Source organism: Ips typographus, linkage group LG7 (genome assembly GCF_016097725.1).
Source record: "Ips typographus isolate SLU linkage group LG7, UJ_Ityp_2.0, whole genome shotgun sequence".
Taxonomy (NCBI): Eukaryota; Metazoa; Arthropoda; class Insecta; order Coleoptera; family Curculionidae; genus Ips; species Ips typographus.
The window spans coordinates 9,312,773-9,384,861 of record NC_138428.1 but is presented as its reverse complement, the minus strand read 5'-3'; the positions used below and the strand labels follow the sequence as shown (position 1 = coordinate 9,384,861).

Here is a 72,089-nt window from a genome sequence, read left to right as displayed (position 1 = left end):
TTTCTTGTCAACTCCAAAGATCCAACTCCGCTTCTTAATAAGTCTGGTGTTTACCAGCTCTCTTGCTGCACGGCCAACTGTGAAGCTGTCTACGTTGGTCAAACAGGTAGAAAATTTGCAACTCGAATACATGAACACAAGAGAGAGTTTGAAAAATTTATTAACAACCCAAATTTGAACACTAGCTACATGAAATCACTATTTTCACTCCACCTTCGCCTTAATAACCATACTTTCAACGTTCATGAGGGCTTTAAGCCCCTCCATTTCTGTGGAAAAGGCAATCTGCTGGACCTTCTGGAGGTCCTTGAAATCCACAAGGCTTCATCCAACGATAAGGTGGTCTGCCTTAATGACCAGCTTAGACATAGCTCCACTCCTTTCTTCAGATCCCTCAATTTCTAGTTCCCCAGACACTTTTCCCAGTCCCCCTACATTAAATTTCAACCCCCATTTACCCTTAATCAATTCCCACTGTTTGATACTTACGTTTGCTTTTGCCTGTGCTCAAGAACTGTGTTTAATCTGTGCTTTTGTGTCCCCAGGTTGAAGGTTGCTCATTACTTAACGTTAACTTAACGTTAATCTAATTTTAATTTTGTTTCTTGCTTTCATTTGTCGACTAACCATTGCATTATTTGTAAAACCTATAATTAAGCGGTCAGATAATTAGTGCTAAGTACCAATTTAACCTAACTTTATTTGTTTACACTGTATTGTTTTGATGAGTGGACCGATCACACATGTATTGTCTGCTGTCAGCTGTCTGTCATGTCCGGCTCTGGGTGTTTTGACCTTTTCAGTTCTCTGGGGGATTTGGTTTTTTGTTTTTTGGTTTTTTCGAGTTTGGCAATATGTTGCTGCCCCCTAGACTTCCGCTTCCTGCAACCTGCCCTTGGCGTGGGTTGGAAGCCATTTTGGCCACTCCATGTCCTGCTGCACCCAAGCTATGTTGCCCTGCACGGTCACACCTCCACAGTGACAAAGGGAAAGTCGCCCCCCATTTTAATCTGTTAAATGTCGAACTTGTGAGTGTCCACCGCGGTTTTTTGTTGTGTGACGTCCCTTTCGTGTCCATTTGGTCTCCTTCAGGTTAGATACAGTTTAGCCCCCCTTTTTTTGACTTGCCTTTCATTTTATCTTTTTGACTTTAATTTATCTGCCGCCCCCCCCATTACATATACACCCCTTCAGGACATCCTATTTCTACCCATGCTTTTTATTACAGATAAACATGCAGTTTTTACATCATTCAACTTCTTTGGGTTTTGATTAAGTTTTTTCCCCCTTCAAGAATAAAAAACCGAACAACTAACTTCATTTTTGACATCAACACTGGGTTTTGATTAAGTTTTTTTCCCCTTCGAGAATAAAAAACGGAGCAACCTGTCACCTCTGAACCAGAACTGGGTTTTTTGATCAAGGTTTTTTTCCCCCGTGCAGAATAAAAAAACCACCTTAGTACATCTGGGTTCAGCTGTCCCCCCTTTTAGAATGACAGTCAGCAGACTAGTGATCTAGTTAAGGTAGGCTTCCATATCCTTAGTTTTATAAGTATTTAATTAACACACTGTATAACTTACAGCCTCTGAAGATGGGTGTCTGAATACACCCGAAACATGTTAGGCAGATAACAACCTTTATTAATAAATATTTGTGGAGATCGACTCTGAGTTTTGCTTTCACTTACACTCACTACTCCACTGTGTGCATATGGACTACTACTTTTCGGTTTTAATCAAGGTTTGTAAGCAAATTTTTATTTATACAGTGTGGAACAGCCAAATGGAATAAATTCGATAACGAATAAATGAGAGCGTGTTGGGAAAAACGCTTGGACACGTCGATTTGTATTTTTAAATGCGCATTTATTAAAAAAAATAAAAATTATATAGGGTGTGTCATGTGACAGTGGCCGATACCAACTTTCTTATTTTAAATACAACCCCCTGTATATTATTAGTTTTTTGGATTCTTCAGAAAATTCTAGACATAATTCATGTACAATGTCCCATACCTATCTTCAACTGTTTCGGAAATATTAAGTGTTTTCAGATGTATTACAACAATTAACATTAAAAAAAGAAAATTATTTCATTTCACAAATTCGCTACATTACACTCAATATTTATTTTCACGAACATTTTGAACATCTCTTACATTGAAATTAATGTTTTTTTGTTTTTTTTTTACATTATTTGTGAAATAAAATAATTTTCTTTTTTTAATGCAATTGTTGTAATACATCTGAAAACACTTAATATTTCCGAAACAGTTGAAGATAGGTATGGGACATTGTACATGAATTATGTCTAGAATTTTCTGAAGAATCCAAAAAACTAATAATATACAGGGGGTTGTATTTAAAATAAGAAAGTTGGTATCGGCCACTGTCACATGACACACCCTATATAATTTTTATTTTTTTTAATAAATGCGCATCTAAAAATACAAATCGACGTGTCCAAGCGTTTTTCCCAACACGCTCTCATTTATTCGTTATCGAATTTATTCCATTTGGCTGTTCCACACTGTATATGAGTGTAGTGTGTTTTAAAAAGCCCTTTTTTGTAAATAAGAGATATCTAATCTCTCCAGCGTCCAAAAATACCTATTTTGAACGCTGCCAAAATGTGTTTTTCCCACATTTACCCAAACCGTATGCTCCGTTCAGTACTCCGCACGACCGCTCAACAAATCTCGGCGCATCGCTGTCGCGGACACCGCCTCTTCCGGCCGTAAAATGACTGCAATCTTCCCCGGCAGCCAGTCCGAACTCCGAACCGGGGAGGGCAGCCGAACAACCGGCCGCAGCGGGCGCTACGTGTCCCGTGTAGCTTGCAGTTGGGTTCTGTGTAGGCGGATTTGATAGATGGGGGGGAAATGCGGCCAAGGGGTCGAGTTCATTCAAATCAATCAAATGTTCGTCCGCTTGGTCTATGTTAAGGGGCAAATTATACTTAACAACTCAATGTAAGTATTTAGAAAAAACTAAAAAAGTTAGAAAGGGTGATGTCAGCTGTTCAGACCTTCATGAGTATGCACATTAAATTAATAAGTGAACTCGGTCATAGTTTCATCATACCATCACCCTTACGAACGTGACTGGTTCTTTGACTTTAAAATTATGAAACCGCTAAAAATTATTTTATTTAAAAAAAATTCAAAAATTAAAACAACGGGATGCCAGACTGTTTTCGGCCAAACAGTCTGTTAAGTGTCTAAGTAAATAAAGCTCAACGTGACAACCCTGCCGCGACGATTAATAACGCGATAGCCGCGGAAACTGTAAGAGAGACTAGAGAGACAGCGATAGATCGCGACGGAAGAACGGTGTGTTAAGAAGTCGAATTGGTACACGTTTTTGTTGTTGCTCGTATTTTTGCACGTTTATTTGTCCCGTAAACTAATCTAAGTTATTTGTTAAGTTACAATAAACCAATAATATTGGTAAAGGGTCCTTCGAATTTTTGTTGTGCATAACCCCAAAAGAAGTGCAGTCCAATTAGCTTCACGACTTAACATTTGGTCACTTCAGCCGGATTTGGGTCATCTGGATGATGGAATGCATCAACCTCCAACCTATGGAATTTGGAATTGAATCGATTGATATTGATTAAGTTAAGGAAGCTGCCGGAAACATCGGTGAGTCCGTTCCTTTCTTATGCTTGTTTTCCATACTTTTTGCCATTACCTATCTCGTTTTGTCCTTGAACCACACTGTTACAGTGATCGTTGGTTGTTAGACATAGGTTTTTCAAATTATTGTTTTGCTCGTTCAGTAAAGTTTTTTGTTTTGCATGTAAACATTCACGTATATGAAATTTGTCGATCTCTGCAGGCCTACTGCATTAATCCTGTTTAATTCTATTGGATTTGTTAATTCCACGTGATCGATTTAAGCTTGAAATGGCCGCGAAAGGGAAAAAAGGTAAAGCTCAGTCAGAGGAGACAGTTGATGATGAATTTCGGGAACTTTTACATATTCGTAAAGTTATAATCGAGCGGTTGTCCCGATTTGAACAGTATCTATTGACTAACACGGAAAGCACACAGCTTATCAGCTTGAAATTCGTCTCAAAAGTATAGAAGACGATTTTCAACATAGGCTCGAAATTGAATCGTCGTATTATAGTTTGATTTCTGAAGCCAAAGAACTAATTAACTCGTTAAGTAACAATCGGTCAATTAATATCAACTCCAATCGACAAGATAAGTATACTCGTAGTCCTTCAGAAACACTCGGTAAGTTACCAGATTTAGGATTACCTTCATTTTATGGGAGTATTGAAACATGGTTTAGCTTTAAAAATATATTCGAATCTTTAGTACATAATAGAGTAAGTTTAACTGAAACCGAAAAACTGTTGTATTTGAAACTATGTTGTAAAGGAGACGCTTTAAAGCTCATAGAAAATTTGGACATAACTGCAGACAATTATTCTATCGCTTTTAACTTGCTAGAAAAAAGATATGAGAATAAAAAAGTAGTTATAAATTATCACGTAAAAAATATACTTTTTAAACTGCCAAGTGTAAGCAAAGAATTATCATCGAGTCTAAGAAAGTTGTTAGATACAATTCAACAGCATAAATCGGCGTTAGAGAAACTAAAATTGCCTGTAGAACAATGGGACGCGTTATTAATCCCTATTGTTTTGAGTAAGTTGGATGAGCAAACTAATAGAGAATGGGAACTTAAACAAAGTAGTAAAGAATTACCTACGTTTGCTGATTTAATTGACTTTCTAACCAAAAAATGCGTTGCTTTAGAAACTATGCGTGATTTCTCGAAACCATTGTCACAGAAAGAAAAACCTGATAACAAAGTTTCAAACTTTAAAAATTATTCATACGCTATTACAGAAAATCCCGTAAATAAGTGTTGTATTTGTAGTGAAAGTCATCATATTTATCAATGTCCGAAATTTATTAGTTTATCTTTGTCAGAAAAATATAATGAAATAAAGAAACATAAACTTTGTTCAAATTGCCTTCGAACTGATCACATGAAGTACGAATGCAATTCGCGTGGTTGTAAAAAGTGTAATAAAAAACACAACACGGCATTACACGTAGAAAGAACTCTTCAGGGTCGAGATTTCGATGAAAGACGTTCTAGTAGTGGCAACAGTGCGTCGCAGACGCATTCGGATGTCGCACCGCCTTTGTCTAATAATAGAAATCGCTCTAATGAACTACAAGAATCGGTTTTTCAAGGCTCACGTAATTCGCACGATTTTAATAGGCCTACGCTTGTGACAATCGACCGGAAAAATGACTCGTTAACAGTTGAATCCAACGAAAATAATTCTCATGAAGAATTTAACAACCATGACAATTCTTTAACTTTAAATTGCTCAAGTTTAGGCAGAAATCAAGTCTTACGATCAACAGCAATGATTCTTATTGCAGACAGAACTGGACATTGGCATAATTGTAATGCGCTTATTGATTGCGGCAGTCAATCAAATTTAATTAGTGAATCTTTGTGTCGTAAATTAAATTTGTATTGTCTTAAAGTCGATCTACCATTGTCAGGAGTAAGTCAGATAATCACAAAAAACAACAATCGCACGCAAACCACAATAAAATCTCGAGTTGGCGATTATAAAACTACTTTGTCGTTTTTAGTTTTGCCCGTTATCACGGAAAGATTGCCGTTATTGAAATTTGATAAGTCGCAACTTATCATACCAAAAGAAATTAACTTACTATATTAATAACTAGCTGATGAGAGATTTAATGAACCTAAACAGATCGACGTACTTTTAGGCGCTGAAATATTTTATGATCTGCTTGGAACCGGACAAATTAAATTGGGAAATTCGCTGCCTATACTTAAAGAGACTTCTTTGGGTTGGGTAATATCAGGAAATTTGGTACATAATAATTTTTGCAGACAAAAAACAATTTGTCACTTAACAACAAACTATGTCACGAATAAAATGTTGCATGACTCCTTAACAAAATTTTGGGAGATTGAGGACTTTGAGAGTTGCAAATTTCTAACAAAAGAAGAAAATTTTTGTGAACAGTACTTTGAAAAGACGACAACTCGAGACAAAGATAACAGTTTTATTGTTAGATATCCATTTAAAGAGGATTCGAATCTTTGGTTAGGAGATTCAAGAGTAAGCGCTTTAAAAAGACTAAATTCCCTCGAAAAAAGATTTAATAAAGACGAAAATCTTAAAAAACAATATTTTGACTTTATTCGCGAGTATGAAGAGCTCGGACATGTGACTCTTCAAGGATCCCTTGAAAACGAGAATTTTGAACACTGTGATTCTTTATCAAACGATATTTATTATTTACCGCATAGTGCGGTATTTAGGGACTCTATTACTACGAAATGTCGCGTAGTTTTTGATGCGAGTTCAAAAACAACCTCGGGATACTCGTTAAATGATTTGCTTATGGTAGGACCGACGGTGCAAGAAGACTTGTACTCAATTCTGTTGCGAACACGACTTAGAAAAATTGTACTTAGCGGTGACGTCAAAATGATGTATCGAAACATCAAAATTCACGAAGATGAACGAAATTTTCAAAAAATTTTATGGCGTTGGAATGAAAGGGACCCAGTAGATATATACAAGCTTAACACAGTCACGTACGGCACGGCAAGTGCACCCTTTCAAGCTTCACGTTGTTTAAAAGAATTAGCAAATTTGAATCAGAATGTTTACCCGCGGACATCAAACATAATCAAAAAGTCATTTTACATGGACGATTTATTGGTTAGTTTAAACTCTGAAGCAGAAGCAATTGAAGTGTATCAAGAACTTAATACAATTCTCGGACAAGCTAATTTTAAAATGAGAAAATGGTCTTCAAACAGTGAAGAAGTTTTGACTAAAATTCTTGAGTTTAACAATAACGATAATAATGACAATCTTGTTTTGTTTCAAAATGATAAACATTTGAAAACCTTAGGCATTGTTTGGGATTCTAAGCAGGATTTATTAAGGTACTCGATTAACGTAACTTCTACCTCTAATAAAGTAACAAAGCGAACGATCTTGTCTACAATATCGCAGATTTTCGATCCGCTCGGATTAGTGGGTCCGGCTTTAATTAGAGCAAAAATTATCATTCAATCTTTGTGGAAATTACAACTTAGCTGGGACGAAGAAGTTCCTAACCATTTAAAACAATTGTGGCTAGAATTTTCAAACCAAATATCTTGTTTAAACGAAGTTCAAATACAAAGACTTGCCATTATTCCCGAATCGAAACATATTGAACTATACGGATTTAGTGACCGCTCGGAAAAGGCCTACGGAGCCTGCATTTATTTATGTTCTGTAGATACTTCAGGAAAAAGAGAAATTAGACTTTTGACTGCGAAATCTAAGGTAGCTCCGGCTAAAAAATTAACTTGCCGCGACTCGAACTTTTAGCTGCGTTTTTATTGGCTAAATTAATGCATAAAGTATTACAAACCATTGATATCGAACATTCTAACGTTAAATATTTTACAGATTCAACTATTGTATTGTCTTGGTTGAGAATCGATCCTGCTAAGCTTAAGACTTTTGTAGCCAATCGCGTTTCTAAGATAACGGAAATTTCTGAATTAAACGATTGGGCGCATGTATCTAGCAAACATAATCCCGCCGATGTAATCTCTAGGGGATTAAGTCCTAAAGAATTGTTAGGATGCAATCTTTGGTTTAGAGGACTTGACTTTTTACAACATTTTCAAGACAATAACTACTCATGCAATTCTGGTGACGACGTAAATCAACCTTTTACTTTAGAAAATGTACCTGAAATGAAAACTGATGTAACAATTATAAATAATGCTATAGAAGTAAAAATTGACCTACCTGCATTTGATATTTTTGACAAGTTTTCAACTTTACACAAATTGCTAAGAATTGTAGCGTACATTTGTAGATTCAAAATTCGTGGATTAAAGAAAATACAGCCAAAATCTAAAACGTTGACAATCGAAGAACTGGACGAATCTTTATTCATTTTGATAAGACTAACTCAAAAATGCGTTTTTTACAATGAAATAGTTCACTTGCAACGACATAATAAAATTTTAAACAACAGTAGAATTTTGAATTTAAATCCTTTTTTAGACTCAAACGGAATCTTGCGAGTAGGTGGAGGATTAAATAATTCCAATTATAGTTTTGACCAACGACATCCCATCCCATCCTATTTTGCCCTACAAGCACAAGTTTACCGATTTGTTAATCATGAGTGAACACATGAAACACCTTCATGCGGGAATTCAGAATTTATTATCAATTATCCGTCTTCGATTCTGGATAATAAACGGAAAAAATGCGATTAAACGAAATTTGAGCAGGTGTGTAAGGTGCTTCAAAGTAAAACCAAAACCTTTAAAATTTATGATGGGATCACTTCCTGCGTCTAGAGTAACTCCTTCTAGACCATTTTCGATTTGTGGAGTGGATTATGCTGGTCCAATATTTGTCAAAGAAGGAACCCTACGCAGAACAAAGGTAGTAAAAACTTACATCTGTATTTTTGTTTGTTTTTCAACACGCGCGGCACATATTGAACTTGTAAAGGATTTAACTACTGAGAGTTTTTTGAACGCGTTAACAAGATTCTGTTCAAGAAGGGGAAGGCCGACCGATATTCACTCTGACAACGGAACTAATTTTCTTGGTGCCAATAATCATTTTCTAGAACTATACAATTTAATTAACGACCATAGACATGTAAATAAAGTAGCGACATTTCTTGCAAATGATCACATCAGGTGGCATTTTATACCAGCGCGTAGCGCCCATATGGGTGGTTTGTGGGAGGCTGCTGTGAGATCAACAAAGTTTCATTTGCGACGCGTTCTAGGAGAATCCTCCTTAACTTATGAGGAAATGTACACATTACTCGTACAAAATTCGCGACCTCTCATGCCCATGTCTAACGATCCCAATGATTATTTACCTCTAACACCTTCCCATTTCCTGATTGGGGACTCGTTAGCCAGCTTGCCTCAAACTGATATTAAGGATGTTCCTGTATCTAGTCTTACCCGTTATGAAAGACTCCAACAGCTTCAACAACAATTCTGGAATAATTGGTCCAGAGAAAATTTGTCTCATCTCCAGACTCGTAACAAGTGGAAGCAACCAGTCGACAAGACCATTGCTATTGGAGCTCTTGTTTTGTTAGTAGAGGACAACCTACCACCATTCCGATGGCCTCTTGCTCGAGTGATTCAGCTGCACAAAGGAGCTGATGGTGTGACACGAGTGGTGACAGTGCGTTTGGCGAACGGGAGTGAAACGCGAAGATCTCTGACAAAAATATGTCCTTTACCGATAGATCCTGATTTGTGACTTTTCTCTTTAAAAAGTGAGACTTTTTAACAGGGGCGGCATGTTAAGTGTCTAAGTAAATAAAGCTCAACGTGACAACCCTGCCGAGACGATTAATAACGCGATAGCCGCGGAAACTGTGAGAGAGAGACAGCGATAGATCGCGACGGAAGAACGGTGTGTTAAGAAGTCGAATTGGTACACGTTTTTGTTGTTGCTCGTATTTTTGCACGTTTATTTGTCCCGTAAACTAATCTAAGTTATTTGTTAAGTTACAATAAACCAATAATATTGGTAAATGGTCCTTCGAATTTTTGTTGTGCATAACCCCAAAAGAAGTGCAGTCCAATTAGCTTCACGACTTAACACAGTCAAACCTTAAGTTTAAATTAAAAAATAAAGCAACCTGAACCAAGGGTTGGCGCACGCTATGGCCAAGTGCCTTAAAAAATTTAACCCTTTAAAAAAAATTTAATTTAATAAAAATTAAAAAATACAAAATACAAAAAATAAACTTTGACCCCAAGGTTAGGTTTGGGAGGGGATTGGGCGAATGAGTTTAGGTGGGGGGAACTGCTGCAGTCGTCCGGACGCCCAGCACACCCGGTGAACCTAAATCTGAAAAACTCAAAATTTTCCACACCGTGGAAAATTAGCACAACACCCAAAACCTGAAAAAACCCTGAAAAATAAAAACACCTAACCCTTACACAAAAAGAAAATTTGAGTTAATGAATAACTCAAAATTCAACTTAAATTTACCACTCAAACTGAGCAGGCCTGCAACCCCTCAATCAGCAGCGGAAAAAATTTAAAAAAAAATAAAAATAAAATAAAATTTTATTTATAATAAAATAAAATTTTATTTTTACGAAAAAATTTCTCAAAAATATTTTTCTCAAAAAATTCAAAGTCCCAGACTCAAAACAACAAAGAGGGTGTTTCCAAAGCACGAAAAAATCCTAGAAAAGCTTCGGTAACTGCGGCGAAAAGGTCCCTGACGCTTTTCCCTGGGTTTACCGGCGAAAAGAAAGCTGGAACGGCCTACGGTGGACGATTCCGAACACTTCACTTCACTTTCACTTTTTACTCACTACTCACTTTTTCACTCACTACTCACTGTTCACTTTTCACTTTTCCCGATTTTCGACCCGAAACACGCGCGCACTGACTGTCTGTTCCACCCGAAACGTCTGACGCGGCGTCGACGACTGTGGTGACGTAGCCAAAGGGCGTGGCACTTTCTCTTGATGAGAGGACATGTCGTCTTCCTCAGGGTATCTCAACTCCTGAATGCGGTTTGGGGTATAATAGCTAGGGGTGTCCTCTGCAAGGTTTGTCGTGGGGTTTTGTCGCGTATTGTACGGATGCGTGTTACGCCGAGGGACGCTCATCGTGCTTCGTTACGTTTATGTAACGGGCGAGTCCGACGGTCACTCCGCCAAAAGTCACAAGTCACTGCTACAAACGCCTCGGACCGTGCACGCTAACACGCGCCAATCGGAAAATTAATCCGTCCTACCCTTCTGGGTTTGTGATGGGTAACTCACCCAGTGAAAAGCGTTTAAAAATTTTAAGCTAAATTTATTGAATCGGGATGCCAGCTAGTCACTCCTGGACTAACAGAAGGACGCTTTTCCAAGGATAGAATGGAAAAATCTGGGAAAGGGATGCTTTCTTAAGCTGCAAGGAGTTTTCTAGGCTCCTGCCAAAGAATATCCAGTCTTTGAGCCTCTCTGGGCGACTGAATACTAAAAATAATTAAATTTTATTAATTAATTGATTAATCAAAGTGATTAATTAAGAAAAGTTAATCAAACTTTAATTGATTTGGAATTTACTTAAATTCCATCAAACTTTAATTGATTTGGGAAAAATTTAAATTTATTCAAATTTAATCAAACTTAATTAATTAATATCCTATGATATTAATTATAGTTGAGAATAGGAACAATAAAAAGAAAGCTTTGGTAATCTTGGATATGATCGTATCAATCCAGACTTTAAGTATGACATTACTAAAACTCTCTCTATTAAGGAGGTTAGAACGCACGTGAACCGCAGTTTCACGGAGCTTTCTGCCGACCTGTTTTGTTGGTTTCGATTCTGACTGCTCAGAGGTCTGTCTTTTTGACAGTGAACTATTTGAGAGGCAAAGCGACTCAGCTCAATTCATCATGGGTCTAAATCACACCCACAAGTTCAGGCTGGACGATAACTCAGTAAAAGCTACGTCCATATCAAACTTGCCTGAGGGGCTTATGAATTTAATTGATGCTAATGAATGAATCGAACTTTAAGTTTAAGTGCAGTGCTCTAACAAGAAATAGTTAGAAGAGACAAAAGATAAATTGATAAGGCAATATAATTGCAATCAAGATCAATAAATTAATTTTTAATCAAAAATTAATGAAAGTTATCTAGTCTGTAATTGATTTCTAAATTATTGTAGATTAATTAGAAGAGTAATGAAAATTAACTAGTCTGTAATTGATCTCTAAATTAATATGGATTAATTAGGAGAGTAATCAGCTGGTAATTGAATTTAATTACAATCAAGTAAGAACAAAAGTGAAATTTCCGCGGTGCGTGTAACAGTGACAAGTTAGATACTCGAATGGCCAAATTGTGGCAAAATAATTAGGGTTAATTAAAACGCGCTAATTTCGGTACACTAATGACGTCACGGTACACTCAGGGTTGAATTAGCGCTAAAACACAAGATGGAAAGGGCAAACACTTATACGACCTTGGGTTTCTCCAAATGTAGTGGCAATAGGCTGGTATAATCCAAAAACACTATTTTTCACACACAACACTTTTTCGGAATGGCTTTATTCACTTCCCGGTACACTTCGCGATTTTCGGAAAAAAAACACTTTGAACACGATCGCGGCTTCTATCACACTTCCTAATATCCTTCCAGAGACATCAAAATGACACAAGTAGTTGAAAAAAGAAAATTTCGAAAAACTCGGCAAAATCGACTAAGTCGCTTAAGTTGTCACTGGTGAAAATAATTTAGGCTATGTGTTGAAACGTCACGAACAGTCCGAGCTATGCTCCGACTGGCACTCTAAAACGACTGAGAAAACACTCTGAAGACACTTGAAAATAACTTGAGAATAACTTAATTTTAGGTAAAAATGACCCCTATTTATATACTAATTTGACCCTTTTTTGTGCCATTTGGTCATAATTGACCAATGCCAGCAAAATTCCAGAATTAGCCCCGCCCACTTGTGGATATACTCCAAAATTTCTGGATTAAGGGTTTTCTTCCTGGTAAAGTCCAGGAAAGAGTTACGAAGTTGATTTTTGGTGCAATCGATGTAGTCCGGTAATCCGCATCGAATGCGCCAATGGCGGACTGCTAACTCGAAAAAATGTCCCGTCAAAATTCAGTTTGAAATTTTGCGGCCCGATAAGTTTGCATCTTCCACACCGTTGAACTTAGAACTCTGAAAATTGGTACTCTGGTAGTACTCAACGATCTAAGACCAATGGTGGCAAAATGAAGAAAATCGGTCAACGCGTTTTCCGGAAAATGACCACATTCCACCGTTTCGGCCATCCCCTTTCGAGGCCTGTAAATCCTGAAGGGTTGAGATAATTGAATGCCGTAAACGGGGTTATTATGTAATTCGGCAAGACGAATCGAATGAACCCACTTTCAACCACCTAGGGTGGTTCCTTAGGGGTGAAAAACGATAAAGGGTAGTTTTTAGGGGTGAAAACCTCAACATAGCCAAAAACTACCTTTACCAATTGAAAGTATTTGATAACCTTCAGATAATGACATTTTTTCCCTAACATCCCTTAAGGGGTTAAAAAGTTATAGGGAAAAAGAAACGGACACCGGATTCGGATTATTGACTTTTGACACCCTTAGAATGGGGTTCAAAAAGCTTTCAGCATGTCTCTTTCACTATAGACAGTGGCATTGGGGTGTTTTCTACATGCCCAAGAAAAATGAACGAGTTTAACGCCATAGGGGCTGAAAAACGGGGTGCTGAAGGCACGCGTGTTTTGCAAAATGCAGAAATTTACGTACCTTTCCCAATTTCCCGTCCGAAAGGAATTTGTCGGAATTTTTCTGACACCGGGATGTTATAGTGCTCAATGAGGCGCACAACTTTTGTTTCACCCATTTTCCCGAGGGATAAATAATAACCGTTGTGGCAAGCACGCAAGTTGGAAAATTAGGGGTGGTTTCTGCAGCCTGTCACGTTTTCACTCGTGGCAGGGTGAAGAAGTAGAAGAATGTCTAAGTGTTGTATATCTACGGAAAGAGGAAACTTTAATGCTTCATATTTTCCGTAGTGGCGATCTCTAAAAAGAAAATTGGAATTTTCCCGAGCTTAAGCATTCTTCTACGCAGTTACCACTAATTGGCTGATCCAGGAAAACTGGATAAAGCTGGAAAAGTGAAATCTTGGGAAAATGAATCATTTTCGATCCTCTATCGATTGAGACTATCAGGAAAGTCGTACGCGAAAATTCATTCTTTGTTTACCTCCGTTTGATAAACGTTTAGAGTTGTTGTCAACAAGGCACAAAAAATGAATTTTTCCCCTTTCGTTTTTCCGCAATGCAAAAGTGATATTCCGAAGGATTATGACACGCTGATCACGAATCTGATATTTTTATGATGATTCAACATCATCTAAGGGGTGAAAAACCCTCCTGAAGGGTGAAAAACGGTTTTCTCCTTATTACGTCATTTCCCGTGGTCCGATCGTTATGAAACTTAGTGGAAACGATCCGCCGGAAAAAATTACATGGGGTAGAAGTGGTTTTTATAACTTAAATCCATTCGTCTCGCCGTAAAATCAAAATTATCGATGTTTTTGAAAAAGGGGCGGAACCCATTCCGAACCTATAAATACGGGCACGGAAATTTTGCGATTTCAGTTGACCGTGAACTTTGCACGCGAAAATATCGCAAAATTTTTCGGACATTCCTTCCTTCGGAAAAACTCACGGAAATCGATTGTTTTATGATCGAACATTACAAAGACGGTTAATTAACGCAATCATGAGTGGTTCGAACTCAAAATTGGCGAAATTGGCGAACCAGTTTGGATTTTTTCAAACATCGGGAAACGGTGGTTTTTGCCAAAGCCGTTTTCACGACACGTCCCTTCTTTTATACTCTCCCGTATAACGAAGGTCGATCCTGATTGGTCCGTTGGGTTCCAAAACGCAGGGGGCGGAGCTTGTTTACGGACACGGTTGCTCTCATAAAAGCGGGCACGAGAAAATGTGCCGCGCTTGCAGATTAGCCATGGCAGGATTAGCCATGACTTCGTGGATTTTGTGAATCCACGACACCCCCCGACCAAGAACGGAGGATCGCTAAAGAAAAGCTTCTGACTAAAAGAAAGTAAATACGACTTTTCTGTCGTGGTTTTTCTCACCGAATCCGAGTACCAAGGGGTTTCGCCGGGAAAATGAGGGAAAGATGGTGACAGGACACACACGGTGATCCTTTGTCCTGAAAGAGAAAAAAATATCTACACGGGGGGACCTTTTCCTGTAAAAGAATGTATTATGTACACGGGGGGATCCTTTCTTCTTCCTCGGGCCTGAGGACAGACAAAAAAGGATACAGGATCTTCCCTCTGGGCGGTTTCTTGGGGGTTTATTGGGGGTCGATTCTGCTTCTTACCCCGACTAGAGCCAGTTCTAGTCGGCCTATAGCTTGCTTCCTTGCAGCTCTTAGAGTTGAACTTCCCTTTAGTTCAAAACTATCTAAATGGATGGCTAGCTTGGTTACTAGCTCATCGTAAAGTCCGTAAACCGCCTCTTCTTGCCGTATCTCTTTATTGATCCGATCTGCCAATCTCTGCGCTTCCAAGCAGGTGTCCTTCAGCGTACTGGGCTTCTGCCAGTTCCAGCTTTCAGATCGGTCGATCACGGCGGCGTTTACGGTTGTTGCAGGGTTCTCTTGAGGAATTGCCTCATCTCCGGTGTCTAACTCCTCGTTAGAGTCGGCGATTCGTCGGAGGTCTTCTGGTTCCTCGAATTCGCTCTCTGACACGGGCACTTCCTCGACCGGATCGTATTCTACGATATTACCGTCCGGGGCTGGTCGCAAGTCGTCTAGATGATGCACGTAGGCATGTCCCTCGAACTCTACTTCGTAGGTGGTGTCAGAGACGATCCTGGTAACTACTCCCGGTCCTACCCAGGGATTTACCAGCACGCCTGGCGCTCGGTTCCTCAAGTTGACCCTCTGGCCTAGAGTGAACCTTATCGGCGGGGCTTCTTCCCGTCTGGAGAATTCCTTGTTTTGAAAGTTCAATTGCCTCGCAATAACTTTCCGGTTGCGCCTTCGGCGTTGATTCGGGGTGCGATGAGGTCTTCGATACCTGGTCCATTGGGTCTTTCATTCTCCAGGCATCGGGAGTTAATATCCTAGTACTAAGGACGCGGGGGAATAACCTGTGGCGCGGTTTAGTCGGCTCCTTAGTACTTGCACGGCTGGGATCAACTGTTTTTCCCACTGGTTAGGCTCCTTGCCTACCAGCAGGACACGGAGGACTTTCTTCAGCTCCTGGCACCTCCGTTCTACCGGATTGGCTCTCTGGTGCCAGACCGCTGAATGTAGTTGGGTGATCCCAAACCTCTCGCACATTCTCTCGATCCTGTTGCTAATAAAAATTGGGCCGTTGTCTGAGACGAGATATTTGGGGGTTCCGTATCGGGGGAATATCTCCGTCTCGAGGATCCTGGCTAAATCCTTGGCCTCAAATTTATTACCACTGATTGCCTCTACCCATTTGGTGAAGACGTCCTCCACTACTAGGATAAACCTATTCTTAGTCCTTACCGCTTCTGGGTAAGGTCCTAGGACGTCTATCATCTCCCAAGGGTATTTGGGAGATCGCGGTCTCTGGGGGGCATTCCTTTGTCTTTGCTGGGTTTTCGCGATTCCGCAAACTACGCACTTCCTTACGTAGTTTTTGACGGTCGGGCCCATGTGTCCAAAGAAGAATTTTTCTGAAATTCTCATTTCTCTTTTCTGAAATGCTGGGTTTCTTCTCCACAGCAACCCGTCTATTGCTTCAAACTCCCGTAGCATGCGTTCCTGGACCGGTCCTAGTTCCGGTGCTTGTTTGAGCGCTTGTATAATCCTGACCGTAGTAGGATAGAAGTCGCTTCTCAGTTGCGCCCGGGCCATCTTCTCATGAAGCTCGTCGAGGGCCACAGCTGACACTGTGACCTCCTCCGAGTTCATCCCCGTATAACAGGTGGCAGGTTCTCCTTCCTCTACTTCAGGTCCACTAGGCGGTAGCAAACGCTCGTTGTCGGGTTCGGGCTCGTAGTCTGCCTCCTCCTTGAAGCTGTCGTCGGTTCTTTGGGGCGGCGAATCCTTCTACTTGCTGTAGATGTTTTTCCTGGGGTTTCACTAGTCCTCCATCTAGTGTAAAACCTAGGTAGTCCAGTCCGGTTTTTGCAATCTGGCATTTCTCCGCGGAAATGCGCAGTTCATGTTCTCGCAGTCGTTCCAACACTAGGTGTGTATACCTGGCGTGTTCTTCCATGGAACGAATGTAGATGATGACGTCGTCTAAGTAGACGCAGCAACATTTGTGTAGCAGACCGGTTAGGACTTCTCCAGCCATGAGCCTTTGGAACGTTCCTGGGGCGTTCTTGAGTCCAAAGGGCATGACTCTAAATTGGTACGCTGTACCATCGGGAGTGGTGAAGGCTGTTTTCTCAGCGTCTTCGGGGGCCAGCGGTATTTGCCAATATCCGCTTTTCAAATCCAGCACGGTGAAGATAGTAGCGGCTGCTAATCCTTTCAATGCGTCCGAGATTTTTGGCAGCGCAGTGGCTTCGTCTTCTGTAATCTCATTGAGCTCACGGTAATCTACGCAGAACCGTGGCTTCTTGTCTGGACGCATTACCAGCACAGGGGGGCTACTGTAGGGTGAGGTGGAGGGTTCGATCACTCCAGCCCTCAGCATTTCCTGGATTTGTTCGTGCAGGATCTGTTTTTTCGAGGGGGGCATCGGATAGGCTCTTCGGTGGATTACCTTATCCTTCTTCAAGGGAATGCGGTGCAAGGTGCTAATGGTCGTGGACTGTCGGAGTCCGACCTGGAAGAGGTCTTCAAATTCCTGGTAAATCTCCTTGATTTGATCAGGAATATCCTCTTCGAATTGAGGAAGATGCACATCGTCTAGTTGGGGCCGCTGCACCTGGTTCCAGTATGCAATAATTCGTCTCTTGCTCCCCATACTAATGCATCTTCGGGAGTAACACAGGGAGGCTCTGTGTTTTTTAAAGAACGCATTCCCAATGATTATATTGTGTCGTAGCCTGGGTAGGACGTGGAAAGTGTCTATAAAGGTTTCTCCCTTTATTACAATCGTCAGGGTCACGATGCCGATGATCTGGGCCGTGTGGTCGGCCGATGCTAACATAATGGTGGTCTCAGTTGGACGAATCTCGTCGTCTGCGTCCAGCAGTTCTTGAGCCACCAAATTGATATCGGACCCTGTATCAAGCAGTGCTGTTGCTACCCCCCTATCAGGTAGCAACACAAGGATGGTGGGGCGACCTTGGTCCAGGTCGGCCGCCCCGCAATAAACGGTGTTTATTGCTGGGTTTGGGGGCTTCGGGCCGACGGGTTTCGTGCGTCGCCGGCCCTTTGTACGTTTTTTGGGCTTTGGGCTCGTTGGCCTCGGGGTTGTGCGCTCGCTTCTTCTCTCAGAGCGTTCACCTGTCTTTGGGGTGGGGGCATGATTGCTCTCGGCGTTTGCCGGCAATCTCGGGCCATGTGTGGTCCTCCACACACAAAACATCCTGCTGGACGTCTCTGGCTCTCCTGCCTATTCCTGGGATTTCCCACGTCCCTCGGTGGCTGTCTGGGTGAGCTCTGAAAACGATTTTGGGGGTTTCGGGGATTTTCCTGGATGGCCCTGTTGGTTGGACCACCCGCCGGAGGTCTGGTCGCTGAAGGCGGACCGCGCATTCTGCGCTCCTCTGCCAGATCCTCCTCTAGCGTGATGGCCGCCCCAACAAGTGCCTCCATAGAAGTGATGCGTGCGAAACGCAGTCTGGATCTCAGCTCCGGTAAGAGTTGTGTAATGATAGTTGAGACTATTGTTTCCTCCTCTAATTGGTCGCGGAACGTCATCCTCGCGGACAAAGCCCGTTTCCGCGCGATGAAAGAGTCCGCCGTCTCTCCGGAGCTCTGCTTTTGCCCATAAAATTGAGCTCTGACCTTGACTTGACTCTCTATGCTATCGAACGTCTCCAGGAGACGTCGGGCAAATTCTGGAAACGGGATCGGGAAGACTCTAAAATTTCGTCCGAAACTCGCCGCGCGCCCCTGCAAACGCTCCAGCGCTTGATGGGTCTGCTCAATGGGATCGTCTATGTGGCCTCGGGCGAAGAACCTTCTCAGCTCCAGAAGAAACAGCCTGGGATCCTCTGTTTCTTCACCTGAAAACTGTGCCCTGCACACGACCTTTACTGCTGGCGATGCCGATTGCATCCGCTGCAGCTGACCCACAATTTGAGTTAGCGCCTGGGCTAACACGACCTCATTGCTCGCCTGGGCTCTCGGCGGCTGCACTGGCGTCGAAGGGTATACCTGAGGCGGTACACCTGGGCCACGTCTCTCTGACTCTTCAGGTCGGCTCCAGAACCGCACCTGGTCCCTAAATTCAGACGGACTGGCTGTTGAAGTAAAAGGCTCCAAGAATTCCGTCTCTATAGTGCTTCCCCCATCCGAAAGATCCTGAAACATCCCCAGCAGGGATGCCATGTCGCGGACACCGCCTCTTCCGGCCGTAAAATGACTGAAATCTTCCCCGGCAGCCAGTCCGAACTCCGAACCGGGGAGGGCAGCCGAACGACTGGCCGCAGCGGGCGCTACGTGTCCCGTGTAGCTTGCAGTTGGGTTCTGTGTAGGCGGATTTGATAGATGGGGGGGAAATGCGGCCAAGGGGTCGAGTTCATTCAAATCAATCAAATGTTCGTCCGCTTGGTCCATGTTAAGGGGCAAATTATACTTAACAACTCAATGTGAGTATTTAGAAAAAACTAAAAAAGTTAGAAAGGGTGATGTCAGCTGTTCAGACCTTCATGAGTATGCACATTAAATTAATAAGTGAACTCGGTCATAGTTTCATCATACCATCACCCTTACGACCGTGACTGGTTCTTTGACTTTAAAATTATGAAACCGCTAAAAATTAAAATCTTGAACGTTAAACCCCTTCTAAAAATTTACTAATGGACTGACTTTTAACGTTGATTATAGTCACGGCCGTCTACCGGCCTCTGAATCGAAAAAATAAAATAATTAAAAATTATTTTATTTAAAAAAAATTCAAAAATTAAAACAGCGGGATGCCAGACTGTTTTCGGCCAAACAGTCCCAGATATGTTGCTTGGAAAACTTAAGGCTTACGGTGTAGGAGGTCAAACATTACATTTGTTTTCATCATATTTAACTAATAGGCAACAAAAAGTTAAAATATTAAAAATGGACAGAATTATTTCTCAAGGCTGAAGGAAATTAAAATTGGAATTGCACAGGGAACCATATTGGGACCTCTTTTATTCATTGTATTTCTTAATGACCTTAGCAACATTCTGCTTTCAGAAAATGAGCATGTGACGTGTTATGCCGATGATACGAATTTATTGCCAGGGGGAAGAAATGTAGAAAGCCTAGCACTATCGGGAGAAAACTTATTTTGCAGAGCACAAGATTGGTTTAAAAGTAACAGATTATTACTTAATAATAATAAAACAAAGGTTCTACTCTTTAGAACAAAACAATTCAAAATTGAAAAACCTGGAACACTAACTTTTGGACAATCAAATACAGAGCTCGTAGAACATACCAAATTTCTTGGAATTCACTTGGATGAATTCCTAAACTGGTCAAATCATATTTTAGAGTTAAACAAAAAGCTTAGTTCAGTTTGCTATGGCAAACGAGTCACTGCGAAATACATGAATGAAAGAACATTAAAAATCCTATATTACGCAAACTTTGAATCTGTGCTCAAGTATGGGATATTTTGGGGTTCTAATAGCTTAATGGAAAAAATTTTTGTTTTACAAAAACGACCACTTCGAATAGTCAAGAAAATGGGATACAGGGAGAGCTGCAGGGGGGTTTTCAAAGCTAATGGCATTCTGACGGTTCAGCAGCCGCAAAATCGACCAACCGGTCCAAACCGTCGCTGGTCGCCCAGGCAGGGCAATCAACCCGGCGAGAACCGCCGAATTGCCACTGTCGATACAACAGCAAGCATGGCAAACCCACCGAAGGAGAGACCCACACAAAAAGTGGCTCCGCCGGCAAGAGCGATCGCCGCAGAACAACCTCCTGCTGCTGATCGTACTAATTTGAACCATACAAATTCTCGACGCCCACGTCAGGCTCCGGGAAATGTAAACAGGGCGGCCCAGCACTAAATACCACGTTGTTGCCCCGCTCGCTCACAAATCCTCGGAAAGCGCCTGATAACGTCTACACAACCTTTCGTCCTACGCAGAGACGTAGTCCCGGAAGGAATAGACAACCAGTGGTTGCAGCAAACTTGCACATGCGTCCCAGATTAAAGAGCTAAAAAGCTCAGATTTAACTTCTTCGGCCCTCGCGCCGCTTGAAGGATCGAGAAAAAGGAACCTTCGGCATATACAATTCCCGCCTTTTCGCGATTTAACAGTTTATAGCGCAAATTGTGCGAATGCCCCAAGGCCAAAAATTATATATTTGACGTCAGCAACGCCAAACGGTCTACTGGATTGCTCATCGCAACCAGAAGTCCAGTACTGGAATATTACCACCACTACCGAATGATATCCATCCCGGCATAGTGGATTTGTTAGCCGATTTCATCAACGTGTTTGATTCCGGTCTTCAACAGCCAACTACCAGAACCACGCAGCATCATATCGCGCTGAATTCTGGCAAAATAGTGAATAGACGATGCTATCCATTGTCGCCGCAGAAACGCCAGATCGTTTACGAGCAGGTGGATGAGATGCTAGCTGCGGGAGTTAAACGACCATTTAACTCACCGTACTCGTCATCCCCTGTGCTGGTAATTACACCAGGTAAAAAACCACGTTTCTGCATTGATTATCGACCGTTGAACGAACTAACCGAAGACGAAGCTGCCAATCTTCCTAGAATCACTGATGCCATTAAGCATTTAGCTGGAGCGAAATATTTCACCGTCCTGGACCTTAAAGCTGGATATTGGCAAATTCCTCTGGACGAGGTATCCAAGCCATTAACAGCATTCTCCTTACCGGACGGAGCAACGTACGAGTTCGAAGTTATGCCATTCGGCCTTAAGAACGCGCCCAGTACTTTTCAAAAACTCATGGCAGGAGAAGAAAAATGTCAGATTGTCAGGCAAGATCTGGATTATTTGGGATTCAGAGTTCACGGATCATTCATCGAACCCCAGGTGAAGCATCTCGATCAAATACGAGAATTTCCAGTACCACGCACCAAGAAACAATTACAAAGTTTTCTAGGTGTTTGCGGATGGTTACGTGAGCACGTACCCCGCTATTCTGAATTAACAGCCGCAATGACTGACTTGCTGCAGGGAACAGGGAAACCTTTCAAGTGGACCCGTGAGGCTCAAGAATCCTTCGAGAAAACCAAGGAAGCCCTGGCTGAAGCCAGACCCTTGGCTCGACCCAACTTCCAGCAAACTTTTATCGTCCAAACCGACGCAAGCGCGGTAGGCATGTCCGCCGTGTTATACCAGGAATATGACGGCAAACGACACTTGATATCACACGCAAGTGCCAAATTTAAAGCGGCTGAGCGCAATTACCATGTTAACAAGCAAGAGTGCTTAGCACTTGTGTGGGCCCTCGGAGTTTATCGGGGTTACCTGGAAGACAATCCATTTATCGTACGAACGGATAGCAGATCGTTAACGTGGTTACATAAATTCAAGGACACGCGAGCGAAATTAACACGCTGGGCGTTATTGCTTCAGGAGTTTGCGTTCAAATTAGAACATGTGCCAGGAACTCAGAATGAGTTACCAGACTTTCTATCCAGACAGCCGGAAAATGCCGAATATTCAGGAACACCAGATAATGATCGATTGTTGCCTCCAACGGGAGAAGTAGAACAAAGTCCAGCGCAGCCTCAGGCTTGCCAGATCACAATCGATCAATTATTCGAGCAGGTAGCGCAATCGCAATCGCGAGTTCGACACATTAAACGAACAATCAATACGCTACTGGAGATCCATAGAACTGCAGAGGGTGAAAGGACACCATCACAACGTAAACTGGCTCAACGATTTGTCACATACGAGGCACTTTTATGGAAGCGTGCTCCAGGAGGAGACCGCTTGGTTGTTCCCCGTTTCATGGTGGACAGGGTTATATATAATTACCACGACGTACCCGAGCGAGCACATCCAGGCACAGCCGAGACTATACGACTGATTGCCCAAAGATATTTCTGGGGATGTATGCAACAATAAATCGGTAGGTTAAGAGAGTCTTATTTGAAGATGAAGAAAAAACTCCACAAAAGGCTACAACTAGCAAAATGTATCAGTCCTCACCCTCTGGAGTATTTTATGTGGAAGCAGTACCAATAAATGTGGGATGCCAAGTGAAACCACAAATGGAAAATCAAACCACAACAACAAAAGGTTTGATAAAAACAAGATCAGTAGGAACATCAACATCAATCATCTCTGCTTCAGTTTTACCTGTAAGAAATACACCATCAAGCCCTGTTTCAAGTTCACCTTCCTCTAGTTCCAGCTTCATAAAGTCGTCTAGAAGCTCTATTACTTTGTCAGAACAGGCATCGGAAAGTGATAAAACAAGTTCTTCAATAGTGACAAAAGAAACTCGAAAAAATACTAGTATTTTGTTAATAGAAAAGCAATCTCGGTTTTATTTAGGTTTACCACATTATTTAGTTAAAATGTTATCAAATTGGATTGACAGTTCTTATGTTGATATTTTAATAACATTAAAAAAAATTAGATTAGATGATGTGTATATTAGATTAGGAAATGACTTTGGAATAAGTGCTGTGAGAGTAGGGAAAATTTTTGTTAAAACTGTACCAAAAATTGCTGGTGTATTGCAGAATTTTGTTTTCTGGCCTGATACTCATATCATAAAAAAAATATTACCCATTCCATTTAGATATAGATATAGTAATGTAATATCAATTATTGACTGCTTTGAAATTGAAATTCAAAAACCATCAAATCCATTGGTCCAAAGTCAGACATGGTCAGAATATAAAAAATGCAACACTTTAAAATATTTAATATCTTGTACACCAAATGGATTTGTAAATTTTGTCTCAGGCGGATATGGAGGTCGAATTTCTGACAGGGATATTATTAAGGAAAGCAACTATTTATCTGAGCTCCCTCAAAATATTAGCGTTATGGCTGATCGTGGCTTTAAACATATTGATGCCCTTTTGCTACAGCATAAATGCACTTTGGTTCGGCCTCCCAGTGTCAGTGAAGGAAAAAAATTATCAAAAAGTGAAAGTAGAGAAGCAAAACGAATTGCATCCTCAAGAATACATATTGAACGAATAATAAGAAGAGTTCGCGAATTTCAAATGTTACGCATGCAGTCTGTAGTACATAATAGTTTACTTTATTTAATGAATTGTATAGTAATTATTGTTTGTGGACTTATTAATGTACAAGAGCCCTTAATAAAATAATATACATACATACCATATATCTTCTTTTTTTTTATATAGGTATACTTATAGTTTACATGGGGGCCATGGAGCACTGCAATGTCCTGTGACAGCTTAATCAAAATCAGTTTATGGGTTTTTCAGTTGTTTTACAAAATGATAAAATTGCATGTAATTTTTTATGCTCTAACTTTTGAACATTTTTGGTTATATATTTGTATTATAAGTATATATTATGTTTTTTAATACAACAACGAATAGAAAACTGATATATATTTACATATTACATAAACTCTTAAATATAAACATTTTCCAAAACAGTGTAGCTTGTTCAATCATCTCGCAGTACATTTCTTTGTCCAGTTGTACTTCAAAAATGGAAACTTCTTTATTCACCTCAAAATTTGGTGAAGCAATACAAAACAAGCCTTTAGCTCTGTTTGTTATGTACATTTGCAGCTGAAGCTGGGCCAAAAACTTTTTTTTAATGATGCCATCCTTTTCATACAATTCCCTGGTTTTCTCTTTGCTGGGACATTTCACTTCAACACAATGTGTATCAGTAATGCCGTCTGGGGAAGCACCAAATATGGGAATATCTTTTCTTAAGAAAAGCCCTGCTTTCTTAATTTTAATATTCCTGATTGCTTCAACTTATTTGATGACTAGTGCTTTCAAATTTTGGCCTCGAATGACAGGATCCGTTAATAAAAGAGCTGACGCACCCATAATTTTCTCCATTAATGACCCTTCTGCTGTCTTGCAATGACATACTTCATAAAACCTGGAGGCTGTCACCCTTCCAAACTTCAACTCGTACCATAGACTGTCCTTACTTTGATTTCTGGTTAATTTCTCTGCATTTACACAACTTTCTTCAGTCATAACATTCTTTATGTATTCTATGAAGTCATCAGCATTCACATTTTTACAATTAATTCTATAGTTTAAAAACAACTGATAAATACTCAGGTCATTTCCAGAATATTGAGCCTTTTCAATGTCGAATATTCCTCCTTTAGCTGTTGGTAAGCTACAGACAACATCTCTAACATATTGGGAGTTCCTTAATGGTAAAGAAGGTAAATCTTTTTTTAGTAAAGAATGTAGATCACTTTTTGCCTTCCCAAATTGTGATAAGGCAGATTTTTAACAGTAACCAGTAACACTCTTTTGAAATTACTGATGGTGCTTCACTACGTCGATGTAACCATAAAAGAAATGCCACACCATGCTTACATCCACCTGTAAAAACCAAAACCAAAGACAATGCATTTATTTATAGTATGAGCAATAAGACTAGTGACCTTCAGAAGCAGCACAGTCTTTACATGCACAAGACAGTACTTTTTCATCTTCCTCATCAATAGCTACTTCAACATTGTATGCCTTTTTTGACACTTTATGTTCAGGTGTTATTTGTGCTTTTACAATACATTGTTTTCCTTCTCGTTTTAACTGCACATATCCTACTGCATTATCTCCATATACCTCCTTCATGGATCTGAAATGCATATTTTCACTATTTGTTTTGATTACAAGGACATAATAAAACTTATAATAAACCTCATCAAGAATGCTTCAACACAACTTAAATATTAATAATTATTTAAGTTGTTAAACTGCATTTCTTATGGTAAAATTATACTTTAATTTATAGTTAAAGAATGTGAATGATCTACTTACTTTTTGGTTTTAACATTTTGGTACTCCACACTTAAAAACTGGGTGTTATGGAGATAGAAATTGTTTATCATTTCAACGTCCACTGTAGGCAAATTATCGGAATCAGCTTTGACAAAATTTTTTTCCATTATTAACGGTTTAAAGAACAATTAAAAATAAAAGCAATGAAACACGTTTTGAATGGCAAGACCAAGACCAAACAAAAATCAACAGGCAACAGGTTAGGTTAGGTTTGAGTTTTGACGTACATCTGTCAGTTGACAAAGTAGTTTGACGTTCAGTGACTTTACTTTGATGTACGATGTATTGTTCTCTCTCTCCTTAAAACTGAAACAATATGCTCTCCTTTTTTGTCATATAGTATTTGAATAACCACGTGGAAGAAAAATTAAGAATTGAGTAACGACGTACTGCACAGTCCATGTTGACGTCACGACAAGGAGTGGCTCAAAAAAATAGCCTTCATTTTTGTCGATTTACAAAAAAACTAGTGATTAAAAAATGTTTTTTTTTTATCTTATTGGGTGTTTTAAGTAACTAGTTTTAAGAAGTATATATTAGAAACATTAGATTCGCATATGGTTTATGACCCCATTTTAGTATTTTTAATACTTCTACACGTTTAGCATATTATATTATAAAATAAACTAAAACAAAATTACACATAAAAACTAAAATGCTTAAAATATATATTTTTTAATGTCATGTTAATAGAAAAGCGAATTAAATATTATGGGATTAGTATTAATCTAATACTAACAGTTCAACATGACAACGCCGCGCATGTTTCATCTCTGTTGTCAGGTGGTGCGGGTAACGGCGCGTCGACCGAGGTGGAAGGTGGAAGGGGCAAACGGCAAACGTGGAACGCGCCGCAAACGTCGTAATCTCGTGAACACAAAGAAGGTACGCTGCTCAAGCTTTTGTCTTGTGCAAATTGCACAAAGTATTTTTGATTTGCAGCCTACATCGGCACCAGATTTTTTGGGCTACTTTTTTAGTAACTCAGTATTAAGTGAAAAAAGTGTACCAATTATCGCCAACGATAAGTACAGCTTGCAAAAATTAACACCTATAACATACCTATAACCACAAAACGTGCATCGTGCATCTTAGCAAATCAAGCGACATTTTCTTTTCCCTTGCCTGAAACTTGTGTTCCCTGTTCAGAGTATTCAGTATTCAGTCAGTTTTGCTTAAAATTACCGTCGGTCACGATTAACATAAGTTGCACCATGTTCCGTTACCTAGGCTGGCCCCGGTCTCCCCCAGTACACTGCCGAATCAGCGAGACCGGCAAATTGGGGTCATGAGATGAGTATTTAATCGGCGTCTCAAGCCATCGAAGATCACTGGTCTCTGGGTCGGTCTATCGAGCATCAGTCCGAACTTCCTAGTGCCCGGACGGCTCGATACCTTCTTGGAATCCAGGCTGAAAAGACGAGAGTTCTTACGCAACCCTGAGGTGACCGTCCGAACTCTTGAACCTATCAGTACTTGAAGCAAGTCCTTTGGGCGTGTCGGTCAAAGGGGTTCCCAGCTCGTATCGAGAGGGTTTCGCTTGGCGACACTTCAAGAGGGCTTGCAGGGCCTTAAGTAAGTCCTTTGGGCGTGCCGGACATAGGGGACCCAGCTCGTATCGAGAGGGTACCGCTTGGCGGCACTTCAGAAGGCCTTACGCCCATTCCCCCACACCCGCGCATCATCACACCCCCCTCTCAGAGAGTGTTCCATGCACGTCCCGCCAGCGGCGGTGTTAGCGGCCCTCCTAGTCTGGGGGTAAGATCCATTTAGTGTAATCAAAGTATTAAATAAAGACCACATACTTGAGCTACGATTGTTGTTTCTCTTCCTACGCCACCCCCATAACGTGACATGGTGGAGGCGCCTTGTTGAATCCCGGGGCTACTGATCTCCATATCTGTGGCCAAACCAAGCCGTACGCCCTAATAGGAATGAGAAAAGCGTACAACTTGAGATCAGCAAATCCTAGCAGCCCCTTTCAACCAAGGCACAGGAGCTCAAGCGTAGGAGACCCTTGGATGCAAGAAACAGATTACCTAACCCTTACGCTTGTAAATACAAGAAGGGAAGACACTGAGCAGCCACAAGAACCAGAAAACGATCTGGAAAATACAGTAATAGAAGCAGGAACACAGGTACAACCTGAAAAAAGAGATAAACCATTTGAAGGCATTAGGAGATCAAGGGAAATGGCGGACATTACCATTTCGGCTGTAGAGGCAGGGGAGAAAACACCCGCATTACCTCAGTTTATCAGCCCACCGACGTTCAACCCTGGTAGCGATTCAGCACCCCAATTTATCGGAACGTATGAACGAACAGCGGTGGCAAATAGTTGGAACGATGCCCTAAAAATCCTATACTTCCATTCGTACCTGCAGGGTGCTGCAAACATTTGGTATAGAGAGTATAAGGCAGCAAACCCCGAAAGCAATTGGCTACACATCTGTCAGGCATTTAAAACAGAATTTAGCGACGGTAACCACAGTCGCCATCTGCTGGCAAAGGTGAAGCAAAGGAAACAGAGGGACCTAGAACAAACAAAAAATTTCTTTTACGATCTACGGGTACTATACGAGGAATACAGGGAAGACCTGGACCTCGACGAATTCCTAGATATTTTTCAGAATGGGTTAAGAGACATACCAAAAGCCAAATACTACTGGCTAACGAATTTTCCCAATAACCCACCCAGAAATTTGGACGAGGTCAAAAAGCTTTGCGCTACTATTGATAACGCCCCTGAAGAATGCTCAGCGCCACTTACCTTCAGACCACAGCGCCAGACAGAAGAAGAGGGCCATGGGCCAATAGCGCAAAGACAACCTCCATTTGACAATAACCGCTCGTACAGAACCCCGCCGCCGCCTAGGAGAGACTATGGGCCAACAGAGCAAAGACAGCCACCCTTTTACAATTCCCGCCAGGTTAGAACCCCTCCACCACCCAGGAGAGTCTATGGCACTCCCCAGTCTGGGAATCCTGGAAGACAGCAGCAACCCACTAGAACGTACGATAACAGGCCTAGATGCTACAACTGCGGCAAAATAGGCCACTTTGCTGCTGTTTGCAGAAGTAGACAGCAACAAACTCCAGGGGGTGGCAAAACTAAGCCCCGTCACCCTCTCCACTCGGGGCCCGACGTGCTACAAAATACTGTATATTAATACTGTTGTAAATGACTGTTACGTACCAGCGATCATCGACACGGGCGCAGAACTAAATGTGATAAGCCATCTCCTAGTTGACAAGAAACGTAGAACCGGAGGCCCACCCACGTTGCTTGTAACAGCAGCCGGCCAAAAAGTAAAAAGTCTAGGCGAAACAATGGCATCACTGGAGCTCAGAGGGAACTACATGAGAAAATTGGAAATTAGAGCAACAATATTAGAGAATACACCACAACCCCTCATTTTGGGCGTGGAATTCTTAAGGGAAATGCAGGCAGCAATTTGCTTAATATCTAACACACTCACCCTAAATCGGGACTTAGTATTAACGCTCGGGGGAAAGCGAAATCCTGCACCCAAAAAACCAGGCATAACACGAAACTGGACAGAGGTGGTCCAGGAAATGCCGGGGTCCATCTTCAGTCTTCCAAGCAGCACTGCATGGGCCTTTGCAGTCTCTTCGGCTCCCAGTAGAGATAAAGGAGTAGGAAAAGCCATCAGAAACCATTTGGCAGATCACAGCACAGAAAAACTACCCGTAGGGAGCGTGGTCAGTTTGTTTAAGAAAAACAGACATACCCTACAGATGATAGTGAAAGAGGAAGGGAACGAATACATACCTACTCATACGCTACAACAGTGCTGCAGGAAATTGAAAGATTGGGCAGTACAAAATAAAATAAGTAAGGTGGCTATACCTAGATTGACATCCGCAAACAGCGAGTCAGATTGGGAAAAGCTTAAAGACCTTCTGTATGAGACATTCAGGGAAACAAGGGTGACGGTGCTGGTTTCAAAAAATAAAGAACCCCGACCAAGAAAAATCAAGACACAAGAAACCAGCTCCTGGAACACCCTGCCAAACTACATAAAAAACGATGACCATGTGATAATTAAGCTGAAGGCCAATGAAGATTACACCCTGAAGCCAGGAGAGGAAAAAACCATCAAAACGTCACCGGAAATACCCTTGTCTACAGAAATGTTGGTAGTACAAAATGAGGGATGGCTAGTACGCAACAACCTACTGTGCAACCTAGAAAGAGCCAAAGACTCTATATCACTGACCCTCAAGAACCTAGGGCCAACTAGAAGGGTTATTTACAAAGATACAACGGTGGCACGGCTAGAAGAGCCCAGTGGCTTGAGCACAACAGCACTCTGTACAACTCAGAGATTAGACGAAGAAGTGGTGACATTAGAAGACCACAAACTGGACCACATTAGGGATAAGCAGTTCAAAAGGGAACTAGAGGACCTACTGGTTGAATATAAGGATGTGTTTTGCAAGTCACCAAAATTTATGGGCAAAACACAACTTATAGAGCACAAAATAGAAGTGACAGAAGACAAACCAGTAAAATGCCGCCCTTATAGAGTCTCACAATCCGAGCGGGAAATCATTGACACACAAATAAAAGAAATGCTCGAATGCGGAGTAATAAGACCATGCCACTCGCCGTGGGCAAGCCCCGTTGTACTGGTGAAAAAGAAGGATGGCACTACGAGGTTCTGCGTGGATTACAAAAGAACTATAAACCCGGTCACCAAAAAGTCGTGTTACCCGATACCACAAATCGATGACTTTCTCACATACATGGGGAATGCCAAGTACTTCACGACTTTGGACATGTTTTCGGGTTACTGGCAGATACCTATAGAGGAGTCATCCAAACAATACACGGCATTCACGGCACAGGGACATGGATCATACGAATTCAACGTGTTAAGCTTTGGTCTATGCAATGCACCAGCAACCTTCCAACAACTTGCAGATAGAATATTTAGGGACCTAAAATGGAAGGACATACTAATTTATCTAGATGATATTATTATTTATTCAGAGAACTTAGAGGAACACTTAGCAAAATTACAAAAAGTATTCCAGAAAATTAGAGAAGCCAATCTGACCTTAAAACCGAGTAAATGCGAATATTTACAGGAAAAGATAAGGATTTTGGGCTACACAGTAAGCAAGGAAGGAATAAGCCCAGAGGAAGAAAAGCTTGCAGGAATTAAGCAATTCCCCACACCCAAGAAAACAAAGGACCTACAAAGCTTTTTAGGATTATGCAATTTTTATAGGAAATTTATAAAGGATTACGCGGTATTAGCACGGCCCTTACATGAGGCCACAAAAAAGAACAAATTCTGCTGGGGTGAAGATCAAGTGAAAGCATTTGAGCTGCTGAAAGAAAAACTCACGTCATCCCCAGTATTAAAACATTACAATCCAAATGTAGGATGTACAATGCACACGGACGCCTGTATAGATGGAATAGGGGCAATTCTGCTCCAAGAAGGCAGTGACGGTCAAGACCACCCGATAGCATATATAAGCCGGGCCTTGTCAAAAGCAGAGAAGAACTATTCGATCAGCGAGCTGGAGCTATTAGCAGCAGTCTGGGGAATGACCTACCTAAGGCATCTAATTTATGGACACCCTGTAAAAATCGTAACAGATCACCACGCATTATGCTGGATACACAATGTAAAAGAGCACTCAAGAAGATTAGCACGTTGGGCTCTCAAGTTGGCAGAATTTGACTACACGGTAGTCTATAAAAAAGGCAGTAAGCACCAAGATGCGGACTGCCTATCACGAAACCCGGTGGCAGGATGGAGCGAAGTCGAATTAGATGAATTAGACGATATACCCACTTTTACGATATCAACGTTAGACATAGGAGAATTGCAGAATAAAGATAAGGACATACTAGAATTAAAATCAGCAATAAGCAACCCCGAATCAACAAACGTCGACGCACTGACACGACGGAAAATAAAGAATTTTAGGCTGAGGGAGGACGTTCTGTATAGAGCAACACAAACGAAGGAAGGACTGGAACACGCACTCGTGATACCCCGGTCACTGAGGGAGGAAATTTTGTGGGAAGCTCACAACGCTCCTACTAGCGGACATATGGGGGTAACAAAAACCATAAGTAGACTTACTCCCAAATATTATTGGGATTCTATGACTAAGGACGTGAGGAATTACATTAAAGGATGTAGGGACTGCCAAGCAAGGAAAGGGCCAACAAACGATAAGCCATTAGGGTTACTCCAGCCAATAAAAGTGGGCAAAGTATTCGATAAGGTAGGAATAGACCTACTGGGACCATTCCGGAGGAGTAACCAAGGCAAGACAACGATAGTGGTGGTAACAGACTACGCGTCAAGATACGCCATCACAGCGGCCCTGCCTAACGGGAAGGCAGGACCTGTGGCTAAGTTCCTATTAGAACGTGTAATACTAATTCACGGCGTCCCTAGAAGCATCCTCAGCGATAGAGGCAAGGTATTCCAATCCGAACTAGTGCAGGAACTACAACAGATTATGGGTCTGAAAAGCACTTTTACAACGGCATACCACCCCTCGTGCAACGGCCTAACTGAACGCTTAAACAAAACGTTGGCAGACATGCTGTCACTATACTGCAACACAAAGCAGACAGATTGGTGCACTTATCTGCCTTTCGTGACATTTGCATACAATACGGCCAAACAAGAGACGACACGTTTTAGCCCATTTCAACTAATATTCGCAAGAAACCCCACACTCCCACTAGACGCCACCCTTTTAGAAACTGAGGACGAATCAAACACGAACGAATTAAGAGAAAAAGCTTTACTGTTAAGGGCAATTGCTGTAGACAATATCCACAAAAAACAGGAGAAGGACAAGGACATTTATGATAAATACCACAGAAATGGTGAATTTGAGGTAGGAGATAGGGTGAAAATATTCATTCCTATCAGGAAGGTGGGAAAAAGTGAGAAACTGCTACTACGATGGTTCGGACCCTACAGAATAATAAAGAAACTCAGTGAGGTTAACTACGAAGTAAAACAAGAAAAAGGAAAAAAAACGGATATAGTACACATAGGGAGGATTTTACCATTCTATGACGAATGGACGTTGGGAGACATATCCGAGGGGGATTCGGACGTGGAATGCAAGGAAGAGGAACAATGACTAGCACAAGTCGGTCGGCCTACATGGAACGGAGACAGTAATAAAAACAATTCTTGTAGGCCCGGCACGTCGGTTACACAGCATGTGGAAGTATCAGCTGGGGCAACATGGAAAACACTACCAGAAACAATACTTTATGAGGGCACTATTCCATTGACTTACGTCATCCCATGGTTAGAACCTAAACTGAGCACAGAACCAGGGGTCAGACAGGCAGATAATTGCGAGAGCAATGGCCAACACATATACTGCAGAGCGAAAAAACACTTAGAGGAATTAGAAAGGGCAATAGATGTGGAGATGGACAAATACAAAGCAGCCTGGTACCCGGAATGGTCAGAGTCTGGAAAGACAAAACGTCAGAAACGAACGTTCTCACTAGGATTCATTGCGGACGGACTTAATTACTGCTGCGGGGTAGCAACCCAGGAAAAACTTGACTCAATGTCCATGGAAGAGGGCAAACTGGAAGCACATATAAATGCCCTACATGGTACTATGAGTAATACGCTGAAATTGATCAGTACACATTCTGAAGAACAGAAACGCTGCCAGGAAGAAACCAACATGGCAATCAAGAAAACAGAAAGTAGGGTGCACATATTAGAGGAATTCCTAAACGAGGTTCGAAAAAGGGAAATAGCAGGAAGGGAATTAGCGACAGGGTCTCTGGAGGCAAACATGCAAGCAAATCTGGGGATGGCAAGGAAAATGATCTTACTAATTAGAAGAATGCGGAGCCAATCCGCAATACAAGAATGTAGGCATAAACATATACCACTGTCACTAATTCAACCTGAGACGTTAAGGAGCGATCTAAATAAAATAAAGAACGAGATAGGAAAAGACAACATCGATTTAGCCATACCTGTATCCAACTTAGCATCATACTTCCGTATACCAATAAGCGAGTGCACCTTCTCCGGAGAACAGCTGGTGGTACACGTCAAGGTACCAACAGTAACTAAAAATCACCAGTGGCAGCTATTCCAACTCCAGACAAACCCATTCGCATGGCAGGGCCAGACATGCACATTAAAGCACTCACCACTGATGATGGCCGTAGCAAATAACCAGGGGACCACGGTCCTAAAAGAAATCACAGGCATTGCACTACACGAATGCAAACCATTTCAAGATAGGCTGTGCTACTTACCAAGGTTCTCGGGCGACCAAACGCAAGGCCCTTCGTGCGCTCGAAAACTGTTTCATGGATCCACAGTGGAAGATATAGCGGAACATTGCCCTATGCATTGCCACCAGTCGAACCTAATGATCATATCTGAAACAGGGTCCGAAGAATTCCTCATCACACACCCAAAAGCTAACACGACAATCAGCTGCCCTAAAAGCACCACTAAACTCGGGGAGGAAATGTTAAAACTACCAGGAGCATTAAAAATCAACTTACCATGCAAATGCCAGCTATTAGTAAACAAGGACGTTGTCATCCAAAAACGATTTCCTTGCAAAGACGAAGAAAATCCAGCTTCCATACGGCACATACTACCAGCCGCATGGACTAACCTAAAAACATTCGTGTTAAAACCATCAGATAGCCAGGCATTTTTACCTACCTTTCATAACCTATCAGAATGCCTAAACAGTAACTGGACCACAAACCTGCCACATTTCAACCTAACCTCAGAAAAAGAATTAAGGTTAAACATGGACCTCGAATGGGAAAAACAGGAACATCTCGCCCACGTGGAAATACACCAGGGCAACCACTCCTTCATGTTCACGTGGAACATAGTCTTGTCAATAGCGGTAATTTACTTACTGTTACGAAGACCAACATTACTCGCATTGGCACAGGCAGCCCACACAGAAAACGGGGCACCCCAAGCACCCGGGGGGGGCACGCAGGAATACTGGCTGGGCGTGACAACGTGGCTAATCGGAGGGATAATAATCGGCGTCATATTGTACGGCCTGCTGAAACACTACCTTACCTCCCGTAAAAAACACAAATCACCCAGTCAGAGCTCCGAAACTGAAGGTTTAAGACAGGGAAGCCAGGAAAATGTAGAAATACCAAGCATGGCGGCAGAAGGACGCCATCAGGTACCGAGAACCTTCGTGTTGAAAATCGACGAATCATCAGAACTAGGCAAGACACTGACCGAAGGTGTGGCCCATCAATTAGAACGACAGTTGACAGGAAACGCGCGCACAGTGGACGAGCAATAAGTCAAGTCACTCAAACTTTGACATAGAACAAGAAAACAACTAGATAGGATAAAGATATATTTAGGACTAGAAATAAAGAACAGTAAAAACTAATAATATATGTGTAAAACAGGTCGCCGAAGACGAGGGGTAAAGGTGATCAGGCAGATCTGACCACAAAAAGACCCCTCGCGGAGCAGGACATGCGTGTCCGGGTAGCTGGGGGGCCAATCACCAAACTGCACTTTGAAGATGTACACCTCCGGTGCAACTCCCTTAAAAAGAAAAAACGATGATGAAATAGCAGGAAACGATTGGCAGCCCCAAACTGGCTCCTAGAACATCATACTTGGGACAAATCAGGACGGACGGAATGCAGGAGACGCAGCACCCGGGACCGCAACCGCCGTTGACCGCAGGGGAAGCCTTGAAAACACGGGGCTAAAAGAAGAAAGAGAAGATGAAAAAAAAAGAGAAAAATAGGAAAAGCGGGAAAAAGTAAACTTACCTGACTCCATTATTTTTGTTCTTACACTTCGGCGACCAGTTAAACAATAAAATAAGTTGTAAGGGTAACATTTTGCATAAGTAGGGTGCAAACTAAGTATATTTCATAAAGCTTACATAGTCTAAACAATTAAGTATAAACAATAAAACATAAACTTACAAAATACATATTTAAATAGGTTGACCAACCGTCACGCCCTCTACAGCCAGGATACCACAACCTAGGAACTCACGGAGCAAGCGACCATCCCGCGCACTTCAAAGTGGACGAAGAAAGTCAATAGAGGGCGCCACCACCCGCGAACTGAGTAACGGGTGCTCTGGCGCACAGATAGGCAAGACGAAGCCGCGTAAGGCCGCCCTCCAGGAAGGAGCAACAGTTTCCAGGAGAACCACAAGAGAGATAACAAGGGGAGCGTAATAAGACATAAGTTACGATTGGTCACACGTTATAAATAAAGCCATGGGGCATGTAGGTTATTTAGTTACGTTAGGGTTAAGTGTCCGGGGCGAACACTCTTCAGAGGGGGGAGATGTCACGATTAACATAAGTTGCACCATGTTCCGTTACCTAGGCTGGCCCCGGTCTCCCCCAGTACACTGCCGAATCAGCGAGACCGGCAAATTGGGGTCATGAGATGAGTATTTAATCGGCGTCTCAAGCCATCGAAGATCACTGGTCTCTGGGTCGGTCTATCGAGCATCAGTCCGAACTTCCTAGTGCCCGGACGGCTCGATACCTTCTTGGAATCCAGGCTGAAAAGACGAGAGTTCTTACGCAACCCTGAGGTGACCGTCCGAACTCTTGAACCTATCAGTACTTGAAGCAAGTCCTTTGGGCGTGTCGGTCAAAGGGGTTCCCAGCTCGTATCGAGAGGGTTTCGCTTGGCGACACTTCAAGAGGGCTTGCAGGGCCTTAAGTAAGTCCTTTGGGCGTGCCGGACATAGGGGACCCAGCTCGTATCGAGAGGGTACCGCTTGGCGGCACTTCAGAAGGCCTTACGCCCATTCCCCCACACCCGCGCATCATCACACCCCCCTCTCAGAGAGTGTTCCATGCACGTCCCGCCAGCGGCGGTGTTAGCGGCCCTCCTAGTCTGGGGGTAAGATCCATTTAGTGTAATCAAAGTATTAAATAAAGACCACATACTTGAGCTACGATTGTTGTTTCTCTTCCTACGCCACCCCCATAACGTGACAATAAGGATTTTAGTTAGATGGTAGAAGTTATAAATATATCTATAGTGCATGTGCTTATAGTGGTATATTACACTGATACAGTATACTTATTTTATGTGTATACTGTTCGATATAAATATAAGTAGAAGGAAAACATAATTTCCATTACGACGGTAATTGTTCACAATTAATTTTACACACCAATACGACACCAATATTGTTACAATGTTGTACTTTTATGTGACAGAACTTTAATTATAATATATTTTATAGTAAAAATAACTTTAGTTTACTATATGTATAAGCTTTAACGTCGTGTAAATATATAAAGTCGCATATAGGGTGTTACAAATTTGATGCATTTTTTTCAAGTTTGTCTTCATTTAACTAAACCTCGATCTACTACAGTTCCTGAGATAGCAATAATGCATCGAATTTGTAACACGCTGTATGTATGTATTGCTACATCCTCTATTAATATTGACCAAACTTGGTTAAATATTCTAGAGGAGGAGATAACACTTGGTCATATCAAACGAAACTGAAATTTCTTGTAATTTTGTTTTCATTATAAAACCCACCTTCACTACAACAATAGATAACCTTTCCTATTGGAATGACAAAAGTCAAAATTTATGTCAATTTTTATTGACAAAACCCTTCTCAGAGTTCCATATTGAACATTATCAGGTTTAATATTTATTAAGTTGTTGTTTTCTGTGTTCTGCCGTTGTGTTCTTTCTTTTTTAGATTCTCTGAAGACGGTGGTAGATTTTCCACCGAAACGTCAGCGTTTTTAGGTAACAAGATCGAGCCTAAGTCAGTGGTCTTGTGTTGGGACGACTAGGTTAATGTTATTTTCAACTTAGTTGAAAATAGTGCGAAATTCCATTTTCCCAACAAACCTTTTTTTGTGTGAGACAGAAGACCCAATAAACAAAGGAAAAAAAAATAAAAATAGAATGGTAAAGTTAATTTTTTATTTTATTTTATTTCTTTGACTTTAAATAATATATTTAAACTGTATTTGACAACACTTCATAGTGAGAATGATTTCTCGCTCAGTTTGAGATACTCTGTAAGGGCGGCACTTGACTGGTTTATTTTCCGTGACTTCTATTTTGTGCTCTATGAGTTGTGTTTTTCCCATGTACCTAGGCGATTTACAAAAAATGTCCTCATATTCGGTTAGCAAATTTTCCAGCTTCTTTTTGAATTCTTTTTCTGCGATGTGATCAAACTTATGGTCGTCTAGTGTCACTACGTCCTCTTCAGTTTTGTACGTTGTATAGAGGTGGCTTCATTTGTAGCTTCTAACCGTGCTATCGTTGTGCCTTTGAAAATTACTCTATTTGTGGGTCCTATGTTTGTCAGATTTACCGTGATTTTTTCTCCGGCCTGATCTAAGCTGCACAAGAGGTTTTTGCGGACCAACCACCCTTCGTTTGGCACCATGAGTTTTTTGTCGTTTCCTGGGGGCTGAGGTTCAACTTTTACTGTTTTCTTTTCCCCTGGATTAAGGACGCAATCTTCAGACATTCTTATTTTTTCAGCCATGTTTTCTTCGTCCTTTACAAAGTACGGCAGGGCGTCCCATGAGCTGACTTTGCTCAGTTTATGGGGTTTTGGCCGCGGGTTCTTATCTTTAGAGACCCATAACGTTAAGTTTGTGTCTTTGAATTCTTCGTAGAGTGCATTTTTAATTTCTGTCCAGTCGGTTCTGTTATTTGCGGCAGTCGATCTCGGGATGGCTATGTTAGAGATACCGTTCCGTACTGTCCATTCTTTTAATTTAGTGCAGCAGTTTTTGAGTGTCTGGGCGGGCGTGCATTCGCCAATATTTCCTATTATTGCCATCTGTAAGACGTGCCTGTTTCCTTTTTGAAAGCTGGTCGTACTGCCTAAGCTTATTTTGCCTGTTTCTTTTTCCGCTAGGTAATTTCTAATGGCTTTTCCAACTCCTCTGTCTTTGCTTGGCGCTGTGGAGCACGTAAAGGTCCATGCAATGTTGCTCGGCAAGCTGAAAATTGATCCGGGCATTTCTCGGAAAACTTCTCTCCAGCTTCGTATGCTGCTTTCCTGTCTTGGCTCTAATTTAAGATTGTGGGTGCTTTTTATATTCTGTCTTAGTGGTATAATCATGTTTTGTGCCAAGCTGAGCGTGTTCATTATTAAACATATGGAGGCCTTCATTTCCCTTAAAAATTCCATCCCTAATATCAAAGGTTGGGGTGGGCCTGTCAATACTGTCGCTTTCACTTTCAATTTTCTTACTTTGTTGCCCCTACGTTCAAGAGATGCCCATGTCTCTCCTAGACTAGCTATTCTTTGTCCTCCTGCTGTGAGTAGTAGGGTAGGGTGTTGGCCAAGCTTGTACACCCCCTCTGTGAGGTGGTGGCTTATTATGTTTAACTCTGCACCTGTGTCGATAATTACTGGTACATAGTAACCGTTCACCACCGCGTTGATGTGTAGAATTTTGCAGCACGTTGGGCCCTGAGTGGAGAGGGTGACAGGGCTTAGTTTTGCCACCCCCTGGCGTTTGGGTACTGCTGCCTGCTTCTGCAGACTGCAGCAAAGTGCCCTGGTTTCCCGCAGTAATAGCACGCGGGTTTATTGTCTCTAGTTCTTGTGGAGACGTAGTGCCTTTCTGGCGGGGGCGTGCGCCTTGTATCGTACGTCCTTCTGGGTGGTGGCGGGGTTCTTTCTCGATAGGGGCGGTTCACTTCGTAGCTTGACTGTTGCCTGGGAGCTGAATTGTACTCGAATTGGCGCTGGGGTCTAAATGCTGGTGGTGGGGTGGTTTCTACAGGAGCGTTATCCATTGTAATGCACAGCATTTTTATTTCATCCAAGTTTCGAGGGGCCCGGTTGGGAAAATGCGTGAGCCAGTAGTATCTTGCTCTGGATTCGTCTCTTAGGCCGTTGTGAAAAATTTCTTGGAACTCGTCAAGGTCGACCACTTGCTTGTACTCTTCGTATAGAACCCTTAGGTCGTAAAAGTAGTTTTTTGTTGGTTCCAGGGACCCTTGTTTCCTTTCCCGCACTTTTGAGAGTAGCCGTGAATTGATGTCGCCGTCACTAAACTCGATTTTAAAGGTCTGGCAGATATGGTGCCAATTACTGTCGGGGTAAGTTTCTTTATATTCCCTGTACCATATGTTTGCAGCCCCCTGTAAGAAGGAGTGAAAGTACAGTATTTTTAAGGCATCATTCCAGTTGTTAGCCACCGCTATTCGCTCGCAGGTAGCTATAAATACTGGTGCTGAGTCTGTACAGGGGTTGAAAGTTGGGGGGCTGATGAACTGGGGTAGTGCGGGTGTTTTTTCTCCTGTCTCTACAGTGGAGATTGTAACGTCTGCCATGGCGTTGGTGCCTATTATCACTTTCTTTCTGCTTTCTAATCTCTCTGATTGTGCTTGTGCTAGCGGGGGTGAGTTTTTCTCTCTTATTGTTACGTCGAGTTCGCTTTCTGTATCCTCGTTGTCCCCTGTATCCTGGCTGTCTGGCTTTATTGACCTCAGGTTGTATTTCCCTCTATTCATTCCTTTTTTTTCCCCTTCGCCTTCAGTGGCTTGGGTTGCGAGGGTGTGTCTACCAATATGGAGATTACTAGACGGGGATTGAATGGAGCGCCTCCACCATGTCACGTTTAGGGGTGCGTAGTGAGGGATGGTAGAGAAACAACCTAGGTCACAGGCAAGCCTCGTTTATTATAAAACAATGTAAACTATACACTTAAGAGGGGTTATTCTTACCCCCAGAATAAAAGGGCCAACACGGCCGTAACTGTCGTAGAGCGCATGTGAGTTCGGGAGAGACGAGTGGGGGTTTTAGTCCTTCAGCTACACCGTAAAGGGGCACTTGTACGTGTTCTTGTACGATGTGACCAAAAGACCAAGTGAACAACTGGGGTTAAGGGTTCTAACGGTCACTTCAAGTTGCGAGAGAACCCTTCTCTTATCAGCCTGGGATCCTAAGAGGGTAGCGAGCCGTCCCACCACTTCAAGTTAGAGACTGTTGCTCGCCGACCGACCCGGAGACCAGTGACTTTAGATGGCCAGCCTTGCTGAATAAATACTCGTCGATTGACCCAGATTCCTACTAGACTTGCTGACATACGCGATTATTCGGTGTATAGTACGATAGGTATGTAAATGTTGGAATCTGCGACAATATACTTACTAACTGTCACTCACCTTAGATAGTCAGAATTAAGAGTTTATCCAATTGGGATTGTTTAAGACAGAAGTAACCTTTTGATAGCCGAACGTATGCATACGGAAGGACATGGGTATCAGTTGGACGTCAGTAACTTAGTAGTAGTCTGATTGACTGACTGAAAATTAAACTGTAGACTTTGCGCTGGATTACAGATAGTATATTGTCTATAGATAGTGTATGTGTGGAGTATATTGATAGTATGTGTAACAAGTTAAACGAGACGTGCGTTTATTACTTTGATAAACGCCTTTACCGAGATCTTGTTTCAGAGGTAGAATCAAACCACATGGTAGAAAAATATAATTTAATAACTAAACAACAGTTAAAACTAATCGACAAAATGGTTAGTTAATCAACTTAGCGAATCGGAATAAAACTAAAATTCAAACATAATTCCCAAAGTAACACTTCAAACAGTACCTTTTACATGCACGAAATATGACAACAATTAAATCATACTTACATTTGTTGGTTTGGCACTCGCGATTTTTTATAATTTAGGAAATGGTTTACTATTTAATTAATTTACGAACCCGGTGCGGGTTGCAGAATTCGGGACGACTGGGATTTTGGATTTTGAGTTGCACATACTAGGCATTTACTTAATATTTTACCGGTAGATACCTGTTTAACTTAGAGCGTTCGAAAATTGTTTTTGTTAACTACTATTGCCGTTCTGAAATTTTGCCCATATACCGAATATATATACCCGGTTTATGATTTATTGATCGAGAAGTTCCGCCGGTAAATTAAGAAAAAAATGACTTTTGACAGGTTTTCCGTTAAAATTTAGAATCATAACCTCAAAAATTAGTTTATGCTTGACGATTTGTCGGTTTGTCCGTTTGTTCCTCAGTTTAGCTAACTTATGAGATTGACCTGTTAAATTAAAATGGATATTGGAATATGTTCTGTTTGCGAGGTGGAGGGAGAGTATGCGGATATTATAAAACATTTTTAACACATTTAACATCTGGATGATCAGGAACAAGAAACCCAGAGTTTCCAAGAACAAGATGAAACTGAAGATGAAAATGACACAATGGCAGATAAGCTAATGGCAACTTTACAGATATCAGCATCAGCACAAAACATAAATTAAAACACGTTGACTTTTTAGGAAGTACGAACGAAAGTTTGAAGTGATGTGATCGAACTATCAAACTGTTGTTGGTTTGTTTTAAAAATAAAAAGAGATTTTTTAATACTGGTAAGAAGACAAATAAAGCCATATGGCAAATGATAGCCCAAGAAGTTAATGAAAGTGGATATAATTTTACTGGAGAGCAGTTTGATTTAAAATTTCGCAATTTTAAGAAAACTTATTAAAGAATTGTGGACAATAATAACAAAACTGGCAGGGGTACCAAAACATGGCCATATTTTCAACAGTTCAATAGACTCTTTGGCAAAGATCCTAAGGTACAACCTGTAGCAATTGTTGGTAACCGTGAAGTTAAAAAACAATACCGTCACGTGGATCCTTTAGTTGTAGAAGAAGTTACTGATGTCAGTAAACGAATTAGGTATAACAATAAAAAAAACCAACTAAATGAAATAATAATATAAAAAACATTATACACTTCCTGATGTAAGATAGAATATTTTAATTTCTAAGCAATAGTAATGTTATGTAGAGGTAGTTCTTAAAACTAAAACTATTTCTATTTTTGTAGTCACCAAGAACTGTTAATGCTGATACACCCACAAGCGAGATAAAGAGGAAGAGAGAAAATTAAGTAGAGCCAGAATGGGTTAAGTTGTTACGAAAGATGCAGCTGAACGGCATGCAGAAAAAATGGCAGTTTTTAGAGAATTAATAGAAGTTTTGAAACAATAAATATTTAAAAGAACAAAAACCAAAATAGATATTTGAAAGAAATTTTATTGGGATTTTTCTCATCTATTCCTTTTTTTAAATTACCATAATACTTAATCTTTAAAAAGTAGTCTAGCTGTTTTATATCTTTTCTCTAAGCCGCAGTTGTCTTTTCCAGAGTAAAGTGACTCTGCTAGATCGCCAGCTGCATCAACATCTTCTTCAATACTATCCCCTCTTTGCATACAAATGTTATGTAATACACAACAAGCCACAATTAGTGTTGGGATAAGTTCAGTTCTGTATATGTTAACATGCTTCAAAATTCTGAATCTTCCTTTCAGCAATCCAAATGCCTGTTAAATATAGACATGTGTAGAAGAATGTTTAAAATTGAACTGCCTTTGAACTCTTGTCAAATGACCATTATCTCTATAGGGCGTTATAACATAGGTTGTATTTTTATAAGCAGAATCTGCAAAAATATATCATATGGGAAGAGTTGCGCTACATTTTCCTCTACTGCTTGGCTCAGTGACGAGTTTCGAAAAACTCTGGCGTCATGGAGGCTTCCTGGATAACCTACATTTACAATAAAGTCTTATTAAACCATAAATAATATAACAGTGGCCACTAGGCTTTACTTCAATTCACGCTCTGAAAACAGTAAAAAAACAGTATTTTATTATTATTAAACAGATTCATAGAATTCAGTCAAACAGAATTATTAAAATTAGCTTGAAATTTAGGCTGATATATGTTAGGCAATGTATGCACCAAGAACAGACAGGTAAAAAGTTAAATTTTCTCACGTCTCTAAACATATAATTGGAGGCACATACTGCTTGTAATATAATAGAATAAAATGTCTTTCTGTTGCAATATGACATTTGTTGTTTTTGTGGAGGAGTTAGTGGAATATGGCTCCCATCAATAGCACCTATTGTTTTTGAAAATCCTTGTCCTGCAGGCCACTTAATGTAGTTCGGTAACAATTTCAACAATAATGATGTAATTTTATGGACATAACTCCATGCTGTTGACTTGGAGACATCAAATTTTTCAGAAGTACTTCTGAAATGCAAAGAGGAAATGTAGACGATTGATGTTTTTACTTCTTGTATTTTGAATTGAAACTCCTGCGTCTAGCAAACTGTATTAATATATTAATGATTTTAAACCATAGCTTTACTAACACTTATTTATTTTACAAACTACAAACCCCGTTTTTTGGGGTAAAAAAGACCAGTTAAAATTAACCATGTGAGAGTTCACTAAAGGTCAGAATGTAAGTCATTGTTATGAAATTTTGTTAGGCTACGTCTAGTCTGCGCGTTCCGTTCTGGACACTGGGCTGCGTTCCGAAATTAATTCGCGGAAGACTACCGATAAAGGTTAGGTCCTTAACATAGTCCCCCCTTGAAAGACTAAATGTCTTTCAACGTACTCATACCATAACTTAGTTAGAAATCAGGCTCTGACTGCTGAGAGTCAGAGTAATAAATTATAAAAAGTGGGCAAATTTTCGTCACCGGACGCCTTATTGCACTTTCCGCGCACTGTACGGTCACAACACGCACGATGCTGTCCTTCCCAGGATGGACTTCGAGAACACGTCCCAACCTCCAAGCTAAAGGTGGAAGATTGTCTTCTTTGACGATTACCATCATTCCAAACTGTACTGTCGATGAGGAATTCTCCTTCCACTTACTTCTCATTCGAAGCTCCAAAATGTAATCATTTAACCAGCGAGTCCAAAACAACTGGTGTAGCCTCTGAAGTCGCTTGTAAGCGATTGTAAGGTTGATCTCTTAAATGCTCTTCCGGGATAGCCTCAGATGGTCGTCCGATCAGGAAGTGAGAAGGAGTTAGTGGATTTAGGTCAGTAGGATCGGGGGAAAGAAGATGTAGCGGGCGAGAGTTAAGAACAGATTCTATCTGAATCACAACTGTAGCGAGATCCTCGTATGACAAAACTTGAGAACCAATTACCTTACGTAAATGTACTTTAAAGGATTTTACCCCTGCCTCCCAAAACCCTCCGAAGTGAGGAGCGCGAGGAGGAATGAATTTCCAGGTTATTCCCAAGTTATGGATAGCATTGATAATATTATTTTGATTTTTCTCATTTGAAATGAATTTTGACAAATCTGAGAGTTTAGTTCGAGCACCGACAAAGTTAGTTCCGTTATCGGATGATACAAGTCTAGGTTTACCTCTACGGGCGATAAAACGGTTAAAGGCTTGTAAGAATTTTATCAGCTGAAAGATCTGTCACAAGATCAATATGGATAGCCTTTGTCAAAAAACAAATAAATATCGCTGCATAACATTTGACTTCTTTAAAGGGTTTTGATCTTCTGTCACGGACGACAAAAGGACCAGCATAATCGACGCCGGTATGTTCAAATGGAAACTTAGCCTTGAACCTATGAGCAGGTAAGGATCCCATTAAAAACTGACACTTATTTGGTTTTACTCGTCTGCATTTTACACAAGAGTGTACAATTTGTCTGACTATATTGCGGGTGCCAATAGGCCAATAATGTTGACGTAACGAAGAAAGAAGATGTTGAGGTCCGCAATGTAGGAGTTTTTTTATGATGATAAAAAAACTGCTTATCAATTTGGGGATGGTGATTAGGTAAAATTATTGGGTGAATTTTGTCGTGAGAAAATTCTGAGTTTTGGAGACGACCACCCACTCTGATTAGATCGTTTTCCAAATAAGGATTCAAAGCTAGAATTTTACTCTTTTTTGATATATTTACGTTTTGTTGAAGAGCACTAAATTCATGAGAAAAAACTTGTCTTTGGGCTAAACTTATCAACTTATAAGTGGCTGTTTGGAGTTCAAGTACTGTTAAACATCCAGAACGGCGCTTATCTTTAGAAGACTTAGAGTTTGCGCTAAAACGTAACACGTAAGCACCAAGCGACAACTCGTTGTAAAGTTGTAAAATTTGAGAATGTACTAAAAATATCGAAATTACTGGTGCTTGCAGTCAGCACGGTGGCGATTTTACGATGTTCAGGATATTGGTTCAAATTCTTAGGCCTGTCATAGTCTTTATGAGAAGCAGGTAGATTAAAGTCAAATAACCAAGCAGGGCCGTGCCACCACAAATTGGAATGAATTAGAACTTCGGGTGTAGTGCCTCTTGACACCAAGTCAGCTGAATTTTCCGCTGAAACGACATGAAACCAATCTAGAGGTTGCTACTAAGCTACTAATCATTTTCAGAGCTCACCAAGACAGCCACCGCGGGGTGCGGGAAATCAAAGGAACAGGCAGGGAAGCCAGAGACATCCAGCGGTATGTTTTGTGTGTGGAGGACCACACATGGCTCGCGAGTGCCGGCAAACGCCGAGAGCAATCATGCCCCCGCCCCCACTACAGGTGAACGCTCTGAGGGAAGAAGCGAGCGCGCAACCCCGAGGCCAATGAGCCCAAAGTCCAAAAAACGGACAAAGGGCCGGCGACGCGAGAAACCCGTCGGCCCGAAGCCCCCAAACCCAGCAATAAACACCGTTTATTGCGGGGCGGCCGACATGGACCAAGGTCGCCCCACCATCCTTGTGTTGCTACCGGATAGGGGGGTAGCAACCGCACTGCTGGATACAGGGTCCGATATTAATTTGGTGGCTCAAGAACTGCTGGACGCAGAAGACGAGATTCGTCCAACTGAGACCACCATTACTCTAGCATCGGCCGACCACACGGCCCAGATCATCGGCATCGTGACCCTGACCATAGTGATCAAGGGGGAAACCTTCATAGATACTTTCCACGTCCTACCCAGGCTACGACATAATCTAATCATTGGGAATGCGTTCTTCAAGAAACACAGAGCCTCCCTGTGTTACTCCCGAAGATGCATTAGTATGGGGACCAAGAGACGGATCATTGCATACTGGAACCAGGTGCAGCGGCCCCAACTAGACGACGTGCATCTTCCCCAATTCGAAGAGGATATTCCTGATAAAATCAATTCATCATACAATAATTAATTTATCAGGAATTTGAAGACCTCTTCCAGGTCGGACTCCGACAGTCCAAGACCATCAGCACTCTACACCGCATTCCCTTGAAGAAGGATAAGGTAATCCATCGAAGAGCCTATCCGATGCCCCCCTCGAAAAACAGATCCTCCACGAGCAGATCCAGGAAATGCTGAGGGCTGGAGTGATTGAACCCTCCACCTCACCCTACAGTAGCCCCCCTGTGCTGGTAATGCGTCCAGACAAGAAGCCACGGTTCTGCGTAGATTACCGTGAGCTAAATGAGATCACAGAGGACGAAGCCACTGCGCTGCCCAAAATCTCGGACGCATTAAGAGGATTAGCAGCCGCTACTATCTTCACCGTGCTGGACCTGAAAAGCGGGTATTGGCAAATACCGCTGGCCCCCGAAGACGCTGAGAAAACAGCCTTCACAACCCCCGATGGTACAGCGTACCAATTTAGAGTCATGCCCTTTGGACTCAAGAACGCCCCAGGAACGTTCCAAAGGCTCATGGCTGGAGAAGTCCTAACCGGTTTACTACATAGATGTTGCTGCGTCTACTTAGACGACGTCATCATCTACAGTCGTTCCATGGAAGAACACGCCAGGCATACGCACCTAGTGTTGGAACGACTGAGAGAACATGAACTGCGCATTTCCGCGGAGAAATGCCAGATTGCGAAAACCGGCCTGGACTACCTGGGTTTTACACTAGATGGAGGACTAGTGAAATCGCAGGAAAAACACCTACAGCAAGTAGAAGGATTCGCCTCCCCAAAGAACCGACGACAGCTCCAAGGATTCCTAGGGACATGTGGATGGCTCAGGGAACACGTACCCCGGTACAGTGAGATTACCGCTCCACTAACGGAACTCCTTAAAGCACCAGCAAAGAGTTGGAAATGGGGACAGGCGGAATCAAAAGGGTTCGAGGCAACCAAACGTGCAGTCGCTGAAAGCAAACCGCTTCATCGACCGGACTTTGCAAAACAGTTTCTACTGCAACTGATGCCTCCATGGAAGGAATGGCTGCAGTACTCTACCAAGAGGATGGAGATGATAGGAAAATCATCTCCTACGCATCAGCAAAGTTTAAGCCAGCAGAGAGAAGGCTGCACGTTAACGAACAAGAGTGTCTGGCACTGGTATGGGCCGTCGGGCATTACCGACCCTACCTAGAGGAGCAGCCATTCAAAGTCAGGACCGACAGCAGATGCTTAACCTGGCTAGGAAAATTCAAAGACAGCCGAGCAAAGCTCACCAGATGGGCGCTCTTGCTACAAGAATTTTCCTTCACCCTGGAGCACGTGAAAGGGAAAGATAACCAGCTGCCAGACCTGCTCAGTCGCCTACCGGAGGAGGCAGACTACGAGCCCGAACCCGACAACGAGCGTTTGTTACCGCCCAGTGGACCTGAGGTAGAGGAAGAAGAACCTGCCACCTGTTATGCGGAGATGAACTCGGAGGAGGTCACAGTGTCAGGTGTGGCCCTCGACGAGCTTTATGAGAAGGTGGCCAGGGCGCAACTGAGAAGCGACTTCTATCCTACTACGGTCAGGATTATACAAGCGCTCAAACAAGCACCGGAACTGGGACCAGTCCAGGAACGCATGCTACGGGAGTTTGAAGCCATAGACGGGTTGCTGTGGAGAAGAAGCCCAGCAGGCGATCGATTGGCTCTCCCGAAGTCAATGGTCCCTGCTGTGATCCACAGATTCCATGACGAAGATGACCTTGCGCATCCCGGCACTGCAGAAACCATAAGAAGAATTTCAGACAAATTCTTCTTTGGACACATGGGCCCGACCGTCAAAAACTACGTAAGGAAGTGCGTAGTTTGCGGAATTGCGAAAACCCAGCAACGACAACGGAATGCCCCCCAGAGATCGCGATCTCCCAAATACCCTTGGGAGATGATTTCCATAGACGTCCTAGGACCTTACCCAGAAGCGGTAAGGACTAAGAATAGGTTTATCCTAGTAGTGGAGGACGTCTTCACCAAATGGGTAGAGGCATTCAGTGGTGATAAATTTGAGGCCAAGGATTCAGCCAGGATCCTCGAGACGGAGATATTACGGAGACGGAGACGGAGACGGAGAACCCCCAAATATCTCGTTTCAGACAACGGCCCAATTTTTATCAGCAACAGAATCGAGAGAATGTGCGAGAGGTTTGGGATCACCCAACTACATTCAGCTGTCTGGCACCAGAGAGCCAATCCGGTAGAACGGAGGTGCCAGGAGCTCAAGAAAGTCCTCCGTGTCCTACTGGTGGGCAAGGAGCCTAACCAGTGGGAAAAACAGTTGATCCCAGCCGTGCAAGTACTAAGGAGCCGCCTAAACCGAGCCACAGGTTATTCCCCCGGGTCCTTAGTACTAGGATATGAACTCCCGATGCCTGGAGAATGGAAGAGCCAATGGACCAGGTATCGAAGACCTCATCGCACCCCGAATCAACGCCGAAGGCGCAACCGAAAAGTTATTGCGAGGCAATTGAACTTTCAAAACAAGGAATTCCCCAGACGGAAAGAAGCCCCACCGATAAGGTTCACTCTACGCCAAAGGGTCAATTTGAAGAACCGAGCGCCAGGCGTGCTGGTAAATCCCTGGGTAGGACCCGGAGTGGTTACTAGGATCGTCTCTGACACCACCTACGAAGTAGAGTTCGAGGGACATGCATACGTGCATCACCTAGATGACTTGCGACCAGCCCCGGAGGGTAATATCGTAGAATACGATCCGGTCGAGAAAGTGCCCGTGCCAGAGAGCGAGTCCAGTGAAGAGGACAGGGAATTCGAGGAACCAGAAGACCTCCGACGAATCGCCGACTCTAACGAGGAGTTAGACACCGGAGATGAGGCAATTCCTCAAGAAAACCCTGTAGCAACCGTAAACGCCGCCGTGATCGACCGATCTGAAAGCTGGAACTGGCAGAAGCCCAGTACGCTGAAAAATACCTGCTTGGAAGCGCAGAGATTGGCAGATCGGATCAATCAAGAGATGCGGCAAGAAGAGGCGGTTTACGGACTCTACGATGAGCTAGTAACCAAGCTAGCCATCCATCTAGATAGTTTTGAACTGAAGGGAAGTTCAATACTAAGGGCAGCAAGGAAGCAAGCCATAGGCCGACTAGAACTGGCTCTAGTCGGGCTAAGAAGCAGAGCCAACCCCCAGTAAACACCAAGAAACCGCCCAGAGGGAAGATCCTGTATCCTTTTTGTCATTCCTCAGGCCCGAGGAAGAAGAAAGGATCCCCCCGTGTATATAATACATTCTTTTACAGGAAAAGGTCCCCCCGTGTATAATATTTTTCTCTTTCAGGACAAAGGATCACCGTGTGTACCAACATATCCCCTTGTAAATAGATATCCTTGTGTCCTGTGACCATCTTTCCCTCATTTTCCCGGCGGAACCCCTTGGTACTCGGATTCGGTAAGAAAAACCACGACAGAAAAGTCGTAGTCACTTCTTTCAGTCATAAGTTTTTCTTTGCGATCCTCCGTTCTTGGTCGGGGGGTGTCGTGGATTCACAAAATCTACGATGCCATGGCTAATCTGCCATGGCTAATCTGCAAGCGCCGCACATTTTCTCGTGCCCGCTTTTATGAGTGATACCGAGTCTGTAAACAAGCTCCGCCCCCTGCGTTTTGGACATCAATGGGCCAATCAGCATCGACCATTTTCGTAGGGGAGAGTATAAAAGAAGGGATGTGTCGTGAAAACGGCTTTGGCAAAAACCACCGTTTCCCGATGTTTGAAAAATTCCAAACTGGTTCGCCAATTTTGAGCTCAAACCGCTCATAATTGCCTTAATCAACCGTTTTATTGATGTTCGATCATAAAACGATTGATTTCCGTGAGTTTTTCCGAAAGAAAAAATGTCCGAAAATTTTGCGATGTTTTTGCGTGCAAAGTTCACGGTCAACTGAAATCGCAAAAATTTCCGTGCCCATATTTATAGGTTCGGTTTGGTTCCGCCCCTTTTTCAAAATACATCGATAATTTTGATTTTACGGCGAGACGAATGGATTTAAGTTATAGAAACCACTTCTACCCCATGTAAAATTTTCCGGCGGATCGTTTCCACTAAGTTTCGTAACGATCGGACCACGGGAAATGACGTAATAAGGAAAAACCGTTTTTCACCCTTCAGGAGGGTTTTTCACCCCTTAGATGATGTTGGATCATCATAAAAATATCAGATTCGTGATCAGCGTGTCATAATCCTTCAGAAAGTCACTTAAACATTGCGGAAAAACGAAAGGGAAAAAAATTATTTTTTGTGCCTTGTTGACAACAACTAGTTATGAACCCATAACAGCTGACCAGTGTCTAGTATAGTAGAAGTGCTTAGCTTAGCAGTGCATAGGTATTAAGTATAGCCCATTGTATCAAATCAAATCATTCTTTAGACCGCTTTGCTATAGTTCACATCCAAGTTAGAGAAATAAAGTTTTTAAAAACGAATTTTGTATTTTCAAACTTATAATTGGCGCAGTCGGTAGGATAAGAGCAGTTACAATCGAAGTCACGTTATCCGAACGATTCAATTGTTAACGCGAGTTTCAACTCCTCAGCTCTTATCCGAAAAGTGATTGAGTTTGCTGTGCGTGTGTTACCGAACAACAGGACATCACTTCCTCAATTTGGGTTGTGCTACATAAGGCTCTAGAGGATCACCACGCAGGAAGAAAAGACTGACAACACCAAGGGTGAGTGCCCCAGTATTCCTGTCGCTTTTCCACTTTCCCTGGTTAGGAGAGTAGAAATAATTTTAAGTTTATTTTTTTAAGAAAAGTTAAAAGAAAAAGTAAGAAAAAATAACTGTTAATGAACAGAGAACTTGAAGATTTAGTCAATCAATTTGATAATACTTTAAATTTATCTAGTAATTTAAGACAATCTTCCAACATGCAGAACGCATCTAACGCTTCTCAAGCACCTCAAGTAAATTATACTTTACTTAAATTGTTTATTGACACTATTCCTCTATACGATGGAAATTCTATCACATTGAATAGTTTTCTATCAGCTGGTGACTTTCTTTTTTCAACATATGGTCAACCTAATGACAATGTTTTAAGAAACTACTTACTTCGTACTATAAGAATGAAGCTTACTGATAGGGCTCAAATTTTAGTTGGTTCAAGACACGAATTAGATACTTGGAACAAACTTAAAACAGCTTTGTCAGATTGTTTCGGCGATAGACGTAATTTAGAATGTCTAGAACAGGATTTGTTTATGGCAACTCCTCATAAAAGTGAAAGTTCCTTAGAATTTGCTAAAAGGATACAAGTTCTAAGAAGCACGCTTGCTCAAAAAATTAATTCACTTCCAACTAATGTAATGGACCAACCCACTAAAGTGATTTATTTACGACAATACGATACACTATGTTTGAGAACTTTCATTAGAAGCTTACCTGGATTTTTGCAAAGTATAATTCGTTTGAAAAATCCCGATTGCATTGAAACTGCAATGAATTACATTATTGAAGAGGAAAACTTTCAATACACCCAAAACCTTTTCAAAAATCCAGTACAAGATAAATCTGCTTTTCATAACAAACCACAACATAAATCGTATTATCCACCCGTAAACCCCTCTATGTCATCTTACAACCGAAATTACCAACCTAATGCAAGTCATATGCAAAGACACCCGATTCCAAATCATTTTAATCAAAACTTAACTTACAATCGGTTTAGTCAACCTAACATGTTTAATAATCAGCCATCATTTCCAAATTACGGAAACAAACCTGCATTTCCACGAGGACCTATTAATATACAACCTCGACCAATCCAAAATCAACATTTCCCGACAAACAGACAAGTTTTCGGACCTCCTCAAGATGTTTTTAAACCAACCGGTAAAATACCTGTTGAGAAACCTGAACCAATGTCAACACGTTCTCGTTATACAATGCCACCCCTTTCATCCCGAAATAACCACTTTAGACCAAACGGACCTCTTGTCTCAAGAACTTTACCATTTGGAAGAAAATCCACAAGAAATTGATGAATTTGCTTTTCCACAAATTGACTATTCTTGTGAAGACGAACAGACTCAAAATCACAATATGCACCAACATTTTAATAATGAAGAAGTTCATGGAGAAAGCCAAGACCAATTAAATTACGCTGAAGCAGAAGAAAACTATGGAAATTTTCATCAGACCAGCCCTCCAACTTCTCAGACCTAACAGTAGAAATGCATACTGAGATTTTGAATAGTTTACCCTACATCAAAATTAAAAATCCAAGTTTAAAGCTACTTGTAGATACTGGGTGCTATAATTCAATAATTCATCCTTCTATTGCTGAAAAATACTTTCCAAATACAATTTTTAATTCACCTTCAATAATTAAGACAGGTGTTGGCGAAAAGGAAACTTTGTTTAAAGCTAATATACCTGCATTTCAAGAATTTCAAGTTCATGATTATATTACTTTCATCTTATTTGATTTTCATGAATACTTTGACGGTATTATAGGATTGTATGATTTAAAACGTTTCAATCTATCGATTGACCTTGTAAATGATCAACTTATCAACAACAAACTAACAATTCCCATACAATTCCGACAACCGCAACTTGAAACTTACGGTTTCACCGTACATTCTCATGAAGTCAAGAAGGTAAACGTCCCTGTTTCTCACCATAATGTTGACATAATCATACCCGAAACCTACTTAAATGATCTTTATTTTCCTGAAACACTAACCACTGCAAAGAACGGATTTGCAGTAACAGAAGTTTTTAATTACACAAGTAATGACATTACTGTGCTATTCAAAGAACCCATGCCGTGTCACTTATTTTCCCACGAACAATACGAACATTTTTCATTGTTTCATATGGATAATATTCTTCCAAAAGAAAGTGCTAAAAATAGCAAAGTTAACATTATCGACTCTTTAAGATGTGACCACCTTAATTTTGAAGAAAAATCTGCTCTTACGAAACTTTGTAAACAATTTTCGGATGTTTTCCACCAAGAAAATCAAAAATTGTCCTTTACCAATAAAGTCAAACACACAATTAGAACAACTGACGAGATCCCCGTACATTCAAAAACTTACCGTTACCCTTTTGTACATAAAAATGAAGTACATCGACAAATAAATAAAATGTTAGAAGAAGGCATAATCCGTCCTAGCCAAAGTCCATGGAGTAGTCCAATATGGATTGTACCCAAAAAGTTAGACGCTAGTGGCAAGCAAAAATGGAGGATTTGCGTAGACTATCGCGGTATCAATGCCAAGACTATTGACGACCGTTACCCTTTACCCAACATTACTGACATCCTAGACAAGTTAGGTAGATGTACTTACTTCTCGACTATAGACCTTTCTTCTGGCTTCCACCAAATAGAAATGGACCCCAAATCGATTGAGAAAACAGCATTTAATGTCGAAAATGGTCATTTTGAATACCTTCGAATGCCATTTGGCCTAAAAAATGCACCTGCAACATTCCAGCGTGTCATGGACAATGTTCTGCAAGGATTGCAAGGAAATATATGTCTTGTCTACATGGATGACATAATTGTGTTTTCAACTAGTCTCGAAGAACATATTAAACATCTCCAAAAAGTTTTCGAAAGATTAAGAAATGCCAGACTAAAAATTCAGCTTGATAAGTCAGAGTTTTTACGTATAGAAGTTGAATTTTTGGGCCACTTAGTAACAAAAGATGGTATAAAACCGAATCCAAGAAAAAAAATGGCAATTCAAAAATTTCCAATTCCAAGAACCGCTAAGGAAATCAAATCTTTTCTGGGATTGCTTGGTTATTATAGGAGATTTATTAAAGGTTTTGCTAAACTAACTCGACCCTTTACGAAATGTTTAAAGAAAGGAGCTACCATCGAGCACACTCCTGAATATATAAAAACTTTTGAAATTTGTAAAAATATTCTTTGTAACGATCCAGTTTTACAGTACCCCGACTTTGAAAAACCATTTATTTTGACTACCGATGCATCTAATGTAGCTATAGGCGCTGTATTAAGTCAAGGAAAAATAGGTAGTGACCTTCCTATAGCATATGCCTCCAGAACTCTAAATCCTGCAGAGACCAACTATTCGACAATAGAAAAAGAACTATTGGCTATAGTGTGGGCAACTAAATACTTCCGACCGTATTTATTTGGGCGCAAGTTTACAATCATAACTGATCATAAACCTTTGCAATATCTTTTCAGCCTGAAAGAACCTAATTCGCGATTAATTAGATGGAAACTGAAACTTGAAGAGTTTAACTATGAAGTTCAATATAAAAAAGGATCTCTTAATACAAATGCTGATGCATTGTCAAGGATTGAGATTAATGCTATCGAAAATCAATCAATACTAGGAAATCCAGGAGATATAAATCGAGAAATTGATCACTATATAGAAGAAGAACGAAATCGAAGTCTCAGTCAAGAAGAAATCCAAGAATTAAATGACATAATTAGACCAGTAGAAGCTGAAACCAATACATCCAACATCAATGTAATATCTGATATCCAAATACAAGCCCCAAGTCGAGAGTCTGATGACATAACTGTACATTCAGCTGCAGAAGACCCTATTTTAAACATTCCAATAACTGAAAATTGCCTCAATACTTATACGAATCAAATCATTTTCACCCTAAAACCTAAAGGACGTTATCACGTAATTCGAAGTAGTTTATTTCAAACCAAATTTCGATATTCTGTGTGTCTTACTGAACACTATTGGGAAGAACTTATAAAATTCTTTAAAGAGCACATAAGTCCAAATAAACTGTAGTTTATACAGTGTGACCCATTTAGAATGGAAACACCCCTATAAAATTTTAGGTTATTAACCGATTTCAATGATTTTTTTTTTGAAATAATTAGGAATGAAATGTCTATTATGGGAGAAAATTTTAAATATTTATTTCAGTTTTCAGGTCATATTACGAGACTTTTTCTTGATAGAAAATGGAGAATTTTTATTAGCGATTTTTTTATTGAAAAAATTACTACGCCACTGGATCTATAGTGCTTTCAAATAGCTGTGACCAAATTTTTTTTAATTTTTTTTTTTGATTTTTTTTTTTTGATTTTTTTTTTAATTTTTTTTTTTTCGATTTTTTTTTTTTGATTTTTTTTTTTTAGAAATTAATTTATTAATAAGTAATAATAAACAAATAAATAGTAACACCATTTCTATGGCAACAGTTGATGCAGGGTGTTCTTTTGTGACCGTTAGCTTAGAGGATTTTTGAATTTTAATTTGTCATAACTTTGTTATTAATCAATGGATTTTCATGAAATTTTGGTCACAGCTATTTGAAAGCACTATAGATCCAGTGGCGTAGTAATTTTTCCAATAAAAAAATCGCTAATAAAAATTCTCCATTTTCTATCAAGAAAAAGTATCGTAATATGACCTGAAAACTGAAATAAATATTTAAAATTTTCTCCCGTAATAGACATTTCATTCCTAATTATTTCAAAAAAAAAATCATTGAAATCGGTTAATAACCTAAAATTTTATAGGGGTGTTTCCATTCTAAATGGGTCACACTGTATATAGCTAAATCCGAAATAGACTTAGCTAATAGAATCAGTATCATTTTACCAGAAACGTTTCAACATAATTCTTATAAGCTAGTACTTACAAGAACATTAGTAACAGACATTGAGGATGAAAATCGTCAAAACCAACTCATTGAATATCATCATAATAAAAGTCATCGTGGTATTAATGAAGGTTTAATGACCCTAAAAAAGCTCTATTACTGGCCAAACATGAAATTAGATCTGACAACTTATGTGAATAATTGTGAAATTTGTCAACAAACGAAATACGACAGACATCCACCGAAAATTAATTTCAGTATTTCTCCTACACCTTCACAACCTTTTGAGAGCATTCACATGGACGTATTCCAAATTAATAGTGTCAAGTTTCTCACAATTATTGATGTCTTTTCGCGTTATGCACAAGCTTATGAACTCCAACCAGCTTGTACCGCTACAATTGTGTTAGATAATCTTGCAACTTTTATCAGTCACCATGGCCTACCTCAACAAATAACATGTGACAATGGTACGGAATTTAAAACGTCCTTGTTCTTAGAATTTTGCAAACTTCACAAAAATTAAATTACACTTTACAACAGCTGGTAATTCCAACAGTAATAGTCCAGTTGAGAGATTACATTCAACTCTCATTGAATTATATCGCATCTTAAAACTTAAAAATTCCTCATTAATGCCTAAGGAATTAATGCAATTTTCTATAATAGGATATAATTCATCAATTCATAGTGTTACTAAACAGAAACCTTTCGATGTTATTAATGGACGTATTAACGCTTTAGATCCCTTTGATTTAACAGATGAAATAATCGTTAATAAATATATTAATGACAGAAAAGAAAGACTGAAAACTATATATCAGAAAATCTATGACCTTTCTTTAGAAACGAAAACACGAACAATTGAAAAACATAATAAAAACCGTAAAACTCCACCTGAGTTTAGTGCAAATCAAAAAGTATTTGTTACTGACAAATCAGCTCAAAGAAGTAAAGATAAACCTCGAAGGAAAAAGCATTTTGTCGATCACGATATTGGTAACAAAATAATAACTAAAGACAAGAAGGTTATTCACAAATCACAGATTCAAAAACCTAGACTTTTTTCTGTTCCACAGGAAAATGAACCTGATGGTGCCATTCCTTCTTGTAGTTACACCGTTTGTGACACCGACTCATCTGACTGATGACGACCTCAAAACCATTCCATTAAAAGCACCTCTCCTTCCTTTTAATCTAGGAAATGCTAAAGTCGTAAACACCAAACATACATTCCTACATTTTGTAGAACTTACACCCTTAATTCACCAAATGGAAAATTTAGAATACTTTTATGATTTTGAAAATAAGTCGCTTAACATAACAAACTTTCAGGCATCGCAACTTACATACCATACTAATGCCATCAATTTGCTTAATCATGCAAAGTTTTTAATCCTAGAAGCTAGGAATAAGTTTAATAATATACGACCACATAATCGAAACAAACGTGGACTGATCAATGTAGTTGGAAAAGTCTCAAAGTGGCTTTTTGGTATTCTTGATTCTGATGACGCTGACAAATATGATAAAGCCATTTCAGAATTGCACTATCAGGAAACTACATTACAAAAAGAACTGTCTTTTCAAATTTCACTGACTAAACAGCTGATTGACAACTATAACAGTTCAATAACGATTTTGTACAACAATCAAGCTTTGATTAAGTCTCATATTAAAGCTTTTGAAAAATTAATAAATAAAACCTTAGTTGACACAACTACTCTACTAAGAATTCAAAGTACCATCCTTCAAATAATCTTTAGTAGTCAAAACCTAATAACATTTTTGGATAACTTGGAAAATGCAATTATGTTTGCACAACTTAATGTTTTACATAGTAGTATAATTTCATACCATGAATTGGATACCATCCTTAAAGATTTGACAAAACTTTATGGTAATGATAAACTATTAACATTAAGTAATATTCAGTACTATTATAAACTGTCTGCTCTCCAAGTAACCTTCTCCAAAAATAAAATAATTTTTGCAATTCACTTTCCAATATTTCTCAAAGAATCCTTTGAAATGTTTCACCTTTTACCTATACCAATGAACAATTCCATCATTGTACCCCACTCACCCTACATGGTAATTGGAGCCGATTCTGCCGAATATGAAGAAGACGCCTGTCCGATGATCGAAAACACCTACATCTGTAAAAATCACCTGGAAATTCAGAGAGATGATTGTGCTGTTCAACTTATCAGACACGCCAATATTGGAAAATGTGAAGTGACACCAGTACGAGTAACCGACGCCATAATTCAATCAATAACAAATGAATACGTTTTAGCAATACCAACAAATAGTCCACTTAAAGTTCACAAGTTATGCCAAACTAAAGAGATTGTATTTTTAAACCACCCTAATTTGGTCAAAATTCCAAGAAATTGTGGGATAGGCATCTTAGATAACCAGTTTTGGAATAAAGAGGACATAATTCCAGGAAATCCATTTATTCTTCCTCAAATGGAGTTTTCCTTAAATCACTCTGTTGCCCTTAAGCTAAAGCCTTTGGAACTGACGTCACTAAACTTAAAAGATATCAAGAGTCTTAGTGAAAGTAGATACTACGCAGACTTTCTAGACGAAGAAAACATCCATCCAGTGGTTTGGAGCTTTTCAACATCTTTCCTGATGGTAACCCTTGCCATGCTTTTGATGTTTGCAGTCTGGAAGTTCTATCAATTCAAGAAGACGAAGCGTCAGCCAACCGGTCATTCCACCACCGAGAGGGATGTTCCTGAAAACAACATGGTACCCCGGTTGTTTCCATCTAGGTTGGGAGGAGTTATGAACCCATAACAGCTGACCAGTGTCTAGTATAGTAGAAGTGCTTAGCCTAGCAGTGCATAGGTATTAAGTATAGCCCATTGTATCAAATCAAATCATTCTTTAGACCGCTTTGCTATAGTTCACATCCAAGTTAGAGAAATAAAGTTTTTAAAAACGAATTTTGTATTTTCAAACTTATAATTAACTCTAAACGTTTATCAAACGGAGGTAAACAAAGAATGAACTTTCGCGTACGACTTTCCTGATAGTCTCAATCGATAGGGGATCGAAAATGATTCATTTTCCCCAGATCCCACTTTTCCAGCTTTATCCAGTTTTCCTGGATCAGCCAATTTGTGGTAACTGCGTAGAAGAATGCTTAAGCTCGGGAAAAACCCAATTTTCTTTTTAGAAGTCGCCACTACGGAAAAAACGAAGCGTTAAAGTTTCCTCTTTCCGTAGATATACAACACTTAGACATTCTTCTACTTCTTCACCCTGCCACGTGTGAAAACGTGACAGGCTGCAGAAACCACCCCTAATTTTCCAACTTGCGTGCCTGCCACAACGGTTATTATTTATCCCTCGGGAAAATGGGTGAAATAAAAGTTGTGCGCCTCATTGAGCACTATAACATCCCGGTGTCGGAAAAATTCCGAAAAATCCCTTTCGACCGGGAAATTGGGAAATGTTCGTAAATTTCTGCATTTTGCAAAACACGCGTGCCTTCAGCACCCCGTTTTTCAGCCCCTATGGAGTTAAACTCGTTCATTTTTCTTGGGCATGTAAAAAACACCCCAATGCAACTGTCTATAGTGAAAGAGACATGCTGAAAGCTTTTTGAACCCCATTCTAAGGGTGTCAAAAGTCAATAATCCGAATCCGGTGTCCGTTTCTTTTTCCCTATAACTTTTTAACCCCTTAAGGGATGTTAGGGAAAAAATGTCATTATCTGAAGGTTATCAAACGCATTCGATGCGGATTACCGGACTACATCGATTGCACCAAAAATCAACTTCGTAACTCTTTCCTGGACTTTACCAGGAAGAAAACCCTTAATCCAGAAATTTTGGAGTATATCCACAAGTGGGCGGGGCTAATTCTGGAATTTTGCTGGCATTGGTCAATTATGACCAAATGGCACAAAAAAGGGTCAAATTAGTATATAAATAGGGGTCATTTTTACCTAAAATTAAGTTATTTTCAAGTGTCTTCAGAGTGTTTTCTCAGTCGTTTTAGAGTGCCAGTCGGAGCATAGCTCGACTGTTCGTGACGTTTCAACACATAGCCTAAATTATTTTCACCAGTGACAACTTAAGCGACTTAGTCGATTTTGCCGAGTTTTTCGAAATTTTCTTTTTTCAACTACTTGTGTCATTTTGATGTTTCTGGAAGGTCATTAGGCAGTGTGGTAGAAGCGTGTGTGTAGTGTGTGTTCATAGTGTTTTTTCTCCGAAAATCGCGAAGTGTACCGGGAAGTGAATAAAGCCATTCCGAAAAAGTGTTGTGTGTGAAAAATAGTGTTTTTGGATTATACCAGCCTATTGCCACTACATTTGGAGAAACCCAAGGTCGTATAAGTGTTTGCCCTTTCCATCTTGTGTTTTAGCGCTAATTCAACCCTGAGTGTACCGTGACGTCATTAGTGTACCGAAATTAGCGCGTTTTAATTAACCCTAATTATTTTGCCACAATTTGGCCATTCGAGTATCTAACTTGTCACTGTTACACGCACCGCGGAAATTTCACTTTTGTTCTTACTTGATTGTAATTAAATTCAATTACCAGCTGATTACTCTCCTAATTAATCCATATTAATTTAGAGATCAATTACAGACTAGTTAATTTTCATTACTCTTCTAATTAATCTACATTAATTTAGAAATCAATTACAGACTAGATAACTTTCATTAATTTTGATTAAAAATTAATTTATTGATCTTGATTGCAATTATATTGCCTTATCAATTTATCTTTGGTCTCTTCTAACTATTTCTTGTTAGAGCACTGCACTTAAACTTAAAGTTCGATTCATTCATTAGCATCAATTAAATTCATAAGCCCCTCAGGCAAGTTTGATATGGACGTAGCTTTTACTGAGTTATCGTCCAGCCTGAACTTGTGGGTGTGATTTAGACCCATGATGAATTGAACTGTATGGAACGCCGTTTTACTCTTTAATGAGTCGAAGCGTAAAGTATCGTTCGAATGATCAATAGTTTTAAACCACGCTATTTTCTACGTTACATGATTATTTCAATACATTATTTGGCGTTAGATTGCGTGAAAGACATTAAAGAGTACAACGGCTTATGGAAATTTTCTACTAGATGAACCATTCTTTTAAACAATCGTTTTAATCAACCAAGTCCGAAATAACTATTGTAATAATTCTAGTCATTTAAAACATTGCTTTTAAGTTACACACATTACGCCGTTTTACTCTTAAAGGGTAATGCAAAAATTAAAGTTTTGTTCAGACAATAGAAATTTTGGCAATACAATTTAAAACGTTGGTTTGAAAATAAATGCCAATTCCTGCGTTAGTTTAAAAATCATGTACATATTTAATACCACCAAATAAAAACAATGCTTAATTTTAGCGTTTGTTGACTTAAAACGTTACTTTCACTTTCCCCTCAGACAAACGAGTGTAAAAAATCATGGTAATTTGGCGATCCTTTAATTATTACGTTACTTTAAATATTTCAACCACAGCTTAAAATGAAACAATTGTAAAAATTCAGTCAATTTTTGCGTTCGATGACTTTAAACATTCGTTTAAAAAATACAAACGATGTTCAAAATAAACAATTGCAATAAATCCAGGAATTAAAACGTTGGTTGAATTAATACAATACATTTAACTACGAGTACCACATTTTTATGTTCGTTCGCGCAATCTATTGTAAAAAATACGTGCTGCTGCATGTTGCATGTGGCCGAGTTTGGAAGTAGAAATAGTAGGAAACTGTACTATATGCGTCTAACGAGAAAGTGAGGTCGTGTTAATAGAGATGTGTCTGGTCTCGATATCGACCGGATGATCGATTGTTGGCATGCATACTGCCGCACTGAGTGCACTACGCTTGTTTATAGATAGGTATCACAAACGTTTAAAAATCAAGGTATAATTTTTCAAAATGTGCTCGAACACGCTGTTTATTATTATTTTTTGTTGCGCATTTTGATGTAGAATCGGTATATACAAGGGGATCAACGTAATAGTAATGATGTCACACTTGATTTTTTTCTGGCCTCGTATATTATGTCTTTGAATTTCTCGCAAAACATAATTTAGCAACGGTTTTTGAGATATTGATGTTTCAATGTTAATATTTTTTCTATAGCACATTATATACCTATGGAAACCATATTTGTTTTTATAACGTGTAATCGGCTTTAGAAGGAACACAACTATTAACTACATTACAGACACAAAAACTGAAAATGCCTATTAAGAAGAGAAAGAGAAGAAATACAATAAATAGCAAATTGGAAGTTACTGGATATAACCAACTTCAAACAGTCAAAATCATAACATAACCATACAAAAATCAAAAATCACAAAATATGGTTCATCATCTAATGTGTCTACTGATATATTAGTATATATTAGTACAAGTACTTAGCACTTTTAAAGGATTTAGAAGGTATTTATGCAATTATTGTTGTAGGAAAAGGTCGTCCAGCTGTTGTTATTCCTAGAGAACAATTAGCTTTTTTAGTAAATGAAGGTTTTTCTGCATCAAAAATATCAAAACTATTATGTTGTTCTAAAACAGTTGTTTACCGTAACTGTTACAAGGAAGGCATAAGGTTTAGAGACAAATATTCAAACTTAAGTGAGGAACAGCTCAGGGAAGTTGGCGCGAAACGAAAACGAAGAAGTTAGGTTATTAAGATTTCTTCTTAATTTCTTTATTATTTTATTGGTCTTTCGGGTTGTTCAGTATAGGTATGCCCAAAGGAATTTTAAAATCGTTATTGATAATGATATGTATTTCCAAAACCGCGTGTGCGTTTTAATGACTTTGAAAACGTTTTGATCAGCTGAAACTTTTTGTTTTTAAAAACAAAAATCACATTGCATAGTTGACGTAAGTTTTCTCTTATTTAAAGAAAAGGACAGACCAACGATTTTGAGAAATCTTAAAAAAAGTATTTCAGGTTACTTGTTTGCGGTGTGTCGTTATAAAATAGTTATTTATGCAACAAGTGCAAAAAGTACATTTTTTTGAACGCAACGTGAAAATTGTTAGACGAGACCAAAGGTCGAGTTTAACAACACGTAAGTGCAAAAAGGGACTTTTTGCATGTGTTGCATACAAAATTTTTTATAAAATCGACTTATTTGATGACAAAAGTACATTAGTTGTTAATTTTAAAATATGAAATGTCTGACTTGACAGGAATTTCTCCTACCTGCAGGTACCTATTAGACGTGCAATTTTGTAGTTCAAAAAAGACTTTGTTGCACTAGTACAAAAAAGAGGAACTTTTTGCACGAAAACTATGCAAAATGAAAAGAAATCCACATAAACTTTTCTTAGGAAAACGTATGGGCTATCACATGTAGCCCATCAGAATGCGTTGAAGTTAGAGTTTTTATAGTTATTTAACCAACGAGTGTATTAATGAATGCGATTAATAATCGAAAGGTTTTAACGCGTAAACGATAGTAAACGCGTTAATAATTGAGATTTTTAATCGCTTATTAATATAAGAGTTGGTTACAACAATTTTCCGCCGACTGTAGTATAGGTACCTATAATAAATGTTTGTAATCTTAAAAAGTTATTTAATATTTACCTACTAATTGTCAGTTGTATACACGCCACTGACAATGACAACAAAACCTGTATGATAACTGACATTCACAGTTAGCTTTGTCGGAAATGGCGGATGGAGAACTAACCTAACGGTAATTAAAGTACGCCTCTTTCTGTCTGTTTAAAACAGTTAAAAAAAGAACTTCTACGAGCGTATCATTAAAGAAAATACATTAAAGTAAAACAATTGAAAAATCATGCATTAATGGGACTCATTAATGAATAATTTTGCTTCCGTTATTGTCCATTAAAAAAACTGTTAATATACGGTCAAAGGAAAAATAATTAAGTAGGAAGTTAGGTACATAGGTACTACTTCTTAGAATTTTGTTTTATATCGTTTCCTCAATTAAAGTTATAAAATCGTATATTATAACGATATAAATATAAATATAATATAAATTAAATCAGTACTTTTCAAAACATTTGCAATATTCCAGACTGGTTAGAAACCTCGTATAATATCGTAGTGTACGCAGTACGCATTAAAAGAATCGATCATCCGGTCGATATCGGGACCACATAACATCTCTATTAAAGCAACCTCAACTCTTCAACGCCTATCGTACAGATTCCTACTATTTCTACTTCGGAACTCCGCCACATGCAACATGCAGCAGCACGTATTTTTTACAATAGATTGCGCGAACGAACGTAAAAATGTGGTACTCGTAGTTAAATGTATTGTATTAATTCAACCAACGTTTTAATTCCTGGATTTATTGCAATTGTTTATTTTGAACATCGTTTGTATTTTTTATACGAATGTTTAAAATCATCGAACGCAAAAATTGACTGAATTTTTACAATTGTTTCATTTTAAGCTGTGGTTGAAATATTTAAAGTAACGTAATAATTAAAGGATCGCCAAATTACCATGATTTTTTACACTCGTTTGTCTGAGGGGAAAGTGAAAGTAACGTTTTAATTCAACAAACGCTAAAATTAAGCATTGTTTTTATTTGATGGTATTAAATATGTACATGATTTTTAAACTAACGCAGGAATTGACATTTATTTTCAAACCAACGTTTTAAAATGTATCGCCGAAATTTCTATTGTTTGAACAATACATTATTTCTGCGTTACATTAAAGAGCAAAACGGCGTTCCATAGAACTGAGTCGCTTTGCCTCTCAAATAGTTCACTGTCAAAAAGACAGACCTCTGAGCAGTCAGAATCGAAACCAACAAAACAGGTCGGCAGAAAGCTCCGTGAAACTGCGGTTCACGTGCGTTCTAACCTCCTTAATAGAGAGAGTTTTAGTAGTGTCATACTTAAAGTCTGGATTGATACAATCATATCCAAGATTACCAAAGCTTTCCTTTTATTGTTCCTATTCTCAACTATAATTAATATCATAGGATATTAATTAATTAAGCTTGATTAAATTTGAATAAATTTAAATTTTTCCCAAATCAATTAAAGTTTGATTGAATTTAAATAAATTCCAAATCAATTAAAATTCGATTACATTTAAATAAATTCCAAATCAATTAAAGTTTGATTAACTTTTCTTAATTAATCACTTTGATTAATTAATTAATTAACAAAATTTAATTATTTTAAGTATTCAGTCGCCCAGAGAGGCTCAAAGACTGGATATTCTTAGGCAGGAGCCTAAAAAACTCCGAGCAGCTTAAAAAAGCATCCATTTCCAGATTTTTCCAGTCTATCCTTGGAAAAGCGTCCTTCTGTTAGTCCAGGAGTGACTAGCTGGCATCCCGATTCAATAAATTTAGCTTAAATTTTTTAAACGCTTTTCACTGGGTGAGTTACCCATCACAAACCCAGAAGGGTAGGACGGATTAATTTTCCGATTGGCGCGTGTTAGCGTGCACGGTCCGAGGCGTTTGTAGCAGTGACTTGTGACTTTTGGCGGAGTGACCGTCGGACTCGCCCGTTACATAAACGTAACGAAGCACGATGAGCGTCCCTCGGCGTAACACGCATCCGTACAATACGCGACAAAACCCCACGACAAACCTTGCAGAGGACACCCCTAGCTATTATACCCCAAACCGCATTCAGGAGTTGAGATACCCTGAGGAAGACGACATGTCCTCTCATCAAGAGGAAGTGCTACGCCCTTTGGCTACGTCACCACAGTCGTCGACGCCGCGTCATGGCATCCCTGGTGGGGACTTCGAAAACATAGAGGCTACGACGCGCCAAGCGCGTCATAGCGTCTCTGTCAGCGAATATGGTGTTGCTGAAGCGTCATCCCTAGTAAGACCCGCTTCATCACAATTAGATACTCCGGTCAATCCAGAGCCACAGTCTCTATCGAGACATGGCGGAACTTTGAGTAATTTTGGGCAGGCTGATGATTATTCAGCACCATTATACCGTGAAGGGAGTTCTTCAGACCCGCTTCACTTTTTAACCCGCCAGCCGAAGTCAATACGACTTCTGTTGCAACGTAGCTTGCAAATACACTATCCAGGTGATCAACCCGTGCAAGAAACTTCCCGTTTTGCTTTTGAACAATTGCCTGCCAGACAGGTACAACCCATCGTCGCTATAGACGATAGTCCGTCCACGCAAGACTCGTTGAACTCTAATGCTACGGCAATTCAACCCTTAAAACCAACTAGTGACGCGCCTATAAGTGCGCAGTCGCAACAAACCCCAACTTTAAATGAGCAGGAACAAGATGAGCCCTTGTATTACGGGTGCCCGAGAGCTGAACAGCTTGACGGTATGTCAACACCTGCTCAACCCAGGCGTCTTGATGTCTTATATCCGGACCCACGCAATCCACCGACTTTGCGTCCCGTGGGCCCCCGGTTTACGTTCCCGACAACTCCCAACCTTGAGCCTTCAGCTTTTGTTGCCGCTCAGCGAGAGCAGGAAAATGCGGTGCGGAATGTAGAGCATCATTCCCTTCCGCATACTAGCGACAGACAACCCTCTTCAGCAGGCGCTCGTCCCCCTTCAGGACCTTTATCGAGCACTGCTTATTCATCTCGTGAAGCGATGCGAGATCAGAGTTGCTAACGCCAAGCGGCTCAATCCTAAAGTTGACGGGCTTCACCCCAGAGTCTTCGCCAATTAAGCGTGAACCTTTTGTGATCCGTACGGACACTCAGTTCTTAACCAATCCGACGGAAAACTTTCAAACCGGGAATCACCCTTCTGTGCCAGCTTATCGACCTGATGGGTCAAGCGCATGCGTGCAGGGTATAGTAGCAGAGGAATCTGAAGTAGAATTAGGACATGGTAATATTGAAACAGGTGCGTCCAGACCTGTGTACAGGCCAGGCACGCCTGTCTTACCTAGATTTAGAAATTTAGCATCGTTTCCGCGAAGGCAACGCGACGCACGCGACGCTCCGCGGTTGGGTTCTGTACGCTCGGATACGCGTTATCCAGCGGCTCAATCCGCCGCGCGCGCGCACAATCCCACTCCCCCGCCTGCTGCAGAAGTTCCAAGTGAACAATGCGCAGAAGTTAACGTTAATTTACAACTTGCCCAGGCAGTAGCCTTGTTGGCAGATAAAATTCAGACTTTACGTGGAGCGCCACCGGCGTTTACCCGCAAATATGCAGGGCTAGTCCATGAGCACCCTGTAATTTTTATAGAAGAGTTAAATCAGCATTTCGCTGATCATGGGATTGTGGGTGACGCAGAGCGAATGCGAGTAGTTGCACTTAGCCTAAACGGAGCAGCTAAAGAGTGGTTTGAGCCCATGAGAATTTATCATGAAACGTATCGTGGTTTCGTACACCGTTTCATCGAAAAATACAATTCGAGGGAATTTTTAAACTCAGTCCGGGTAGAGCTTTATGCTACACGACAAGGGCCACATCAGGCTCCGGCGCGGCGCGATGTGTCTCCCCAGCGTCAAAACGCGTATTCGCGCCCCTACGCGCCTTACCGACCACAACGCTACCCTGAGCCTCGGGAAACCCCCCGACCGGCTCAAAATGAGCGAGCTCCAGTACCGGAGCGCCGAGCAAATCCACCTCGAAACTCTCCTCCGGTTCAGCAACCACAGAATCGACCGACGGGTCCAGACCGTCGCTGGTCGCCCAGGCAGGGCAATCAACCCGGCGAGAATCGCCGAATTGCCACTGTCAACAGAATGGCAAGAATAGCCACCCACCGACGGAGAGACCCACACAAGAAGTGGCTCCGCCGGCAAGAGCGATCGCCGCAGAACAATCTCCTGCTGCTGATCGCACTAATTTGAACAATACAAATCCTCGACGCCAACGTCAGGCTCCGGGAAATGTCAACAGGGCGGCCCAGCACTAAATACCACGTTGTTGCCCCGCTCGCTCATAAATCCTCAGAAAGCGCCTGAAAGCGTCTACACAACCTTCCGTCCTACGCAAAGACGTAGTCCCGGAAGGGATAGAAAACCGCGACCGTCCTTTGATGCTGAAACAGAACTTCTTAAAACTTCCGACCTTCAGTCAAACTTAAAACAGGACGGATCGCTTCAAATTTCAACCCAGGCCGCATGCAGCGAACCTGCTCATGCGTCCCAAATTATAGAGCTCAAAAGCTCTGATTTAACTTCTTCGGCCCCCGTGCCGCTTCAAGGATCGCGGAAAAGGAACTTTCGACATATACAATTGCCGCCTTTTCGCGATTTAACAGTTTATAGCGCAAATTGTGCAAATGCCCCAAGGCCAAAAATTCGAATCCAGCTCTTTGGAAAACCCATCGAAGCGTTATTAGATTCTGGATCCGATGTGTGTTTGATCAGCTCCTATTTGGCACCACAGGCCAAACTGGACGGAACACGCTTAGAATTACGCATGGCTGTAGATGGCGAACTAAAGACTACCAAAGGATCGCTCAAGATAGAGTTCAGGATAAGGGATTTCCTTTACATTGCAAACATGCATGTAATAGACGGTTTGGGAGCTCCACTTATCCTGGGACGCGATTTCTTGGTACAGGAAGACGCCACTTTAGACTTCGGACGATCCTGCGTCCATATTGGACGTCAGCAACGTCAAACGGCCTACTGGATTGCTCACCGCAACCAGAAGCCCAGTACTGGAATATTACCACCACTACCGAATGATATCTATCCCGGCATAGTAGATTTGTTAGCCGATTTCATCAACGTGTTTGATTCCGGTCTTCAACAGCCAACTACCAGAACCACGCAGCATCATATCGCGCTGAATTCTGGCAAGATAGTGAATAGACGATGTTATCCATTGTCGCCGCAGAAACGCCAGATCGTTTACGAGCAGGTGGATGAGATGCTAGCTGCGGGAGTTATACGACCATCCAACTCACCGTACTCGTCATCCCCTGTGCTGGTAATTAGACCAGGCAAAAAACCGCGTTTCTGTATTGATTACCGACCGTTGAACGAACTAACCGAAGACGAAGCTGCCAATCTTCCCAGAATCACTGATGCCATTAAACATTTGGCGGGAGCCAAATATTTCACCGTCCTGGACCTCAAAGCTGGATATTGGCAAATCCCTCTGGACGAGGTGTCCAAGCCATTAACAGCATTCTCCTTACCGGACGGAGCAACGTACGAGTTCGAAGTTATGCCATTCGGCCTTAAGAATGCGCCCAGTACTTTCCAGAAACTTATGGCAGAAGTACTCGTGGGCTACATAGGTAAATTCGTTCAAGTTTACCTTGATGATATAATTATCTTTTCAAGTACCATGGAAGATCATTTACGTCATCTTCGACTCGTACTAGAGCGTCTGGAATTACACTCACTAAAAGTGTCACCAGAAAAATGTCAGATTGCCAGGCAAGATCTGGATTATTTGGGATTCAGAGTTCACGGATCATTCATCGAACCCCAGATAAAACATCTCGATCAAATACGAGAATTTACAGTACCACGCACCAAGAAACAATTACAAAGTTTTCTAGGTGTTTGCGGATGGTTACGCGAGCACGTACCCCGCTATTCTGAATTAACCGCTGCAATGACTGACTTGCTGCAGGGAAAAGGGAAACCTTTCAAGTGGACCCGTGAGGCTCAAGAATCCTTTGAGAAGACCAAGGAGGCCCTGGCTGAAGCCAGACCCTTAGCTCGACCCAACTTCCAGCAAACTTTTATCGTCCAAACCGACGCAAGCGCGGTAGGCATGTCCGCCGTGTTATACCAAGAATATGAAGGCAAACGACACTTGATATCACATGCAAGTGCCAAATTTAAAGCGGCTGAGCGCAGTTACCATGTTAACGAGCAAGAGTGCTTAGCACTTGTCTGGGCCCTCGGAGTTTATCGGGGTTACCTGGAAGACAGTCCATTTATCGTACGAACAGATAGTAGATCGTTAACGTGGTTACATAAATTCAAGGACACACGAGCTGTATATTGCCGACTACTAGTTCGTACAACTACAAGTGCGTTATTTTGTTGTTTTTATTTATATTTGTGTACAGTCACGTACATAATCGATTGCGAACTGAAATAAAGGGGCTGGCTGCTTCTTGTGGCGAAATAACACTCTGCTGAATGTAAACACTCAATTTTTATTGAAGTAAACTTAAATACTAACCATTCATACAACAACATTCATACTGTTGACAAATTTTGACAAGGTTTGTCTATTTTTTGGTTGACTGTTACAGTAACAAAGACAGTCGATTTTATTTACGTTAGTTTTCAAATCAGCTTTAAAACTATATATAAACAGGTAAAAAGAAAAACACTTTCTTTTGGTTACGTCGTGTAACCTATTTCAATTTTTCTAAATGGTAGCTACACACTTGTTACCATTAAAAACAACGTTAAAATAATGGCTTCGGTTACAACGAAAATCAGTGTTAAACACTTGTTATTTGTTTTGAATGACGCTGACGCACACAATCACTTATTCGTTCTGTAAACAACTTACTGTTACAGGTTGCAGATTCAGCTGGCACTTCACTTTGTAGATCAGTTTTCCTAGGTCACTTTACACCTTTTTTACTGTCGCGTTTACAGGTATAAATTTTATTAGGTATACAGGTAACTTTAAGACCAATCTGTACTAAAGAAATGCACAGATCTTAGTCAGATTTTTAACACACTTGCCTGGATCGGTAATTATGCCTGGTGCGGCCTTTATTAAAAAGAAACTGAAAAAAGCTACGTAGTTTTATTGACCTGGAGCGGCGGTAATTCTTGCGTTCTTGCTGACGTGCTACTCGAGACTGAATGTTCTAGAATCACGAAAACGGTTCGCGCCAGTCTGTTACCGGTACGACGCGGCTGCCCCTCTCCTCGCTACTCTCCGGGCCCATCTTATCGACTGGAAATCGTTTGGTTTGCGTTAGGCCAATTTGCCAAATAATAAATTAACTGAAGGTTTTGTTGGTTGCTTTTGCAACACGAGCGAAGTTAACGCGATGGGCGTTATTGCTCCAGGAGTTTGCGTTCAAATTAGAACATGTGCCAGGAACTCAGAATGAGTTACCAGACTTTCTATCCAGACAGCCGGAAAATGCCGAATATTCAGGAACGCCAGATAATGACCGATTGTTACCTCCCACGGGAGAAGTAGAAGAAAGCCTAACGCAGCCTCAGGCTTGTCAGATCACAATCGATCAATTATTCGAGCAGGTAGCGCAATCGCAATTAAACGAACAATCAATACGCTACTGGAGATCCATAGAACTGCAGAGGGTGAAAGGACTCCATCACAACGTAAACTGGCTCAACGATTTGTCACATACGAGGGACTGAGTTTCATGGTGGACAGGGTTATATATAATTACCACGACGTACCCGAGCGAGCACATCCTGGCACAGCCGAGACTATACGACTGATTGCCCAAAGATATTTCTGGGGATGTATGCAGCAAGAAATCGGTAAATACGTCAAAGATTGTCTTATCTGCGCTGTCGCCAAAACGCAGCAAAGGCAGAAACCTGCTCCGCAACATGCTAGAACGCCAACCACGCCCTGGGAAATGTTATCCATTGACGTCATAGGACCTCTGGACCAATCCCGTAACGGTAACAAGTTCATCGTGGTTATCGAGGATGTGTTCACCAAATGGACTGAAGCTTTTCCAATCCAGGAACAAAGGGCAAAGCCAGTTTTAAGTGTGTTAAAAGATGACGTGGTTACCCGTTTCGGCGTGCCGAAAATAATTGTTTCCGAC

The 72,089-nt window shown here is 40.7% G+C and overlaps 1 protein-coding gene and 2 long non-coding RNA genes across 12 annotated transcripts; 1 reads left to right on the top strand and 2 right to left on the bottom strand.

The window, feature by feature from the left end:
• The first annotated feature begins 719 nt into the window (after nucleotides 1-719).
• LOC145731842 (uncharacterized) lies at nucleotides 720-1,733 on the top strand. The gene is made up of 3 exons (XR_014178890.1): nucleotides 720-1,092; nucleotides 1,229-1,526; nucleotides 1,586-1,733. It is a non-coding gene; the product is annotated as an uncharacterized LOC145731842 (long non-coding RNA).
• Nucleotides 1,734-24,268: 22,535 nt separating this feature from the next.
• LOC145731781 (uncharacterized) lies at nucleotides 24,269-26,156 on the bottom strand. Its single transcript, XR_014178876.1, has 2 exons — nucleotides 25,320-26,156; nucleotides 24,269-25,257 (listed from the first exon to the last, which is right to left on the bottom strand). It is a non-coding gene; the product is annotated as an uncharacterized LOC145731781 (long non-coding RNA).
• Nucleotides 26,157-28,808: 2,652 nt separating this feature from the next.
• LOC145731628 (uncharacterized) lies at nucleotides 28,809-36,753 on the bottom strand. 10 transcript variants are annotated; one of them, XR_014178836.1, is made up of 12 exons: nucleotides 36,701-36,753; nucleotides 36,362-36,647; nucleotides 35,393-36,306; nucleotides 34,827-35,318; nucleotides 34,655-34,767; nucleotides 34,449-34,509; nucleotides 34,283-34,398; nucleotides 34,028-34,228; nucleotides 33,920-33,960; nucleotides 33,740-33,835; nucleotides 28,916-29,075; nucleotides 28,809-28,868 (listed from the first exon to the last, which is right to left on the bottom strand). XR_014178836.1 is itself a non-coding variant. In XM_081983500.1 (11 exons), the coding sequence occupies exons 8-11, from the start codon at nucleotides 34,123-34,125 to the stop codon at nucleotides 30,677-30,679; spliced, it is 243 nt and encodes an 80-aa protein (XP_081839626.1). In that variant the 5' UTR covers nucleotides 34,126-34,228; nucleotides 34,283-34,398; nucleotides 34,449-34,509; nucleotides 34,655-34,767; nucleotides 34,827-35,318; nucleotides 35,393-36,306; nucleotides 36,362-36,647; nucleotides 36,701-36,753; the 3' UTR covers nucleotides 30,533-30,676. The 10 variants fall into 10 exon arrangements, 8 of the variants coding, with proteins under 8 accessions (XP_081839624.1, XP_081839626.1, XP_081839625.1 ...); XM_081983500.1 differs by lacking the exons at nucleotides 28,809-28,868; nucleotides 28,916-29,075 and adding an exon at nucleotides 30,533-30,684; XM_081983499.1 differs by lacking the exons at nucleotides 28,809-28,868; nucleotides 28,916-29,075 and adding an exon at nucleotides 32,509-32,699.
• Between the last annotated feature and the right edge of the window lie 35,336 nt (nucleotides 36,754-72,089).

What these genes read in the sequence shown, in the direction of transcription:
- LOC145731628 (XM_081983496.1), bottom strand. Translation starts at nt 34,125, where the DNA reads ATGCATAGGGCAATGTTCCGCTATATCTTCCACTGTGGATCCATGAAA. An exon ending in TTGGTCGCCCGAGAACCTTG is followed by an intron (nt 33,961 to 34,027) that starts GTAAGTAGCACA and finishes GATTTCTTTTAG; the next exon opens with GACCGTGGTCCCCTGGTTAT. An exon ending in TGCTACGGCCATCATCAGTG is followed by an intron (nt 33,836 to 33,919) that starts GTGAGTGCTTTA and finishes GGTGATTTTTAG; the next exon opens with TTACTGTTGGTACCTTGACG.